Source organism: Bidens hawaiensis, unplaced genomic scaffold (genome assembly GCF_021521415.1).
Source record: "Bidens hawaiensis isolate Kalapana, Puna unplaced genomic scaffold, B.hawaiensis_p1.1 tig00002717_1, whole genome shotgun sequence".
NCBI classification, from domain to species: domain Eukaryota; kingdom Viridiplantae; phylum Streptophyta; class Magnoliopsida; order Asterales; family Asteraceae; genus Bidens; species Bidens hawaiensis.
Window position 1 is genome coordinate 646,636 of NW_027491146.1, and position 72,089 is coordinate 718,724.

The 72,089-nt window shown below is 33.4% G+C and overlaps 2 protein-coding genes and 1 pseudogene across 2 annotated transcripts; 1 reads left to right on the plus strand and 2 right to left on the minus strand.

Moving 5' to 3' along the window:
• Nucleotides 1-8,133: 8,133 nt before the first annotated feature.
• Nucleotides 8,134-16,675, plus strand: LOC143620874 (serine/threonine-protein kinase BSK1-like). The gene is made up of 9 exons (XM_077092458.1): nt 8,134-8,421; nt 9,744-9,879; nt 10,522-10,655; nt 10,751-10,856; nt 12,374-12,459; nt 12,528-12,716; nt 13,327-13,491; nt 13,571-13,684; nt 16,315-16,675. The coding sequence occupies exons 1-9, from the start codon at nt 8,134-8,136 to the stop codon at nt 16,555-16,557; spliced, it is 1,461 nt and encodes a 486-aa protein (XP_076948573.1). The 3' UTR covers nt 16,558-16,675.
• Nucleotides 16,676-18,710: 2,035 nt separating this feature from the next.
• LOC143620875 (ATP-dependent zinc metalloprotease FTSH, chloroplastic-like) lies at nt 18,711-22,682 on the minus strand. Its single transcript, XM_077092459.1, has 5 exons — nt 21,393-22,682; nt 20,138-20,384; nt 19,392-19,575; nt 19,141-19,312; nt 18,711-19,054 (listed from the first exon to the last, which is right to left on the minus strand). Exons 1-5 carry the CDS (start codon nt 22,677-22,679, stop codon nt 18,833-18,835), a joined length of 2,112 nt encoding a protein of 703 aa, XP_076948574.1. The 5' UTR covers nt 22,680-22,682; the 3' UTR covers nt 18,711-18,832.
• A 7,361-nt stretch (nt 22,683-30,043) lies between these two features.
• On the minus strand, nt 30,044-32,656 carry LOC143620847 (pentatricopeptide repeat-containing protein At3g23020 pseudogene; annotated as a pseudogene).
• Between the last annotated feature and the right edge of the window lie 39,433 nt (nt 32,657-72,089).

Here is a 72,089-nt window from a genome sequence, read left to right on the forward strand (position 1 = left end):
TTGGCATGGCACCATTTGAAGCTCTCTATGGCCAAAAATGTCGTTCCCCGATTTGTTGGAACGAGATTGGTGAATCGCAAATCACCGGTTCCGAGCTTGTTCAAGAAACTTCCGACCGGATTGCTCTTATTCGTCAAAATATTCTTGCTGCTCGTATCCGTCAAAAGAGCTACGCTGATAAGCGCCGTAAACCGCTCGAGTTCAATGTTTGTGATCGAGTTCTCCTCAAAGTAACTCCTTGTTAAGGAGTAGTTCGTTTTTGTAAAAGAAATAAGTTATCTCCTCGTTTTGTTGGGCCATTTGAAATCGTTGAAAGGGTTGGTCGAGTTACTTATCGTCTCGATCTTTTCGAGGAACTCTCCAATGTTCATCCGACTTTTCACGTTTTCAATCTCAAGAAGTGCTTGGCCGAGGGGAACCTCCACATACCCCTCGACGAAGTACAAATTGATGAATCTATGTGCTTTATGGAGAAACCCGTTGAGATCATGGATCGTGTGGACAAAGAAACTAAGCGTAGCCACATTCCGCTTGTCAAAGTTCGCTAGGAATCCAAGCATGGCCCCGAGTTTACTTGGGAACGGGAAGACCAAATGGAAGCCAAGTACCCGCACCTCTTCGTTACAGCTTAATCTCTAATTTTAGGATGAAATTTCCAAAAGTAGAGAATTTTGTAACATTTCATGTTTTCCGTTTCATGTTTTTGTAATCATTACCCGACCCGGTTCGTAGTCGGGTAAAATTATCAATAAAATATGGCATTTATTTAATTATTTCTTTTATGTATTTGTTGTTAAACTATCAAATTTATACAAAATCAACCCCTAACTATTATTATGTACCCAACCCTAAAGACCAGGGGGCCAATCTGCAAATATTATTCAAAATTATAATAACAAAATAATCTTTCTTCCTTCTTATCATTCCCGCCGGCGTACCACAACCGTTTCCCTTTTCTTAATCCTCAATTCTCGGGTTAATGAATGAAATTGATTTTGCCAAATCGCATATTAACCAAATTCGAACTCCACCGACGATATAATTAAGGTATGGATGTTATTTGACAGCCAATTCGTTATATTTAGAACCGCGGCTGCCCTAAATCTAAGGGTATGTTTGGTTGGAGGTAATGGAATAAAGAGGGAATGGAATGGAAGAATGAATGGAATGGACAAGGGAATGAAATGGATCATTACCATTCCTTTGTCTTGTTTGGTTAACCTATGAGAATGAAATGAATTATTACTTTATGTTTTTTGGTATCAAAAAAAATTATAGGAATGAAATATAAATAATAAAAACACTCATATCTAAAAATATATTTCTTTTACAAAAAAAAAAACCCCACAATGGCAATGGTGGTGGTAGCTCCAACGAAAAAAATGGTGGCGTCGGTGGCGACGGTGGTGGTGGGCGGTGGTTGTGGTGGTGGGGATGGCGGTGGTAGCATTGGTAGTGATGGAGATGGTAGCTAGGGCGGCGACGACGATGATGGCGGTGTGAGGGCGGCGGCGGTGGTAACGGCAACGACGACGGTGGCGGTCAGGTGGTGGTGGCAGCAATGATAGTGGTGGTGGTCATTGTTAGGTGATGGTGTTGATGAGAAAGTATGGTGAAGGAGGAATGGAATGAAAAAAAAGAAGGGTGTGGGAAGGAATGGTTTTGATGGAATGAGATTCCATGTGTAATGAATGATTCCATTCCATTGAGCAATCAAACACCACTTTTTCCATTCACACGTAATAAATCATTCCATTCCCACTGTCATTTCTGCATACCAAACGCTACCTAAAGCATTATAGTTACTCGTCTAGAATTCAATTAATTGTGCAGAAATATTCCCTACAGCATCACGGCCCTAAACCCTAACATAATCACAATTTAAGAAGCCGTCTGGACCTGCTCCCAACTGAAGCTCAGTCATGACCCATCTATTGTTCGTTAACCCTCAATGCGCAACTATAAACGGTAATTATATTATGCATTCAGATCGTTTTTATGCAACAAAACCCCCCAAATCAATTATAACAAACACCGATCAATTCATCTAAATTGGAATCTAGGGTTTATGGATAATTAAGAACTTTTGAATGTGTGTATGTGTATAACTTGTTTGATATGTAAACTGAGCCCTAGTGGCAGGTGCATTGTCCTTAATACCTAGGACCGGCCTGGGGTCAGGTCTGGTTTTGAGTATTTTTTGTTATTTTTCCATTTTAAACATAATTTTTGTAATATAATGACCAATAAACATTATTTTAGTGAAACAGAACCCAAGAGTTATTATTTTGGTAATGGCTTCGCGTCATAGTTTTTCCCTATCTACAAGTATGTATACATATATATACATCATACATACATATATATATAAATATATATATATATATATATATATATATATATATATATATATATATACACTTACATACATGTAAATAATATGAAACAAATATATATTTTTATCTAAATCAATCTAGCTTAATGGTCCGAATAATTAACATATAAGTATAACTTTTTATAAATAATTAACATTAATGTTTCATCAAAACATATATAATGTTTATTAATACTTAATATCGGTTTATTTATTAAAATCCATTTACTTGAAAATATAAATATGGATAAAATATATCACTTACCAAATAATAATATTAACACTAATAATAATAATAATAACGAATAAATAATAAATATAATGATTTAAAACCCTAAAAGACTCCAAATCTTTCAAACCTATTAAATCACAATAGTGTCGATGAAACTAATAATATCCCATCAAATCTCAAATCGTTATTAATTCTTTCTCTCGTTTATTAATACTATCGTTAACAACTAGGGCATTTTTGTGACGTGTCTCGAAGGGCTTGAACATGTCTATCCTCACTTTTTAATATTATCTCATCCTCACTAATCCACTCGCTTAAGTTAAGTAATTCACATCCCCTTTTATACCGTTTTACATTTTGGGGGCGTTATGCGTTCACAATTTAATCATTTTATTTCACACTACAATTCCATTATTTGCGTTATATGATATTGCTCAATTAATTATACGTGCAAATGTGACTATGTGTTTATTTTATGTTTTGGTGGTTGGTATCTCATCCCCATCCTCATCGTCATCCTTATTAGTGTGATCATACGCCATCAGAGTAGCTCGTTCGTTATCCATGGGATTCGAGTGAAAAGACAACTTTTATATTATTGTTATGTTAGTTGTAGTATTTCATATTTATCGCAAGGAATTGTCATTTTCAATATTATCTTATTCAAAAACCATGATTACTTGATCAACTTTATGTTGACAAACTATATATTTTCACGCATGGCGCAGGTAGCTTTTTGGGTTGAAGAAACAAGCTAATCGTTGGACCTTAGGTTGAATGATGAATAAAGACTTATTTATTTCAACTATTTTTAGTTGTAATGTTTATTTCTTTTGAGACCATGTTTGTGCTTTGCGTATTTGGATTATATTAAATAAATAATTTAGATATTGGCACGTGTATTTACTTTAGTGTCTTTTGAGCTATGATATAATTATGTCGCGCCTCGGCATATTCCGCCGTAGGTTGGATGTGACATGAATAAACGGAAATGAGCCTCTTAGAGAATCCAGACATCTAAACTACTATTTTTCTTTATAAATTTAATCATTTTGTCAACCGAAACGTTTACCCGAGTTTACTTGCTCATACATGTTTTCTAAACGCGTAAACGATCAACTTGGACTAGCAGGTGAAAAAGGGAAACTAAGCCAAGTTCGATTTTCAACATTGGACATTGAACAGCGTCACAATCTAAGCCTGTTGACATGTTCTAGGCGTGACAGCTATACCCAGACTAGATATACAGTCAGTTTAGTATGGAGATTATAATAATATTAAAATATTTATTATTATAATATTGATTATCGGGTCTAAGCGATAGCGAGTGAGACGAACCACGAGCTGATACAGTACTGAATATCTACTAAACCGTGAGTTTTATGACCCCTCTTTTTAAACAGTTTTACAAGTTTTTGGGGTGAAAAGCATGTTTGATTATATATACATACCTGAAACAAATACCTAAAACATATGATGATGTGAATTATCTAAGTGCTAACACATGAAAGTCCCCACTAATACAGTGATTAACTTTGAGTTGGTGGCTTGTGAATAGTACTATTGGTTTGACAAGTCCAAACGGAGCCGGCACGGTTTGCTGAGACTTTATCCCATTTGCACATGTCCATAATTATGCAAACAAGCTATGTAGTGTTAGACATGGATACTTGGGGCATGTTGTGGGTGGAAGGGGGGGCACAGTGGTTGATTGTGTGTGGGAAATGGAGGCACACAGCACGACCGAACAGTCAAGGCTTCACTGTAGCTTAGCATAATTACATCATAAACATACAAACAAACGTACCAGCAAGCGTACATACATACATACATACATATATACATACATGCGTACATACAAACTATGACTTGTGATTACGCATAACTGATTTCTTGAAACTCGTGAAACTCACCAACTCTTGTAGTTGATCCGTTTTAACATGCTTTTCAGGTGTACCAAAGTTGAAAATAAATTAATGATGTGCTACCTGTTCTGGAATGTGATCGATGCTATGTAAATAGTTACAAGCGTACTAATAAGTAGTGGGACATTCAATGAATTGGTTTTGTTTTTGTACCACCTAGATTGTAAACGAAAGTAGAACAATGTAATATATTATAAATTAGTTTGTAATGTTTCTTTATAAATAATGTGGTTGATATCAGAGGTGTCTGTTACATTCCCGTTTTACGCTTTCACAAATGATAGTCGGGGTGTGACACATTGGCTTCTACTACTAAATCATATGTTGCTATCTAATCGATGTAAAGTAATGATTTGTAAAAAACTAGTGATTACAAACAAGAAACTAAAGAACAACTAGAAACCAGCTAAAAACCTAAAGAATTCAAATGGAGAATAGTTGTGCAAAGTGATAAAATAGATTAGACAATGCTACAGTTAATCTCACAAATCAGAATGTATGATATTGGCATACATCAGTAACCTAACTTTATGAAGAGAGTCCAATGTTATGATCACTTATGATTTAGGGCAATGCTTTAAAAACCGGCATTTTACTCACACCAGATTTAGTTCAAAAATGGTACAACTGGTTGAACCGGAATATACCAGGAGGTACAACCAGGTTGAATAGTTTACCTTGTAACTCCAGATAAATACAATTTCAACTCAAAAATAACCCAAAAGTACATTAATAAACACAACACGTCAACCAAATATCACACATGAGCAATGATTGAGTCATACAGAAAGTTTGTACTTATGAAATTAGTATATAAACCAACATTGGGTTAGCATGATAAAAATTGGTTGATTAATCAATCGTCGTTTATCATGTTTACTCGTTTTAATTTTATCCACAAGTTAAAAGTCATTTTAAAAAATATGGTTCACAAAAATTATCAAAAATATTAAGGATATCAAACTGGTATTTTAAGAAAAACCGGCGATACGATGTTCTAGCAAACCGTCCAAAAATACCGGGCTCTAAATACCGGTGACCTTACGAAAATCCGGTTCAACCGGCCGGTACGTACCGGTTTTTAAAACACTGATTTAGGGTTTCTAGGTTGGGTTCGAGACATCTACGAACATTGTGATTTGTGACCTAATCAAGATCAACTATATAGGAAACTCTAACGGTTTCCAAGTCCATATAACCAAATCCTTCCTATAGGTAACTCACAATGTTTTACCAATAAATTATCAATTTGTTTATTATCGGTTAAGGGTCCCAAAAACAACCGCCATGGTCATTTAAATAGGCGAATTTAGGATTTTTATACGTCTAGGCCAATGTACGTCTCGTGCACACCAACTTCTTCACAAGCCTGCACACGTCGTTTGGTCCAAATAACCCATTATTAGGATTCAACTCGCCTAGACACCCAAAAATTCATATATTATGGCTCATGTAACTCATTTTCTAGCCCGAGATATGTCCATATGAAGTTTTGACTCATTCTATCACGTTGTTTTGGTCAGTTAATGCCTATGGCTTCGGGTTCTCATCCAAACTCTTCACGAACACCATCCAAACTTGCTAATCCACAATATAGATGAATAAATACCCAAACCTTATCTAATATCATTAAATGTATATCATAATAAGATCACATCATGGTGAGATCACCCACACAAGATGAGCTCACCTCGTGTGATGCTCAATATCTAGATGTATTCGATTGGTAAAACTATGATGATGTTCAATACATAATATAATTAATGTAATCATCTGATTGAATATACGTTTATCTTAATATTTCGTGTGTGATAGATCTTACCCTATATATCCATATCAAATCAAATTCAAGACTGAGTATTAAGGATTTGGTCCTTACAAGACATAACATAATAACAACTTTGTAGAAAGCGGGTATGGGTCCTAGCCAGGGTTTACCCATTTGGGTTGGGTTTGGTTAGGTTTCTAGGGAAGTACCTCTTCACACCCGTGTGCGTTTGTTCATTTATGAACTTACTAGTATTTAGGACTCGCGCTTCGTGGTGGGACCGTTAAACTGAACAAAAGGTTAACATAAAAATATTGAACCACGCACGCATGTTGCGGCGTGTTATCTCACAAAAAATAGACCGAAACATAAAATATAGAAAAGAATAACTAAGTCGACTTAGGACCCATGTGTTACGAAGGAGCCTAAAAACTACAAAATAAAAATGGACGTAAAAGCGTTTAACTTCGCATACACGTTGTAGTGGGTTAACTCGCAAAAAAAAATAAATAACTTTAACTAAAATAATAATAATAATAGTTAAACAAGCTTATAAAATATAGGGTTTATTAAAATTCAAACTAAATCATAAAGATTATATTGTATTCTTACTAATATTTTAATGAAATAAAATGAAAAGTTACTAAAGTTTAAGAAAAGAAAATGAAAAAGACAACTATGAGATATGGGACAAACAAGAAAGCATATGGTACAACTCAATAGGGCAAAGTAAATTAACAATGATAATGTGAGACAGAACATTTCTTGTAATTAATGTATGAGAAATTTCATCCACAAAAGCTCATAACGTAATCCAAACTTCAAACCTAATAATCCCAAAATCATACCCCAAATATAACCTGACCCTACCAACAAAACATTCAACTCCATAACACACAAAAAAGAACCACACCAACATGTAAAACTTCATTTTGCATTGCCATTTGGGGGGCCCTTCACTCTTCGTCGGTGAGGCAAGTCTTTTCTCTTCGTTCCTCTTGGTTAGGGGCCTAATCTAGGCATATAATGTGCACGTGGTAGGGGCAATGTGGGGTTGTAGTTGTGCTTTTTTTCTTCTCCTCAACCCTAAATTTGTTGGTTGAACAATTATAAACTTTTGAATAAATGTTTTAAGATGATAGGTTTCATCACTCATCTTCTATAAAAAGATCACACCAGTTACGATAAATCTATATCCACCCCCACACATCATAATTGCGTGACCCAAACGCATTGTTTCCGTTTTTCTTATCTCACATTCCACCTTTCATATTATAAATTTACAACTTACAAAAGTAAAGAAAATTGATTTCAATTTGAGTTTATATTTCTTTATTTATAATAATAATAAGCACCAATTTAATACACGAGTTTCTAATCCAGCTTATAATTTAATTAAAACTTAGAATAACAAAAGTAAAGATACTGTTTTAATCAAATTCCCTTTGTCAACTATCAAATAGTTTATACCATGTTAAAACCTTAAAAACATGTTAACATCACAAATAATTTAATAATTCTCCCCAAAATCTCAAGATTTTCTTCCTAATTCGTCTTCAATCAAAACCTCTAGTGGTTCCACCACACTTCCACTTTCATCTTCTTACCGCCTTTCAGATCTCTCTCTATCCACACGAGTGCATACATTCACATTCACATTCACATTCACACTCTAAAACTTTTTATTTCTACAAAATCTGTCATCTTTCTTACTCCTCTCTCATCATTCCCCAAACCCCCAAAAAAATCCCATCTTTTTCAATCACCCTTTTCTTGAAATGGCTGTTCTTGACTGATTTCACCAAAAGCAACTATTTGTATTCCAATTGGCAAAATGGGTTGTTGTAATTCTTGTTTTTCTAAAGAACCCAGATCAGAAAACCCGCCGTCCAACGGAAAGGCGGCGGCTTTCGCCGGAGATAACGGCGGCGTGCCGGTGTTTTCAGAGTATTCGTTGGTGGACTTAAAAGGGGCGACTAATAATTTTAGTGCGGAGTTTATTGTGTCCGAAAGCGGTGAGAAGGCGCCGAATGTTGTGTATAAGGGGAGGCTGCAGAATCGGAGGTGGATTGCGGTGAAGAAGTTCTCGAAAATGGCGTGGCCCGATCCGAAACAGTTTGCGGTATGCGTTTGGGGGTTAGGGTTTTGTTGGGGATTTTGGAATTTGGGGTTAGGGTTTACTGTTGTGTGGGTGTGATTTGAGTGGCATTTTGTGGGTAGTTAGGTTTTTGGGTAATTGGGCATTTGGGGGATAATGTTTTAGGTTTTACTGTTGTACCGAGCTGACACAAAATGGGTACTGGCACCGGTATTCATTTTTTCGTGTTTATGGTAGTATCGGTACCGTTACCGGTAACATTCTGTGTTGGTATTTTCAATGGTACCGGTAGTAGCGAACAGAAGAATTCGGAGCAATATTCGGGTACTGGTACAGGTTTTTTTATTACTTGAATGTTTTTTGGGTTTACTGTTGTACCGACCAAACACAATCGGTGCCTGTACCGGCATTCTTTTTTTATGTATTTGGTATTGGTACCGGTACCATCTTGTTTCGGTATTTTAAATGGTAGTGGTACCAAACAGAAGAATTCAGTACAATAGTCGGCATACGGTTTTACTGTTGAGTGGGTGTGTTTTGAATGGCATTTTGTGGGTAGTTAGGTGTTTGGTTAATTGGGTATTTGGGTGCTTGTGGTTTGTGATTTGTGATTACTTGAATGTTTTATGGCTTACTGTTTTACCGACTTGGTGGGGGTATTCTTTTTTTTTTATGTATTCAGTATCGGTACCATTCTGTTTCGGTGTTTTCAACGGTACCGGTACCGAACAGAAGAATTTGGAACGATAATTGGTATATGTTTTTACTTGTTTTCGGTATCGGTAGTCTTGTGTGGTTCTGTTTTGAATGGCATTATGAGGTTGATTAGGTTTGCTATTGTGTGGTTTTGTTTTGAATGGCGAGAACCACATAACACTTGTATCTGTTGTTGTAATTGTGATTGATAAGGCGGTTATGTAACCACACAACCACATCTCTTTCACTCTTCTACTATATCTAGCATGCACGGCATATAAGTGCCTATATGGTACTCACAGTTCTCTACTTTATTAGATGGACTGTCTTACAAACGGTTAATATTGATTAGTATAATCACAACTCGGTTCATATAGACTAATTTGGACTTGTTAGACTACAATACGAATTACTAATTTATAGGATATAATTACTAAGTTCTCTTTAATCAGAAATTTGCCAACAATTTCGAAGAAGCTATGTTAATCTAAATGCCAAAAACACCATCATAAATAGCATCTTTTATTTTGTTGAAATCACTCTTTCATGCTAAGTGTAATGTTGTTTTTTTGTTATGAAATTCGATAGCTTTTTTCATGTTATTTAGTAGAATTGATAATTGTTAGTATCTTATATTTTTGTTTTGTAAGGATGAAGCATGGGGTGTTGGCAAACTGAGGCATAAGAGGGTGGCAAATTTGATTGGTTATTGCTGTGACGGGGACGAAAGGCTACTTGTTGCCGAGTATATGCCTAATGATACTCTAGCCAAACATTTATTTCACTGTATGTTTTCATATTTATAATATTATTTTATTTTTCTCCAATATTTATTTTCAAAATGTGTCATGCTCAAACTTCTATTTATTCACTTATGTGTCATGTTCGTTTAACTTTAACGGAACAACCGATTGGACATGAACAATTAAATGAACAAGGTTTTCTTGTTCGTATTTGTTTGTTAAGAAAATGAATATGTTTGTGTTCATTGATGTTTGTTTGTTGGTAATTTAAACGAACGATTCATGAACATAAATGAATGAACATAAGTGAACGTAGATGACCGGACATGACTGAGCTAACAATAATTTAAAGTAGATGTGAATATTAATGTGTTAGGCGCTAAAAGTTAATAAAACTAGAATAAATTGTAATGGTCTAAAAACTTTAAATGGATATATTAACGAATGCAAATAAATATAGTGATATGTATACTAACAAACATAATTGAGCGTAAAGCGAATGTCAACAAACGTAAATGAATGTAAGTGAGTGAACATAAATGAACGAATGAGACATGCGTTCGTGTTTGTTTGTTTTTTAACTAAATAAACAAAAAGTTATATTCATGTTTGTTTTGCAAACACTATTAACACATTGATTACTGTGTATTTTTTTAAATGGATATTTCTTTGATATATTTTAAAGGGGAGAATCAAACAATCGAATGGGCGATGCGTTTACGTGTTGCTTTGTGTATTGCTGAAGCATTGGATTACTGCAGTACTGAAGGCCGTCCTTTGTATCATGATTTGAATGCATATAGAGTTCTCTTTGATGAGGTGCTGTAGTTTTTCTTATTTATATATTAGCAATGTGTTCTGTGTATTAAAAAATTATATATTTAAACTGATAACTCGATTTGAATATGTGACAGAATGGTGATCCACGGCTTTCTTGTTTTGGTTTGATGAAAAATAGCCGGGATGGAAAAAGTTACAGCACAAATCTTGCATACACTCCTCCCGAGTATCTAAGAAATGGTACATGGTTTCAAACTTACAATAATTTTGTTGTGTGTACATATATGTATATATTTCGTAAGAGTTTAAGAATTTTGTTCTGTCAATAAATTGTTTTAAACTACCATGCAAAGGATCTTTCTGAAAAGTTATATACTTTTATAAATTGTATAATTAATTTTGTTGCAGCAATTTTTTACTGTTTCTGCAAGTATGATTATTTTGACCACTAAATGATCAGAAAATTATAGTTATAGCAATTTTTGTAACAATGTTTTAGGGGTGTGAGTATATGACACGACATGAACAACACGAAATTCTTGGGTTTGAGGTTTGGCATATTAGTATATATAGGCGTGGGTAACTTTCGGGTCAAGCTTGTTTAGCTAAACGGGTCTTGTTTGTGTCAACCTGACGGGTTCATGGATTGATCTGTTTAACCCATTTACTTTTTTTAAATGTGTTTTATGTTATAAACTAAATTAGTTGGATATTTTGCCAATATTTAAAACTTAAATGAAAATTTGACATAAGATTTTATAATAAAAATGTAACTCAATTTATATTAAAGTATTACTTTGTGGGAAAAAATAAAAAGTTCTGGTTAAACGGGTCATGTTTGTGTCACCTTGTGAATATCTGTGTCATGTTCTGGTCATGTCTTGCACGATTTTCAGGTTTGGATTCCTGTCAATTTTTTCGGTTCGTTTAGGGCTGGTCTTGCCAACTCATGAACACGAGTCGTTTAGCATTTCTACATTTTTCTTGGATTTCGTAAATAATTAATATTAGGCAAATTGGAAAAAAATAATCCCAATTGGCCGATAATAATCCCAACTTTAAAAAATCACTATCGGCGGTTCCAACTTTCAACTATTTTTGTCCCAATGGACCTCTGTTAAAAAAAACTTTATGCCGTTAAGTTTTTTCCCGAGTTTCAAACCGATGTTTTAGGACTTTTGATTGAAAGAACGATATGAGTCGACCGATTTAAAACTTATCTTGATACGGTTATCCAAGCAACGAAACAATGCTTCAATTTGGGTTTTTGAATTTCCAATTAACAAAAAATCAAGTCATCTGTATCACCTTTTCGAGATATGTTTTACATCAGTCGAATCGTATAGTTCTTCTGATCAAAAGCCCTAAAACATCCGTTTGAAACTCGGGAAAAAACAGAACGGCGTTAAGTTTTTTTAACGAGGTCCATTGAGACAAAAATAGCTGAAAGTTGGGACCGCTGGTAGTGATTTTTAAAGTTGGGATTATTATCGGCCAATACACAAAAGTTGGGATTATTATTTCCAATTTGCCATAGTATTATCATATGTAATCTCCAAAACTATCATCAAAATAATAATTCATTTTTCATTCAATAAAGCTGTTTGGTTGGCTGTAAACACTTTTGATGACCTTAAAACCATACAACATGTAATCTCCAAATTAACACTTTCACATAAATGAGTTGAAATCACTACCCCTTTTGATAGTTATATGCATTGTTGCCTGATAATTATGCTTTTTTCTGTCTCTAATAGGAAGAGTTACACCCGAAAGCGTTAGTTTTAGCTTCGGGACCGTTCTTTTGGATCTTCTGAGTGGAAAACATATTCCTCCAAGTCACGTAAGCAAGTCTAATACACTAATTAACTTTTATAATCTAATTATTTGGACTTTTGATGTTTGTTGCAGGCGCTTGAAATGATTCGTGGCAAAAACATTCTTTTATTGATGGATTCGCATTTGGAGGGAAACTTTTCAACCGAAGAAGCAACCGTTGTTTTTGATCTCGCTTCGCGTTGCTTGCAATATGAACCAAGGGAACGACCTAATACTAAAGAACTTGTTGCAACGCTTGCTCCGCTACAGAACAAACCGGATGTCAGTAACTACTTTCATTCTTGTTTTTGAATAATTGATTTTTATTGAGCATAACTAGGGGTGCAAATGAGCTGAAGCGAGCTCGGGCTTGTTTAGGCTTGCGCTCGGCTCGTTTTACTTAAGTGAGCTTGGGCTCGAGCAAGGATTGTTGCCTTGTATATAGCTTTTATTTTAGAGCTCGGCTCGTGAATATTATATTCAGACTTGGGCTTGTCTTTTGCTATTTATTATTCATTTAGGTTATTAATTTGTATATTTTTATTCATCTTACATATTTGTGACTATAAATTTTGAATATAATATATTATTTATTTACTATTATCATAATTTTATAGTAGTAATTATATAATATATGTTATATTAAATACAATTGTTTAGGTAAGATGCTCGTGTAAGTTCGTGAGCCGGGCTGGGCTCGAGATTGTTAATTGAATGAGTCTTAATAAAATCTCTAGCTCATTTAAGCTTGGTATGGTCAAGCCGGCCCGGCCCATTTTGACGCATAAACTACCAATTATGGCTTGCTACCAAAACCACCTTTATATGCATACAATCTCATTTATGGCAGTTGTCAGAGTCAATAGTAAATTAAGAATATATACATTTGTAGGTCCCGTCTTATCAAATGCTCGGGATCCCAAAACACGAAGAAGCACCATCCACACCTCCACATCCGCTTTCGCCAATGGGTGATGCATGTTCAAGGATGGATCTGACAGCCATTCACCAGATATTAGTCATGACACATTATAAAGATGATGAAGGCACTAATGAGGTTAATCCAGTTTAAACATTTGATTTAGTTGAATGTTTTGTTTCATGATCCTGATGTTTATGTTTTGATGTTTTTTTAGCTTTCGTTTCAAGAGTGGACCCAACAAATGAGGGATATGTTGGAGGCGAGGAAGCGTGGGGATTTAGCATTTCGTGATAAAGATTTTAGAACCGCAATTGATTGTTATTCTCAGGTACTTATTATGGCTTTCATATGCACCCCTAAGAACTTACATTATATCATATTTACCCAACAAAATGTAACAATCTGAACACTTAAGGTTTCATTTTTACTGAAATCATTGAATAAAATGACTATTATACCCTTCTCTTTCTCCTTGCGGTTTAACTAGGGGTGGCAAATGGGTTGGGTTGGGTCGAAACGGGTTAGGGTCGAAACGGATTAGGGTCGGAATGGGTCAACTAAAAAAAGGGTTGTTTTGGTTCGGGTCGGAATGGGTCAAGGTCGGAACGGGTCAAACGGGTTGGATCAGTTTTTTTTTTTAAGAACGAGGACAACGGCGCAAACGTTTTAGTTTTTTTACATTTTTCGCTTTTGATTTAAATTTTGAGTTATGATTTTTTTATTAATTTTTTTGAATTTTTTTGGGAGGGGTTTTTAAAAACCCCTCCCAAAAAAATTCAAAAAAATTAATAAAAAAATCATAACTCAAAATTTAAATCAAAAGCGAAAAATGTAAAAAAACTAAAACGTTTGCGCCGTTGTCCTCGTTCTTAAAAAAAACGAGAAATGAACTGAAACCGAAAGCTGACGAAAACGAAACATAAACCAAAATCGAACCGAATTAATCAAAACCGAAGATCAATCTAAACGAAACTGAAACAGAACAGAAATGAAACTGAAAAAACAGACAACGAAACAAAAAGGCGAAAACGAAACCGACCAAAAACAAACAAAAGAAACCGAAACCCAACCCGTCCAGTGCTCCGAAACTGACCAAAAAGAAACAAAGGATACCGAAACCCAACCCATCCAATGCGAAAGCTCATGTCGGCTCGAAACCTAAATCGAACTCGTTCCAATCCAAAACCCGTTTCAACCCGAGCTTGCCACATTTCCTTAAGACACTAATCTATATGGACCCATTTCTTTATTGTCGATCCATTTTGACCCGAAAATAAGGTGGAATTTTAAGTGACCCATTTTGACCCATCTTATTAAAATCTATGACCCAAACCAACCCATATGATTTTTAAAACAACCCAAATTGACCCATTTGAAATGGTTTGGGTCAAGATTGCCACCTCTAGGTTTAACCTTATATAACATTAAATCCTTGTACTAGAGAAGGGTCTGTATGCCAAAATTTGAAAATGGATATATTTGATTGTAATTGTTAATTGGGTCAATATGATAAGTTTTGAAGAGTGTATGTTAAAATTCATGTAAATGGGTTGATTTGGGTTATGTTTCAACTCAAAACGGGTCAAATAAAATTTTCGTTTACAAATATTAATATCATATACCCCACAAAAAACACTTAAAATTTCATTTTTACCCATTTTTTGAGTACAATAATCATTATACCCTCTCTTTCTTCTTACACTTTAACCTTATAACATAGATCTTTACTTAAGCGAATGGTATTAATGTCGAAAATATAAAAACGGGTATAGTTGATATCATATTGTTAGTTGGGTGAATATAAGTTTTGAGGGGTATGTATGAAATTATCTTTTCTATAATATTTTGATCTTCTGAACATAAAATAGTTGTACTTTTTTTTATAATTTGTAGCTTTTCAAATACTATATCTGTTGTTAATTAGTTGAAAATTCATGTAAATGGGTCGATTTGGGCTATGTTTAAACTCAACCGGGTCAAATAAGTTACTTTGTCTAAAAGATTAATATTAAATATACCCACTCAAAACACTTAAAACTTTCATGTTTACTCATTTCATTGAATACAATCCCAACTTTTGTGTATTGGCAGATAATAATCCCAACTTTAAAAATCCCTACCATCGGTCCCAACTTTCAACTATTTTTGCCTCGATGGACCTCTGTTAAAAAACACTTGGCGCCGTTAAGTTTTTTCCTGAGTTTCAAACCGATGTTTTAGGGATTTTGATCGGAAGAACGATACAATTCGGCCGATGTAAAACTTATCTCGAAACGGTTATCCAAGCGACCAAACAATGTTTCAATTCGGGTGTTTAAATTTCCAATTAACAAAAATCAAGTCATTTGAATCACTGTTTCGAGATAAGTTTTACATCGGTCGAATCGTATCGTTCTTCCGATCAAAAGCCCTAAAACGTCGGTTTGAAACTCGGGGAAAAAACATAACAGCGTTAAGTGTTTTTAACGGAAGTCCATTGAGACAAAAATAGTTGAAAGTTGGGACCGTTGGTAGTGATTTTCAAAGTTGGGATTACTATCGGCCAATACACAAAAGTTGGGATTATTTATTTCCAATTTGCGTAAATTTAATCCTTATAAAGTATAACCTTGCATAAGAGAAGGGTATTATGTCAAATAAGAAAATGGGTATATTTGATAATTGAAAGTATAATTGTTATTTTGGTAAATATGATAAGCTTTAAGGGGTTTATATGAGATTATCTTTTTTTTTAAATAATGTGGTTTTCTAAAGAAAAAAGTGGTCCTTTTTTACTAATTTGTGGTTTTCTTCATTAGAACGAGAACCACATAAAGAACTTGTATGTTGTGCATTAATGATTTTATGAGATAATAACCGTCTTTTGTATAACTCTGAGCCAGAGGTATAAGTGCATTATGGGATATGTAAACCATTTTTTTAAGGGTTGACCAATATCTTTTTGACTTTAATGTGCAGTTCATCGATGTTGGTACTATGATATCACCAACCGTGTACGCAAGGCGCAGCCTCTGCCACCTCATGTGTGACCAACCCGACGCAGCTCTTCGTGACGCGATGCAAGCACAGTGCGTGTACCCTGATTGGTCGACTGCATTTTACATGCAGGCTGTTGCACTTGCCAAGCTGGACATGCAGAAAGACGCAGTTGATATGTTGAATGAAGCTGCGACTCTTGAAGACAAAAAACGCCCCAAATGATTATAGTATGTTTTCCTATGTTGTAAGCATGTCATGATTATTATTATTGTGGTTAAGTAGTAGCTGTGGGGATGAATAACCTGCCTTCTTTTATTTATTTATTTTTAATTTTTGTTTTTTTGATCTGGATTGTGTGAGAAGGAAGTAAACTTGTACATTGATTTATTAAACTTATGGTTATATAAGTAGTGTGGAATTTAGGGGGTGTACTAGTGTAGAGTGATGTTCTCGGTATGCAACCGAACATCACCATCGAGGCTACTTGGTATAAGAGGGTCCCTTTATGCTAAAGATCAACTATTCGATCCTCACAATGGGGCATTAGGTGAATTTAACGGATGTAGTTCGTGTGATTAAAAAGTTAATATTAAGATTTACTAATACGAACAACGAAAACATCATTATCATCATCATCATCGTACTCGGTATATCCTACCAATAGCAAAGCTATGGTAGAGTCTGAGAAGGGTAAGATGTAGACAGTCTTATCTCTACTTTATATGAATAGAGAGGCTGTTTCTAGTGAGACCCCTGGCTCGATAGTGGTTTTGCATCAAGCCTTGGACATAAAGCACATAACACTCAACCGTCAGGACCTCAGCCGATTGGTGCATATACCCTTGTCTTTCGGCTATCAACACCACCACATGATGTCTGATTAACCTTTCGCCGTTTTTAACGCTATTTTCACGAAATTAGTAAAATAACATCAAGATTAGAGCAATTTCACTTTTGCCCACCCAAGGGCCCACGCATATATGCATTATATGCGCGCACCGCAAACAGGGCATCAAACAACGAAAACATGGCACTTCTAAATCTATACCTTGAAAGTAACTTTGTGAATCACTTGTATAGCTATGTAGTAAAGTTTGCTTAAGCAATACAAAACGCTGTCGTATCTAAGGAATATGGTGTTCGATGCAAGTCGTTTTGAATAACTGCAAGTATCCTGTAAAAGCCTGGACTTAATAGACGTTAAATGTCGTCGCCAATTTTTAAAATCATAACCTTTTTGAGATTGAGGTTAAAAAGAAAACTTGATTTATATGACAAAACTGATTACAGTAAAGTAGCAGACAAACAGACAACTAGCTACGTCGCAATCCCCTTTTGGATAGCGAACTCGATGACAAAATCCCACCTATCTTTGTCTTCTCAGTTTAACATATTTTGGAGCAACACAAATTCATTTCAGGCAGCCGAGTCAAAAAGGAAATAATGCAAGCAATCTGTCGTAACATGTGTTGGTGTATCTAGAGGGCGCGTAATGGGAGAGTCAAAAAGAAAATAATTCAAGCAATTTGCCATAACATGTGTTCGTATATCGTAGACTATAAATATTTTGCATTCAAGCTACCATTACATTATATATATATATAGATAAAGCCAAGGTGTCACAAAGAAGCTTTCTGTTTTTCTTTTAGGTTTTTTGTTTAGAGGGATTGCAAATATATTCTAATAGTCAGGTGGTGGTCGTTAAGTTTGTTAACTTGGTGTTATTGTGGTAGGTGCGCAAGTTCAAGTCCTTGCTGTTGCATCAGCCAATTTTTTTTTTTATTTAAATTATACTTGGTAATAATTATTCTTATAGGCATTGATAAAAAAGATTTTTAATACATTTCTTATAGACATTGTATTTATCATCGTTATAATTTTAAATTTGCTTATTAAGTTATTCTTAATACATTTCTTAGGCTTACTAATTTATATTAATGATTTAGTTTCAATACTGTCAACTCAGACCGAAATTGCGTTGTTTTAAAGCGCCAATGAGCAGATTTTCTTAATGTAATTATTTTTTGGTTTGGTTTCAGTGCTGTAACCCAGTATCAACCGAATTTGTGTCGTTTTGTCACCACAACGCACGTTTCTTGTTTTTTTTTTAGTATATTTAAGCGTTGACGAATTTGGTTTTTTTTTTTTTGTTGACTACACCATCAGCCTGGCACGACACAACACGCCAGGAGTATTAGCTAGTTAAGTTATAGGTGTGAAATACATCAAAAATTTAATTTATAAGACAGTGTCAGTGGTGTACTTTAAAATTTGATTGATTGATTGTATGCAAGTTGCTAGTGCTCTTTTCTTTCATTATCACCCTCACTAAAAAATAATTATTATAACTTGAAAAAAAAAGTAGAAATACTACAACTATCATGAAAAAAAGAGTTAATTTTACAATTTTCAAAATATTTAGAGTGAGTATATACTTTCATAACTATAATCAAGTTTGTGCAAACACTAGATTACACACATAAAAGAGTGTTTGAATCTAGGCAATGTAGAGTTCGGCTTTTCCATCAATGAAAAGGCTCATGAACTCTTCACCGTCAACCGTTTCTTTCTCGATTAGGAGTTGAGACAACTTGTGCAAGATGTCAATATGTGTTGTGATGATAGTCGTCGCCCTCTCGTATGCCCGTTCAACGAGTTCCCTCACTTCTGCATCTACGATATCCGCGGTTGCCATCGAATAATCTTTCTGGGACGACATCTGAAAAATCATTTCGATATTAGAAACCAAAATATTTGCAACTAAAATCCAAAATAAAAATAAAAATAAAAATAAAAAACCAGTACCTGTTGTCCCAAGAACGGGTTACCACCACCACCACCTATTGCCACCTGGCCGATCTTTTTGCTGAACCCAAACCTCTCAACCATTTGCCTTGCCACACGCGATACTTGCATGAAATCGTTTGATGCTCCGGTTGTAACATTTTCTTTTCCAAAAATAACCTCCTCAGCAACCCTGGATGCAAATGCATAATTTTTTTTTCCTAAAAAGTGAATGAAAAAGGACGATTTTGCCCCTGGAGTGAGTGGTATACCTGCCACCAAGAGCGACTGCCATTTGGTTTTCAAGGTAACTTCTGCTGTATAAACCAGACTCGAGTCTTTCTTCACTAGGGGCAAAAAAGGTAAGACCACCGGCTTGACCACGAGGAATGATGGATATCTTTGCTACCGGATCATACTCTGGCATCAAGGCACCAACTAGTGCATGACCAGCCTCTGCAAAATTAGTACACAATTTTCATGCTTAGCAAAATGACTAAAATACCCTTGTGCACCAGAAAACTAAGATCGTTAGTTATAATTATGACATCAGGCAACAAAAAACTTCAAAAGTTTCTATATAACGATAAACTGGCTGCATGGCATATACCATTTTTTCCTTAGCAAAATGTCTAAAATACCCTTTTTGTGCATCAAAAACATAAGAACAACCGTCGAAGCGTAAATAGACAACTGACGAATAGATAATTTTATCATGACAATATGACATGTTTTCAACGCAAACAATGCAATTTCTTATGACGATTGACAAACACAGAGCGTGGAAGATGATTCATGTTAGGTTACCATAATATGCAAAATGTCTAAAATACCCTTTTGCAGCAAAGTGAAGAGTATATGTTTGGTTACCATGATACGAAAAAATGTCTAAAATACCCTTTTTGCAGAAAAGTGGAAAGACAAATATACGTTTGGTTACTATGATATACAAAATGTCTAAACTACCCTTTTGTGAAAAAGTGGAAAGAAGATTAGAAGAGTATATATGTGTGGTTACCATGATATGCAACAAGCTTCTTTTTCTCTTCAGAGACGACTGCGTTTTTCTTCTCGGGCCCCGCAATGATCCTCTCGAGAGCATCCGCTATCTCATCTTTGCTTATTTCCTTGAGTTCACGTCTAGCGGCAAGAATGGCGGCTTCATTCATCAGGTTCTGCAAATCAGCTCCGGTGAATCCTGGGGTCCGCCTAGCAATCTTATCAAAATCCACATCTTTTGCAAGCGCCTTTCCCCTTGAGTGCACCTGTCACATATAACAAAGTTACATTGCATCTTAACATGTGTAAATTGACGATAATACCCTTGGAAGATAACAAGAACCGGAATCTTTTAACCAGAATCAATGTCATTGCCATCTAATAACTAATGAGGATGACAACAGGCACATAAGTGATTATAGCTTCACATTAGTATCGCTATCGCGGTCCCAGTGAATCATTAATGCTAATCAGATTCATGCAACTTTTGGTTAACACATGCAGCATTTAAACAAGCCGAGCCGGTTTCTTAACGAGCTGAAATGTGAGCTCGATCCAGCTCGTTTTATTTTTTACGTTTTTAGAATTATATATTTTTCACATATATTGTGATACGAAACCAGTTATTCAGCAAAAATAGGAGTAGTGGGGCAGTTTAATAACTGTTAATTAGGATTAGTATTTATAATATGTTCTGCATTTATTTTGAGATGTCGATGTTTATGTTATAAAATTAGGGTTTTAATCCTTGTAATTGGAGATCAAGCCTATCTCGAATGTGGCTATTTATCTTCGTTCCAGTAATTTAAAGTTTCAGTTTCTATCATATTCATATAAACAAAAACTAAAAATAACATTTGTAACATACACATAATGCAGAATTTATAAACTACAGAATTCACAAAATTGTAATATTAAAATTTGGATTATAATTTATATATATTAAGATTTGGGATTTACTTTTAAACGAGAACTTCCAATATTAAGAGAAATGCTTTTTTTCATTAAAAAATGGCATACGGCTTTAAGTCATGCACATACACGCACACATAAATTTGTGGCTTTAACTTAAACGATCCAGCTAACGAGTAAGCCACAAGCCAAGTTGACCTTGACTCGGACTCAGCTCGTTTACAGACCGGCCAGCTCGGCTCGTTTACAAACCGAGCCAGAGTAAATGAGCCTATTTCGAGCTAGCCATGAGAATTTGAACAGCCCTAAACACATCTACGATTCGTTCGTCACGTTAAATTAATAACAAAAGATGGTCAAACCTGAAGAATCTTGACTCTACCAGCAACATCGGGCCGGTCAACCGTCACCTGCCGATCAAACCTTCCCGGTCTCAACAAAGCCGAATCAAGCACATCAGGCCGGTTAGTAGCAGCCAAAACAATAACACCCGAGTTCCCCGAAAACCCATCCATTTCCGTCAACAACTGGTTAATCGTCTGCTCCCGTTCATCATTCCCACCTCCTAAACCCGCCCCTCTTTGCCTCCCAACCGCATCAATCTCATCAATAAACACAATACAAGGCGCCTTCGACTTCGCCTTCTCAAACAAATCCCGAACCCTAGACGCACCCACACCCACAAACAATTCCACAAACTCAGACGCTGCACACGAGAAAAACGGCACCCCAGCCTCACCCGCCACAGCCCGCGCCAAAAGCGTCTTCCCCGTCCCAGGCGGACCCACTAACAAGCACCCTTTCGGAATCTTAGCACCTAAAGCCGTATACTTATCCGGATTCTTCAAAAAATCCACAACTTCCTGCAACTCCAGCTTCGCCTGATCCGCCCCCGCCACGTCAGCAAACGACACCCCGGTTTCAGGAACTTCCTGAAACTTGGACTTCGACCGACCGAAATCCATGGGCCCGCCAAGCCCACCGGGCCCACCCGCCCCGCCCTGCGACCGTCTAAACAAGAAAAACAAACCCCCAAATGCCAACAAAGGAAACAACAAATTCCCAATAAACCCGAGCAACCCGTTCGTCGCCTCGCCTTCCGACACCGAAATATCCACCCCATTCATCGCCAAAATATCGATAAGGTCCGGATCATTCGGGACCACCACAGACGCTCTCCGACCGTCCGTGGCTGTTAACTGCAACACACCCCCATCTTTACTAAACCTAACCCTCTCAACTTTACCCTTTTTGACAGCATTCAAGAACTCGCTGTACCGCCATTGACTACCCTCAGGAAGGTCATTACTTGAGGGTTTTGGTGCAGTAAGAAGGTTTGATTGTGCAAAAGGAGACGAATTGGTTGATGGGTTTTGTTTAACTAGTTCAGTCTGAAGTGGGTTTTGAATGGGAGGCGGTAATTGTGAGTCTGTGTCAGCTAAGGCTTGAATTGGTGTCCCAATTGAGGATGAAAATAATAAAGCGGCGGCGGCGGCTAAAGTGGCTTTTGATTGGATGGATGAATTGGGTTTTTGGTTGAGGATTGATTTGGGGATAATGAGCTTAAATTGGGGTTTTCTTGAGGGTTTGTGGGTTGAAAGCAAGATTTTAGAGCCTAAGAAATTGGTGGAGAGAATGGTGGAAGCCATTGATGAGGATTTGAAGGTTTTTGGTGAATTGGGTGTTTAAATAATGGTGTAAAGATTGAATATTTGAATGGAATTGAGGGATCAATATGTGAAGGATGATGGGGTTTCATGCAGCAATGGAAGCCATAGGTTTTGATTAGTTGAGTGATGGATTGGGTTGCATCTACGTGTTCTAATCATCACCCTGTTTATCTGTACAATTTATACTTGAATTTTACATTTGGAAATTTGGATCTTCAAAAATCAAAGCATTAATAATCCGTGCTATCAAATTTAATGAGGGGTGTTTTTATAATATACGAAGTGGTGGGTTAGGTTAGGTTAGGTTAGGTTAGGTTAGGTTAGGTTAGGAAGTTATACTTTTTGTAGGAAGGATAAGAAGTAATCTTGTCTATTGATTTTGAATATGAAGGGTTGAGATTAGTTTAGGGGGAAATCAAGTGTGAACACAAGGTAAAGCGCATAAAAGGAGTAACACATTTGTTGACTTTCTCTCTCCACATGCAAGACACATGCCAAATTCCCCCATCATTTTAAAACGTCCATAACTTTTTTTTACGACGTTTTTATTGAAAAACAAATTCACCATAATAACGAGTGTCTTTTTATCTTTATATGAGTACCATATTGTAATATAAAAATAAAAAAAATTAGTGGGTTTTTTACAAATTGTGTTTTACCGAATTGTGTTTTACAAAATTGTGTTATACAATAGTATTTTTTATTGTGTTTTTTTTTTCATTATGTTTTTTCCATTGTGTTATTTACATTGTGTCATACAATTGTATTTTTTATTGTGTTTTTATCATTGTGTTTTTCATTGTGTTTTTTCGGACTTTTCCGGCGCGGTGGTGGCGGTGGGTGACGGTTGTGGTGGCGGTGGGCGATGGAGTGGTGGTGGTTGTAAGAGATGAGTGAAGATGTAATTGGGTTTTATGTAAATGGGTTTTTGAAATTAATTTAAGTGGGTTTTGATATTAAAATATTAGACTAAAATACCCTCCTTTCTAGCCTTCTTAGGAAAATCAAACTTCTTATTTGGACCTAATTCATGAAGTGGTTTATGGCGTTACGAGTGGAGAAAATACAGTGATTTTTCTGTATCTTTGAAAAGTTTCTCTAACACCATATAATATTTTAATATATTTTAAAAGTGATTGTGAATGAATGACAGAAAAATATAATGATAAAACTAAAAGAATATTATTCAATTGAGAATGAGAAAGAAAATGTATACTTTAGTATAATTTTGGATTTGAAGATAGGAAAATTGATGAAAATGCTCATAGTAGTTGTGGAGCTTAAAAGCAATGTTTTCACAACCGGATTAGCAGTGAATTATGGACTGTTGATTAACCGGTTTAACCGGTTGTATAACTTTTTGTCTAAAAAAACAGTTAAGGTTGAAAAAAGTTAAACTATGGTTAACCGGGTTGGTTCTCCGATCGGACCGGTGAACCGCTAACCAACCAGCATTTAAGAAACGAGCAAACTATATAGAAACGAAGTGACTGATTTCTGGTAGGACCAGCCGAACCAGTCCGGTCTCAAAATACACAGCTTAAAAGTTGTAAGTTAATATTCAAATTATAAGACTTAACATATAACTTGTTAACGAAACCCATCACATTACAGCAATACAATAGCGCGAATTTGATCGGTATCAGTTAGATTTATAACGGTATTTGCATTGTCAGCATTAAATAAATTAATAAGTAGTGACATTACAAAAAAGAAATGATGATGGAGCAATATCGCATTCTGCCACGTGATCCATTCACGTAGTTATGACACCAAACAATGTTTATTTATCTTTAGGTAGTATAACAAATAAGTTTTCCTTGTTTTTTAACGGCTTTCGGACTAAAGCTTACGACCTCTTAAAAGATTGACACTATGCATCACACTTGGATACTATTAAGCCAAAGATTTTTGATAATTAATAATCATTATAGTTTTATTAATTAACTAGATTTTATCATCCGTATTACGGGGGTTATTTTACATTATTCGTTTTTAATATATATATATGGATTTTAATTTTATTTATTGTAAGAAAGTTAATAATTAATATACTTGATGTTTGATGATAAAATGGTTTCACAAATAAATGATATGTTATAATTCGATTTAAAAGTTATCTGGGTTTGGTGATACCCATTACCCGTTTATTTTCTTTATTATAAAATTGTTTATTAATTATAAATAATATCTTTTTTTTTAAATAAAATAAGATATTAATTTTTAGTGTATCCCTATTTTATAGGATTTTCATATCAAATATTTGATGAGATTAATTTTTAATATAATGAGATGTTATAACCCGATTAAGAGCTCTCTGGGTTTGGTGAGAACTTTACCCGTGAATTCAGGTCAAATGCGTGAGAAGCATTCATTTACAAATAAAGCAATCTGATGGCTTGAGATAATGGTTGTTTTACATTTTTCGTTTTTTAATATTTATTTTTTGGATTTTAATTTTCTTTATTGTAAGAAATTAATAATATATTTAGGGTTTGATGATGAAAGGGTTTCATAAATAAATGATATGTTATAACCCGTTTAAAAGCTATCTGGATTTTGTGACCCATGACCCGCTTATGTTTTTTACTATAAAATTGTTTATTAATTATAAATAATATCTTTTTCTCTTTAAATTGGATATTAAATTTTAGTATATCTCTATTATATAGGATTTTCATATCAAGTAATTGGTAAGATTAATTTTTAATTTAATGAGATTGTCGAAGCATGAAATGAATCTGACCTGATCCATGACGATGTTTCCACGGATTTTTGAGATGAACGAACCACGTCTTGATCTTCTTCTCCGGTTGCTTGAGACCTGCAATGGTTTTTCGGGGGTGTGGAGGTGACTGCTAAGAAATCTCAAAGATCTCTTGTTTACAGACACAAAAAAGTGGTGGTGGCTCTTATTGAGCATGACACCTAATAAGGAGGTGGAGATCTCCTTATATAGAGAGCCTCATGGCCACCATCATGGTACCCTAATGGGCCTAGCCCAGTTAGGGTTACCTCCACAAAACCCCCTCAGCCCAATAACATTGTATTAGTCCATATAATAAAATAAGCCAAACATAATAAAATTAGGGTCATAAAACCGGGTTTAGTACCATACCCCTACAAGCCCCCCAAGTCCAGCGTTGCTCCTGGGCGCGCAAGCGTCTAGGTGGAGCGCTGGACTTTATGAGGTGTGTTAGGCCATGGGGTGGTTTTTTCCCTTTCCTTCGGCCTTGTCTTTATTGCCTTTGAGTTTTGGGAGGTTTTCTTCATGATGGTGACATGTTGCGGTCCTTATGATAATGATGGTGCCCTGGCATAAATAAGATATAGCACGCATCATAGTGGCGCGAGGCCTGATAAAAGATGGAGCGCGCATCTCGATAATAATGTAACATAACTTGCGCGCGAGGCAGCTTACGAGTTATGAGAATAATAAAGTCTGCGCGCGAGGCGACTTACGGGTCTATAAGAATAATAAAAACTGCGCGCGAGGCGACTTACGAGCTATAAGAATAATAAAGCCTGCGCGCATGGCGACTTACGAGCTATAAGAATAATAAAGCTTGCGCATGAGGCGACTTACGAGCTATAATAATAATAAAGCCTGCGCGCATGGCGACTTACGAGCTATAAGAATAATAAAGCTTGCGCATGAGGCGACTTATGAGCTATAATAATAATGGAGCTTGCGCGAGTTGCGACTTACGAGCTATAATAATAATGAAGCTTGCGCGTGAGGCGGCTTACGAGCTATAATAATAATGAAGCTTGCGCGTGAGGCGGCTTACGAGCTATAATAATAATGAAGCTTGCGCGAGTTGTGGCTTACGAGCTATAATAATAATAAAGCTTGCGCGTGAGGCGGCTTACGAGCTATAATAATAATGAATCTTGCGCGTGATGCGGCTTACGAGCTATAATAATAATGAAGCTTGCGCGAGTTGCGGCTTACGAGCTATAATAATAATGAAGCTTGCGCGAGAGGCGGCTTACGAGCTATAATAATAATGAAGCTTGCGCGAGTTGCGGCTTACGAGCTATAATAATAATGAAGCTTGCGCGAGTTGCGGCTTACGAGCTATAATAATAATAAAGCTTGCGCGTGAGGCGACTTACGAGCTATAAGAATAATAAAGCTTGCGCGTGAGGCGACTTACGAGCTATAATAATAATGGAGCTTGCGCGAGCGCGTAGACTGTGCATCATGCGACGCGCGCAGATGTTGCATGCGCGTGCGCATAGGCTCTGGCTTGTGTTATGCGCCTCGCGCAGATGTTGCATGCGTGTGCGCGTAGACTTTATGTCCCGCGCCACGCGCAGATGTTGCATGCGCGTGCGCGTAGACTTTGTGTCATGCGCCAGGCGCAGATGTTGCGTGCGCGTGCGCGTAGACTTTGTGTCATGCGCCATGCGCAGATGTTGCGTGCGCGTAGACTTTGTGATATGTGTGAGCATGTAATGCGTAAGCATATGTAATATGCGTGAGCATATGTGGTGCATGAGCATGTGATATGCGACTGCGCTCAAGCATCATGGTGGTGTGCATGTTGAACGGAGCGGAGCCGCGTTCGGTCTTGTATTCGGCGCGAAGCCGTATGGGTTTATGAGGATTCCCAACCTTTAAGTATGGCGCGTAGCCATATGGGATATTATGAGGATTCCCAGCCTTAAAGTATGGCGTGTAGCCATATGGGATATTATGAGGATTCCCAACCTTTAAGTATGGCGCGTAGCCATATGGGATATTATGAGGATTCCCAACCTTTAAGTATGGCGCGTAGCCATATGGGATATTATGAGGATTCCCAACCTTTAAGTATGGCGAGTAGCCGTATGGGATATTATGAGGATTCCCAACCTTTAAGTATGGCGAGTAGCCGTATGGGATATTATGAGGATTCCCAACCTTTAAGTATGGCGAGTAGCCGTATGGGATATTATGAGGATTCCCAACCTTTAAGTATGGCGCGTAGCCATATGGGATATTATGAGGATTCCCAACCTTTAAGTTTGGCGTGTAGCCATATGGGATATTATGAGGATTCCCAACCTTTAAGTATGGCGCGCAGCCATATGGGATATTATGAGGATTCCCAACCTTTAAGTTTGGCGCGTAGCCATATGGGATATTATGAGGATTCCCAACCTTTAAGTATGGCGCGTAGCCATATGGGATATTATGAGGATTCCCAACCTTTAAGTATGGCGCGTAGCCATATGGGATATTATGAGGATTCCCAACCTTTAAGTTTGGCGCGTAGCCATATGGGATATTATGAGGATTCCCAACCTTTAAGTATGGCGCGTGGCCTGATGCGCGCATGCACGTCGATGGAGTGGTGACTCGCGAGCGCGCGTGCGCGGCGGAGGTCTCTTGCGCAAAACCCACATGGTGGTTTCCGCGGTGGTTTCCACGGGCGCTCACGCATGTCGGCGGAATGGTGACCCGCTGGCGAGCATGCGTGGTGGCAGTCTTCTGCGCAAAACCCACATGGTGAAGGTCTTTTGCGCGAAACCCACATGGTGGTTCCCGTGGCGGCACATGCATGGCTGCGGAGTGAGAATCCGCGGGCGCGCGTACATGGCGGCGGAAGTCTGGTAATTTTTGGATCTGCAATTTAAGAGTTAGATCTGCAATTTTAAACCTAAAATCTAGGTCTGTAATCTAGATCTAGATCTGTAAATCAGATCTAGATAGATCTGAAGCTCGGAGCAGATTTAAAACCATCACAGATCCGGAGACTTGATCATTCGAGTCAGGCAGTTTCTTTTTGCACAGATCTGGAAGCTTCTTTTAGATCTATGGATCTTTTTGAGCTTTAATAGAACAAGCCTTGAAGCCTTTTTCTGTAAACTTCCAGATCTGGGTTTTTCCTGGGAGAGATCTGACAGCCGAGACGAAGATCGAAGGGTAGTTCGTTGCCGTCCCACGGATGGCGCCAATGTCGAAGCATGAAATGAATCTGACCTGATCCATGACGATGTTTCCACGGATTTTTGAGATGAACGAACCACGTCTTGATCTTCTTCTCCGGTTGCTTGAGACCTGCAATGGTTTTTCGGGGGTGTGGAGGTGACTGCTAAGAAATCTCAAAGATCTCTTGTTTACAGACACAAAAAAGTGGTGGTGGCTCTTATTGAGCATGACCCCTAATAAGGAGGTGGAGATCTCCTTATATAGAGAGCCTCATGGCCACCATCATGGTACCCTAATGGGCCTAGCCACAAAACCCCCTCAGCCCAATAACATTGTATTAGTCCATATAATAAAATAAGCCAAACATAATAAAATTAGGGTCGTAAAACCGGGTTTAGTACCATACCCCTACAGAGATGTTATAACCCGTTTAAGAGCTATCTGGTTTTGGTAAGACCCATACCCATGGATTTGGGTTAAATCAATTAGATGCCTCCATTTAAAAATCAAGAAATCTGGTGGCTTCCATAAAAGAGGGGAGCGACCACATCGCGACACGTAGGATTTTAGGGTTTTCATTTATATATATTACAGATTAACTCACTATTTAACAAGTTTAATGCGTACACATATAAAATAAACTATCATTATGATTAACGACGGAAACAGCAAATTTCAATTGAGTTACAAGAAGTTTGTTTTTTTACTATGAGTTCAACTATATTGTTGCCAATCTGTAGGCCAAGTTATAAGACAACGACAACGTTATAGAATATTTGATTAATGGAGTTTTCACTGAACACAAAACATGTTCTAGTTTCTTCCACGAATGGTGTTTGACTAAATCAAACATACACTTGTGAACAAGATGGCCAAATCAATTACCTAACCATGGACATTCCATATGATACATATGTTGCCTTGTCTTGTTATAGGATTGTACTAGGAAGCTAAACTACAAACACAACGACCTCCATTAGTGTTGATATTATCACTTTCTTGTCACTTCCATCTTGTGTTTTGACCCGAGTTAATACCCGACCCACCCATTTTACCATACTTATAGTTCTAACGAATAACAAGTTTCATCATTATTTGGAAAGTTAGGAGAAGCTTTTTTCCTTTTGCTTTTGAACTGTGTAGTTCATAAACAACCAACACCAAACAAACACCAACACACAATGCACCTCCATAACCCCGAGAACAATGCAACAGACCGAAACTGAAAATTACATGAAATCAAAGTTACACCAATTTAACAAATCTACCAATCTATACAAACTACAAACCACCTCTTACAAAATTTATGGAACTATATATGCAATAATTTAATGTTACAAAGTTAAAAATAACATAATCCTATAATGATACAAATATTTTCCAAGATTCAAAAACATAGATGAACATACAACACAATCCTAGATCCTAAATTATGAACTTCTAATACAACTAAATCATCACAATTCACTAATCATTAATATCAAAATAAACCACACCAACAACTGAATCAAGAATATCTAACCATGCTTTCAAACCATTCTCATTATCAACTCTCCACATAACTTCAAGATTCTTAACCGCATTCTTCGCCACACCGCGCTTCATAAGAACAACTCCAAGCGATTTAAAACTCGACTCGTTTGGCTTAACACCCAACTCAACCATCTCCTTGAATATCATCACCGCCTCGTTAAATCTACCATCCGACGCATACAATCCAAGAACATTATTATAACTTAACAAATCAGTCAAAAAGCCTAATTCCCTCATCTCTTTCACCACCTCAAAAGCTTCATCAAAACTCCCAATTTTCTTGTACATACACAACATCATCGCGTATGAAAACTCATTTGCAGTCCGATTTCTTCTCAACTTTTCAAATATTTCCTCTGCGTTTGACCATTGGCCGTTCGGTGTATAGGTCAATCATACAGTTAGAAGAATAAACATTCGTACTCTCGTCTACGTCTAGCTTTTGAAGCATATAATATGCTTCTTCTGCTTCTTTTAAAAACCCTGCTTTCGTATACAGTTTAATCAAAGAATTGCATATAATGCCATTTAAACACAAACCCGCGTCTTTCATTTGATTCACATAACGTAACGCTTCGTTAACGTCTCCGATATCCGCATACGCATTAATCAACATGCCATAAACAACCACATCCGGACTTATGTCAGATTCAATCATTTCTTCATACAAACCAACAGCCATTTCTAACTGACCCGATCTTATAAAACTTGAAATAACCGTACTGTACGGTATGCAGCCGGTTACCAACAGGGATTCTTGCATTTTCCTTAAATAAAAACTAGCTTTTTCTGGAAGATCGGCGCTTGCTAACATTTGGATTATTGAATTATAACTGCATTTATCCGGGACCACACCGTGTTCATTCATACTATCGATTACCCGACACGCGTCATTGTATTTCTTGTTAATCCCATACGCTTTGATCATCACGTTAAATTCGCGCACGGTTAAACTTCTTCGTTCTTGACAGCATTTGAAAACATTTTCGGCTTCCAAAACGTGACCGCGTTCTCCAAACGCATCAATACTCGCAGAGTAACACTCGGGGCTCATTTTCCCATTAATATGAAACCGATTAAACCATAACCATGCTGTTTCAAGCATACTCGATTCGATATACATTCGTGTAACCGAAGATTGTGTGAATTCATCTATTCCAAGAACTTTTTGACCCATCTCGGTTACAAGCTCTTCTGCTTCAGGAACCATACGTCTTATCGAAAAAGCATACAAAAGTGTACGGTAAGTCACATGATCCGGTTCAAGAGACGCTTCTTGCATCTTTTTAAAATACCCTATTGCCATATTTATTTTGTCATGCTTAACATGAAGTGAAATGAGTATATTATACGTTCGTGTATCCGGTAAACATTGAAACCGTTCCATTTTGTTCATTAACGACAAGACTTCATCCAACCGACCGTGAGTACCAAACATATGAATCATCGTGTTGAGTGTAACCGTATTTGGAACAATACCATCTTTAAGCATCTGGTTAAACGTGTCATACGCGTCATTTAGCCTTCCGGCTTTACCATAATAATCGATCAACGTATTATACGTATACACGCTTAAAGGTTGAATCTTCGTCGGTGCGGTTTTATGAACCGACCACTTCTTAAAGTAAGACTCAGCTTTTTCAAACTCGCCTGCGGTTTTGTACATTTGAACAACAATCCCCATCGTGACCTCATCGGGTGTTATTCCTTTATTGTTCATTACATCCAACCAATACATTGCTTTCTCTATAATCCCGCCTTTACTATAAACATCAATCAAAGTTCCATACGTGGAAGTAATCGGTTCGACTCCATTTTTCTCCATTTCATCCTTTAACGTCTCGAGCTCGTCCCATTTTTGACATTTACCGAGGGTTCGAATCATTATGTTGTAATGAATTACATTCAATTCATAACATCCTTTCGTTTTAAACCAGTTGAAAATCTTCATAGCCCTTTGCCAATCCTTTTGCTCCTTCAAGATTATCGTTCTTTCCTTCTTGGTTAGAGTAAATTCCCATGGTTTAAACGCAACGTCCAAGTTATCAACTCGTTCCAAAGCGCGCAATATAGCCGGAATGCACCCTCCGTACCTCGCCCATTTCGTCAAACACTTGGTGTGCGCTTTTCTCACCGGTTTATTCTCACTCAGAACATTCTCCAAACACCTGGTGTGCACCTTTTTAACCCCTTTATTTTCATTCAGAACATTCGTCGAACACTTGGTGTGCAACGTTTTAACCTCGTTCTCACTAAGGACATTGGTCGAACACTTGGTGTGCACCTTTGTAACCTCATCTGGCTTATGTTTTGGTTAAACAAAAGCTTGTTTTTTGTGGAATTGAGGTGGTTTTGGAGGTGGGTTTTGGTGTTTCTTGATGAATTGGTGACGTGGAAGAGGAATTGAAAGTTGGCCGCCATTGTTGTTGTTGGGTTTTGAGGGTTTAACTGGATGCAGAATTGGGATGCATGTTGAGTCTAAACGCTGAAGCTTTACAAACATTGGTTGGTTAAAGGAATGATTGAATATTTGAATTCAGTTTGGAAAAGGAAAGGGAGTAGTTAGTTTTGTAGGAAACTACTTGCTTAAAAAACGCGCATCGCGGTGGGAAGCCACTCGGTATTAGTCAAACCCGCATTGTGGCAGGGACGTGGCATGAACCCGTTGAAAGCGTAGCCGCATTCCGCTGTCAAAGTTCGTTGGGAATCCAGGCGTGGTCCCGAGTTCACTTGGGAACGAGAAGACCAAATGGAAGCCAAGTACCCGCACCTCTTCGTTACGGATTAATCTTTAATTTCTGGACGAAATTTCCAAAAGTAGGGAATGCTGTAACATTTCGGGTTTTCCGTTCATGTTTTGTAATCATTACTTGACCCGGTTCTTAGGCGGGTAAATTATCAATAAAATATTCTATTTGTTTAATTATTTTTTATATAATTATTTAACTATAATAAATATGAAAATATAACCCTTAACTAAATATTGGATCTCCTTTGTACCCTTAGCCAAAATAGAAAATAGAAGGACCAAACTGCAATTACCATTCAAAATTATAATATTCTTTCTTCCTCCTCTAACCCACGACTGGCACCCCAAAACCCACTTTGCTTGGACCTTAATTCTCGGTTATAATCAAGAAATTGATCTCATGGAATCGTTAACTACCAAAAATCGCTTCACACCGACGATTTAATTATAGAAAACGAAGCAAATTTACAACGAATACAATCAATGTGAACCGCGGCTTAACCGACCCCTAAAACGCTATATAAACACAATCATAATACAATTAAATTACACCACACAATCCCTACAACATCACGAACCAAAACCCTAACTCAATTGCCCTATACGAAGCTATTCAGACGTGACTTGGGTCCGAGTCCAGGCCGTGACGTCTAGTCCGTCGTTTATCATCAATTCGTTAGTGTTTCTGGTAATTAATTCATTCACTCATGTCGTCTCTCATCAATTAAAGAAAACCCTAAATCAATTATAACTATTATTGATTAATTAAACCAATTCATAATGCTAGGGTTGAATTGGGGAAGAACAAGAACTGGGTTGCGTCTGATTAATTAAACCAATCAATTGTAACTTTGTTTAATTTTTATTATAATCATAATATAATATTAAGTAAACTTTTTTTAACAAAACCGAACCTTGTAAGTATTATTTTGGCCATTGTTTCATGTCATATTTTCCTCTCTATAAATGTGTGTATATATATATATATTATTTTTTATCTATATATATATATATGCATAAATAATATGAAACAAATATATTATTTTTTTTTATCTAAATCAATCTAGTTTAAAGGTCCGAATAACTTCTCTCATGTTTTTTTATACATATATATGAATATTCGTATATATATATGAAATTTTCTAATGATTAATGTTTCATTTATATATAAAATGTTTAGTAATACTTAATATCGTTTATTATTTATTTAAAACCTATTTACTTGAAAATATGAGCATGGATAAAATTTATCACTTATATTAATTACCAAATAATAGTATTAACATAAATAATAATAATAATAATAATCTTAATTATAATAACAATAAATGAGGCATCTAAACCTTAAACGACTCTCATATATTGCAAACCGATAAAAATACAATAATGACGTTGAAACTGATAATATCTCATGAAATCTCAAATTGTTATTAATTGTTTTCCTCATTTAATGCTATCGTTAAACAATTAGGGCATCCTTGTTGACGTATCTCAAAGGCTTGACGTGTTCATCCTCACTTTTTATTATTATCTCATCCTCATTAATCCACTCACATAAGGTAAGTAATTCACATCCCTCTTTTTGCCGTTTTATATTTTGGGGGTGTAATGCGTTAATCATTTTTCACCACAATTCCATTATTTGTGTTATATGATATTGCTCAATTAGTTATACATGCAAATGTGACTATGTGTTTATTTTATGTTTTGGTGGTTGGTATCTCATCCTCATCCTCATTAGTATGATCATACGCCGTCGGAGTAGCTCGTTATCCATGTGATTCGAGTGAAAAGACAATTTTTATATTATTGTTATGTTATCGTTATGCTAGTTGATAGAATTGTCATTTTTAATATTATATGTATTCAAAAACCGTGATTACTTGCTCAACTTTATGTTGACAAACTATATATTTTCACGCATGGCGCAGGTAGCTTTTTGGGATGAAGAAACAAGCTAAGGAATAGTTGACCTTAGGTTGCATGATGAATTAAAGACTTATTTATTTCTTTTTTTTAATTGTAATGTTTATTTCTATGAGACAATGTTTGTGCTTTTGCGTACTTGAATAATATGAAATGAATAATTTAGATATTAACATGTGTATTTACTTTAGTGTCTTTTGAGCTATGATACAATTATGTCGCGCCCCGGCATATTAGCAATTTCTACAAGTTTGATATTGATGTTTGAATACGATTTGCTTATGAAATGTAGTTTTAGGGTGAATGAACCGAGTGAGGTTCAAGTTCTATTGTTTAAGATTGACTCGTGTAACTTAAACGGGCTAGAGATCGATTTTGTATCTCTTCAACTTTTCAAGCCTTATTTCAAAAGTTCAAGCTCGGTTTGTTGATATTATTATGAGCTTAGTCTTAGCTTAACATAACTTCGTTACACGTTGGAAGAATCAACTAAAAACTCCATCTAAATGTAAAAACTAACTCTGCAAACTAATCACAAAATATTAAATTAATTTTATAATAATTTATTTGTAAAGATAAAAATGAGAGAGCCATTTGTTATGTTTTTCAAGTTTATCATTTTTTTAAAACGATCATAAATTTACATATATTAACTTTTTATATATATATAAAAAGTCAAACAAGAACATTGAAAATATTTGTATTTTTAATTTGAGTATAATGATTTTATACTAAAATAAAGGTAATCATGTACGTTAATATATATATATATTGACGGTCAACAAAAATAATTGTCTTGTACTTTTAAATTTTTATTCGTTAGTCTTCACATTAAAGTAACTTGATTGGAAGACGATGAAAAACATCATGTGGACGAAACTACTCACATTTACATTTTTAGTATTAGCATTTATAATTATAATGTCGATGTCCATGTATTATTTTAAATTAGAGAAATATGAATGTTATAATTAATATAATGTTGAGTTTCAATCTTTAAGGTCGAAACATTTTTGGCTGCTACAATATGCATTAAGGTTCTGAATAGTTATTTATGCAGGAAAAATGAAAATTATTTAAAGTAGTAGAAAAGAATATTGAATTTATATTAACATGAGAAAAATAAAATATAAATGAAACACTAAAAAACATCGGGTAATATGGCGAGATGATTCCCTCCTCGGAGTAAGAAAACTACGGAAGGAAATAGGGTTCAAACCATGGTCACCTAGGTTACACGAGTGGTTCTTTATAAGCAGGCTACAGTTAATTTGTTAACATAATCAAACTAACCGTTTTATATACATTTTACATGACTTTATTTTTTAAAAATTGGGGCCTCAAAATTTATGGGGGCTAAACCCGTAGCCTTACTTTGCAATACATTCGGTTCATACATCTATAATAATATAATATATATATATAAAAACGAAACCCCTAAAATCTTACGTTTCATGATGTGGTCGCTCCCCCTTTTTATGGAAGCCACCAGATTGCTTGATTTTTAAATGGAGGCCTCTCGATTTAACCCAAATTCATGGGTATGGGTCTTACCAAAACCAGATAGCTCTTAAACGGGTTATAACATCTCATTAAATTAAAAATTAATCTTACCAATTATTTGATATGAAAATCCTATAAAATAGGGATATACTAAAATTTAATATCCAATTTAAAAAGAAAAAGATATTATTTATAATTAATAAACAATTTATAGTAAAAAAACATAAGTTGGTCATGGGTCATCAAATCCATGTAGCTTTTAAACGGATTATAAGATATCATTTATTTATGAAACCCTTTTATCATCAAATCCTAAGTATATTATTAAATTTCTTGCAATAAAAAAATTAAAATCCAAAAAATAAATATTAAAAATCAAAAAATGTAAAACAACCATTCTTTCAAGCCATCAGATTACTTAATTCGTAAATGAAGGCTTCTCACGCATTTGACCCAAATTCAGGGGTAAAGGTCTCATCAAACTCAGATAGCTTTTAAACGGGTTATAACATCTCATTATATTAAAAATTAATCTTATCAAATATTTGAGAAGAAAATCCTATAAAATAGGGATGCACTAAAAACTAATATCCTATTTTATTTAAAAAAAATATTATTTATAATTAAGAAACAATTTTATAATAAAGAATATAAACGTGTAATGGGTATCACCAAACCCAGATAGCTATTAAACCGGATTATAATATATCATTTATTTGTGAAACCCTTTTATCATCAAAGCTCAAGTATATTAATTATTAATTGTCTTACAATAAATAAAATTAAAATCCAAATATATATATATATATATATATATATATATATAGGCAAAGTATAGAATGAAAACCTATTTGAGTTGTGAAAACCCATGAAAACCCTATGTAACATCGTTTTTTTTTTGTTACATGTAATATGCGTTGTTACATTTAATACAAAACATCAAAAACATAAAAAAAATGTTTTGCTATTTTTTTTACATTTTTAGTAATTTTTATATATGTTTTCAGGAAAGAGAAAATGTAAATAAACTTTTACATTTTTATTAACTTTAATTGTGGACCACAAGATTTAATCTTTAATTAAAAACATGTGATTGAGAATGAGTTTTTAGAGTTTTCACAACTCAAGTGAGTTTTTATTCTAACATAACCCTATATATATATATATATTGAGAACTAAAAAAATACGAACACTCAACCAAAACATGATTTAAAAAGAAAAAGAAATTATAATTTCTTTTGTTCTAAAGTTACCTTTCTAAATCTAATCGTGATATTTTCTAAATCTAATTTTGATATTTGACATATTATATATTTTTAATACATCAATATTGTTGTATTACATAATGTAATACAACAATATTACATATATGTGATATCACGATCATCATTTTTTTCTTAATTTTGGCAAAGAACAACATATATGAACGACTAAAGGAAAATACATTATTTAAATATATATATATATATATATATATATATTAGGTTAGTTTCAGAAATGTTTATTAATGAGAGAAGTGCAAAACATTAGTATGGACCAGTAATTTATTTGTAAGTTTTAATTTCTTAAAAATAAATAAAAATATATTAATTGTAACAATAAATGTAACCTCTTATCAATTAATATAGCATTAGTAGTCGAAATATAATAATTAAAAAGATAAAAAAAATAATTTACTTTTATATTTTTTATCCTCACTCTTTATTTTATCCTACACAATGTAGCAAATACTATTTTATCATACACTACAATTTTTTCAACCTAAAAACATTATCTTCTAACTCAATTTATCAACATTCATAAACGCGTGCCTATACAAGAATTAAGCATGCCTACACAACAAAAATTTCTTCTTACACATAACACATATTCCCTATACAACCAATTTAATCATACACATAGTACAAATTCCTTACAGAATTTTGTTGATGTTGAGTTACACGTGTAGGTTATTTGTTGTTATGTAGGTTATATGATTTCATATGCTTAAAAGAAGTGTAGGCTATACGTTTTTGTATAGATTCTATATTTCTTCATATTATAATACAACCATGTGTAGGATCTTTTTTTTGTAGTATTCGTCACAGTGTATCCATATGTTACCTTATGCAGCTATGTTAATTAAGAAAAAAAATATGTATTAACGTCCATGAAGAAAATTATATGGTGATAGATATTGATATATTGAGTTAAAAAAGCTATTTATGAATATAAAAAAATTGTAGTGCATGAATAAATTGTAGGTATATAAAATAAAAAACTCAAGAGAGAGGAGAAATAAGTTCAAAAAATAAATGAATTCTTTAATTTTTTTTAATTATTTAAGTTTGATTTAGTATGTTAATTTGAGATAAAAATTAATGGTTTATTAGCTGTCCTAATTAAAGAGAGAAGGTATTAATTGTTGCAATTAGACAATTTTCTTTTATTTTTAAGCATTTAATACTTCAAATTGAATTAGTGGTCCATATTGATTTTCGCTTTAATTTCACTTCTCGCGTGAACCATACACACACACATACTAGCTCATATCCCATGTGACACACGACTTGAAAAAAATATTTTTTTAAACATATTAACAGATACGATCTATGAAGTTTTAAAAATCAAATTAACATGTAACTTAGTAACTTAAATATGCAAACACAATTAAAGATAAATAATAAGTACATAAAGATGTTTTTAAAATGTTTCAAAATGTTCAAATGAGAATCCACTCCTTAGTATGAGCAATTGTAGGGCCCCGTTCCCGGTTGCCCTACTTTTGCTCAGGTTATATTTACTCATTCACATAATTCGGAAATCAGAGTTAATTTAAACAAATTCGTAGAGCATAAACGTCAACCATTCATACAAACATCAAGTACTGGTTTAAAACTAAATAACATAAGTCTTAAACATTAAACATAAATAACACGTGGATCTTCTTCATAACGATGTCAGTCTTGATCTTATTGCCACGTGTCGCCATCAAGTGACATGCCTCATCCTATTCACCTGCATGCATACTAAAAGTCAGCTAAGCTGAATGAGTTCTAGTAAATCAATTAACATACATTACATTCACGTTCATACTTATACGAATCCGAAGATACGTATTTTGTACTTTACTTACTATTTCTCATTCATACATACTTTACATACATACATACATACATACATACTTTCTTTCATACTTTCCTATGGTATACTGTAACCTATCCTACTTCTACTATCTCATATATTATTAGAGTCTGGTCCCTCTATCTCAGATATTATCAGGGTCTGGTCCCTTCTATCGATATTACTAGGGTCTGGTCCCTCCTGATATTATTAGGGTCTGGTCCCTCCTACCCCGATCTTAAATATTATTAAGGTCCGGTCCCTTCTATCTCAGATATTATTAGGGTATGGTCCCCTCTATCTCAGATATTATTAGGATCTGATCCCTTTGTCTCGCTTAACCATACAGCCATACATGTCCCGTCAATCGTCCATACGTTTATTTCATACGTTTGTTATCATACGTGCATACTTTACATATCCTTAATTGCATATATAATTATATATATGCGCACATTCATACAACATTCTATAATAACAACATTCAATACATAATCATACACTTATCACTTGGTATAAGTGTATTAACTATCACATAGGAGTATGCACACAGCCCTGAAAAACATCACAGAGAAAGGGGCTAGAACTCACCTGTAGACGATTCCTTTCCGAGTTAATCTTGATTCCTTTCTTCAGCTGTGCTCGACTAACTGTTTAATAATTATACGTATTAATTCTCTATCTTTAAATATCTTACTTTCTTAAGTTAATGAATACGAACCTTATCGGTTAATGATCTGAACTCACGGCTTAACGAATCCTAACTTTATTACCTTAACTGTAACACCCCAGCCCGGTTAGGGCTGACGTGTCACTCGATACGGTAATAATAGTCATTAAAAACATTTTCTTTAAAGTCTTAACCCTAATTTTAAAATCGTAAAACAGTCCAAAAAACATTCAAATTAAAGTGCTCGACAAAATGACAATAAAAGAAAGTTGTTTAACTCAAAAGAAATTTTATTAAGTTCCTCGATTTCCAACTTCTAGTCTTTTACTTTTACTCTCTTATCACACATTCCCTTGATTCCCTTGAGTACCAGTAACAAATACCAGAAAACATAAAACAAAGAAACACGGCTGAGCCAAAAATTGCCCAGTAATGGAGGAAACAATAGCAATAGCAATAGACGATGAAGAACAATACGATACAATGAACGGTCAAATGAGAAACCAATAAAGTACGCGAGCCAGTAACAATACGCTGAACGATCAATTATTAGGGTCTGCAACCCTTTCATTCTTCGCATATATTATTAGGGTATGCAACCCTTTCATTCTTCGTATATATTATTAGGGTATGCAACCCTTTCATTCTTCGCATGTATTATTAGGGTATGCAACCCTTTATATATTAACCTATACATATCATACACGGCATTCATACATTATACACCTCATGCATACCATTCTTTCATTATTTGTATCCCAACATGCATTGGCGAGCACTCTTTTTAGTAAAATTGTTCACGACATGGAGTCACACTTTAACATGACAAGCAGACAAAAAGCCATTTTTGAGTGTCTACAAGCACCACATGCTCAAGATTTTCTTCTTGCTATCCCTATAGATGGGTTAGGCCAGCATATGTCTCCAGTGGAGTATCGTAGTATCCTTAAGTATCGCCTTATGATTCCTCTATTTCAGGTTGATGAGATATGTCCTGTTTGTCGTAAAGCGTGTTTAGACTCATATGGGGAGCACGCGGTGCACTGTAAAGAGCTCCCGGGGTTCAAGTACCGACACGATCTGGTTAGGGATGTGCTCTTTGATATATTCAGGCGAGCTGGAATTTCTGTTAAGAAAGAAGCACCTGTGAATTTCCTGACTGACCCGTCGGAGGGAAGATCATCTCTTCGACCGGCTGACATTTTGGTGTTTGGATTGATAGGAGGGAAACACGTGTGTGTGGATTTAACAGGGGTTTCTCCTTTGGTGGGCTTAGGGAGTAGTGGTTTCGCGGTCGGTCAAGCCGCATTAAAAGCTGCTTCAGGTAAGGTGGCAAAACATGAAAAGACGTGTCTTGACAACCAACATGGATTTATTCCTTTTGCTTTTGACACTTTTGGTTTCCTCGCGCCTGAAGCTGTGGAGCTACTTACCCGTGTTCAGCGGGTCATGCATAGTAATGTTATGACTCCAAGATCAGCAAATATAGTTTTTAGAAGATTGGGTTTTGCGATTCAAAAAGGGGGTAGCGGCGCAGCTTGTTGCCCGCTTGCCTTCTGTTTCAATGTAATCAAATGAACATGATTGTTTTAACATATATTCTTCAATATTTCTCTTTAATAATCATTTTGGAGAGTATTTGTAATAGGAGCGATATTGGATTTAATGAAGTTGAAAGAATTGGCTTTGGGCAGATTGAAAGGAATCCACAATGTGGTACTTAGGTTCTTAAATGGATTTAATTATGTGAAATAAAGGTACACAAATATAACAGCAGACTTAGGTATACAATATTAATGTTATGAATATTCAAACCCATTGTTGATTCAAAGTGCTAAATATCTTGATTAACCCTTTGTTAACATGAACTTAATAATTTGATCTTGAGTGTGCATAGTCTTGATTAAGCCTTGTGACTTCTTAATTGTAACTGATGATCAATCAAGTGCTAAGGGACATGTTTGTTTATCAATCATGAACTAAAACTATTTTATGTCACATTGTCTTAATTAAGTCTTTTATCAAAATATTGTGGGCGCTTAAAGTTTAAAATTTTTTTTTCCGGAACAGGTTGTTCGTCTTCTTTCTTTCATGTGAGAAAGAGAGGCTAAGAACAAAGATGAACACACCGATTGTTCTGTTCACTACCTGGGAGTTTTTTAAGATAGTTTTCACGTAGTTCTTATTGGAAAGTCCTATCACAAAGGGGTTCTTCAAATTGAGTTTAAAGAATGGCAAAAATAAGCCTCCAACTTTGCCTAAATATTGGATTTTTAATGATTTTGCAACTTAAGCCGTTCATGTCATAAAAAAACTAGTAAGGTTAACTTTCAGTTAGTATGAGATTCTTGTAGGAATATACGTTAAAATTTAGAAGTGTCTGCAAACATTTCGTAAGTTAGATTCATTCTAACCAATACGTAAAAGTTAAAATTATTAAAATCTAATTACAATATAATAAAATATTAACTGTATAATATATTGCAAGTATTGTAAAAACTGTGTTACAAAAACTTATAGGCCCTTATATTAAAACGTGGCGGTTCTTTTCTTAAAGACATAATAACCAATCCTAAGAATTGATCAAGCGTTACTCTATATAACACAATAGTTTTACTCTTTGTTTTGATAGGGTAAACGGTTGCTCTCTTTTGCTTTAGTACAAGTCGAATACGACTTAGTGGACAGGCAGTGACGGAGTCAGGAAAATTTTTCTATGGGTTTAGAATTTTTCGGTGCTCAGTTTTTTCTGGTTGCTCATTCAGTTAAATAAATAAAATGCAACTATCATAACAAAACTACATCGTTAACATTCAATAAAAATACAGAGTTATATTAAATAAAAAAAAGAAAGAGTCGGCCGGCCGTTGTTGTTGTTACTAGGTTGAAGTTCAACAGGTGGGGGCTAAGGCCATGAGGCATCCGTTGAAGCCTTGAGATGAACTGGCAAAGGCAATTAGATGAGGCAAGCAGTGGCGGCCCAAGAGTTTTAGAGGCCTCAAGCTAACAATCAAGTTGGGGGCTTTTTTTCAATCTTTTCTAATATAAACCCTCCTCCTTTATCCGGGCTTGGGACCGGCAATAATAAACCAAAACGTTTATAGTTGGCGGAGTTAAAATTTTTTGTTTTTTAAGTTAAATCTTGTCGATGAAAAACAATGCTTACATGAAATTTATTTTTCTAGCTTTATTAGATGCAAATTGTTTAATGAAATAATCATAGTCAATATCTGCCAAAAAGTTCTTCTCAATCGACAAAAGAGCTAGACCGTTTAACCTTTCTTGCGACATCGTAGATCTTAAATAATTTTTTATCAACTTTAATTTGGAAAAACTACGCTCTGCGGAAGCAACAGTTACATGAATAGTTAACACAATTCTATAGGCAATATAAGCATTCGAAAAATAATCAAAGTTTTTAATATAATTTAATATGTTAATAAGTGTGTCGGATTCTAAATCTATAATATCTCTTAGCATTTTAAGCTCTTGAAATTGATCTAAACCATTAATATCTACCTTAACGTCATGTTTCAAAAAAATTTCAAGATTAATACACTTCTTTTTTAAAGTTTCTTCAGTGAATGATTTTAACTTTTCTATACTAAACAAAAAACCGTAAATAGTTTCAAACTCTTTAAATTGATTAAATCTACTTGTGAGTGAAGATATAGCTTGATCTACTATGTATAAGAAATAATCGGTTCTAAAACATTCAATAGGAGTTCTTAAAGTTCCATTATCAATGTTTTCATCAAACTTTTTATTTCTACGAATAGTACGTTTCTCACGAAAAACAGGATCAATACCAATATCTAAAGCTATTTGTTTGGTTGCGTCCATAGCTTTTTCAAATCCCTCATCTCTATACTTTTTTAAAAAAACAAATAAGTTCATTCAGTTGTTTTATAGCATCATCAATACACATATCTTTTGTTTGTAAGTTTTTACTAACTATATTAATAGCAAACAAAATGTCATACTAAATAACCATCGCTAATAAAAATTCAAAATTTTCAAAATGTTCTGTAACTAAATTTTTAGCATCACCTTTAGTAACTAAATTTTTAGCCTCAACACTATCCTCATATAACTCTAATAATGCTTCTCTTAGCTGTGAAGCTTGAAACCTAATTACTTTAACACTTTCTAATCGACTTTCCCAACACGTTTGTGATAATGGTTTAAGAGTTAAATTTTTTACATTTTCTTGTAAAATTTTCCATCTTTTAGGGGATGATGAGAACAAAGAATAAACATGTTGTATTACACCAAAAAAATCCTCAGCATCGTTACAAGAGATAGCTATATCAGAAATCACTAAATTTAAACTCTGGCAACCACATGGTGTGTAAAATGCTCTAGGGTTAATATCTAACAATCGTTTTTGCACGCCTTGATGTTTTCCCTTCATATTTGATCCATTATCATATCCTTGTCCTCTAATGTCATTTACATCAAGTCCTAAATTATTAATTTCTTCAATAATAGCATCGAAAAGGCCTTTACCGGTTGCATCATCTACTATTAAAAATTCTAAAAAATATTCATTAACTTGAATTGGAGTTGACGAAACATCTACACATCGTAAGACAATGGACATTTGTTCTTTATGACTTATATCGGGGGTGCAATCAAGTATAATTGAAAAATATTTAGCTTCTTTAACTTTTTTAATAATTTTAGTTTTTATTTCATTTGCTAACAAACAAATCAGTTCGTTTTGCATTTTGTGCCCAAGGTAATGATTGTGAATTTCATTATCTTTTATGCGTCGAATATGTTCTTGCATTACTGGATCAAATTCTGCAATCATCTCAACAAAAGCTAAAAAATTACCGTTATTTTCTTGATAATTTTTTTCATTTTTCCAACGAAATGCTATATTTTTTTTTACCAAAACTCTTTACAACAACAAGTATTCTTATTAGCACATTTCTCCAATGTTCTTTATCTTTATCTATTCGATCTTGAGTTTGTTTATCAATTGTTTTATTTTTTGCCAATCTTATCTCTAAATCCATCCATGTTCTCATATTGATAGTATGCACATTACTTATTTCATGTTCTTTTAATTTAGAACTAAGATTTCTCCAATCGTTACTACCTTCAGATGCTAATTTACTTGTACATTGATTAACATCAAATATTTGCAACAAAAACAAAATGCTCTATCTAGTTCTATAGAATAAACCAACCATTTTCTTTCTATTTTTTCTCCATTCGGTAACTTTCGCATATAAAGAGGCGTATTGAAACTTCTTGAATATTCATCTTTTGGAAATTTGTAACCATAAATTTTAACCAGGCCTTTTTCTACAAGTAGATCTCTTAAATTATTATTCATATTATTCCATTGAATTGGGTCAACATTATTTAGAGGTTCATTAGCTTGATTCTCGTTTGGAAGTTGATCGTTATTTATAGGTTCATCATCACTTGTTAACTCATCAATTGTAGGTTCATTATTTGTCGGTTGTTCGTCATTTGTAAGTTCATCATTTTTAGGTTCGTTATTTGTAGGTTGTTCGTCATCTGTAAATTCATTATTTATAGGATGATCGTCATTTGTAGGCTCATTGTTTGTAGTTTTAGTGGATGTGAAAAACTTAAAAATGTCTCCCTTTTGTGATTCAATTAAAGCCTCTCTTTTAAGTCTTTTTTGCTTTTTTGCATAACCAGATTCGTAAGTTCGGTGTCGATGTGACATTGAAACAAGTAGCAAATAACAATGGGTAAGGATACAATTAGGCAGATTCTAAATTTCTAAACTCTAACACAACTGGGCAAAAATTTAGTTAGGGCAGATTCCAAATTTCTAATTCAATTGGGCAAGAATTCAATTGGGCAAATTATAAAACGCCAAATCACTATATAGAGAAAGGCATATGATAACAATAAACTAACCTCAAATTGGCAGATTCTAATAGCAATTTAGTAAATCCACTTGAACCGGGGCAGCAATCGAAATAAAAACTGCAATACTGCATACTGAAGTTTTGAACAAGATGCTTAAAGCACTCAGCCTTGGAAGCCAGAACCAGAAATTGGCCAAAATTTGCAATTGTCATTCAATAACTGATTAAAAATAGCAGAATATACGATCAGGGCCGGCTGGAGGGTGGCGCCGGTTGGACCGCCGGCTGGGGCACGTAATTTTTAGGGGCCAAAATTTTTTTTATCTATATTTTTATATATACATTTAAAAATATAAAACTTATAAAATATGAATTGCTCTTTATCATCTTATAATTATTAGGCTCGAAATTATTTTTTATCCACAATCCATTTAATTAAGTTTAAATTATTGGGCCCAAACTAAAACTAAAAACTAAAAAAAAATATATAAAAACCCGATTCAAAATAAAAGAAATAGCGATTGATGAAATTTCTCTTTGGTTCTTTCCTTCTTTGCGAATGCTGAACAACGACCAATCTAGCCGACCACCACTGTTGGTTCGTTGTTAACCACCAGGCTCCTCCACGGTTGACCAAGCTAGCCACCAATGACCAAGCTATTTGTTTTTCCAATGTTAGGATTTAGGAGAGTTTCATGAATCATTGGTTAATCGTTAATTATTACGGTATTTGGTTTTAATAATATATTTTTCTATGTTTATTGTTATAACTTTAAGCCTCATTTAAAAAAATTAGATTATATATTTCGTTACTCGTTAAGGCTATGGGCCTTTTTTTCCGGGTCGGCCGAGGTATTTAAATCCTTGGAGACGGCCCTGTTTACGATAATAAGAACCCGAGAATATGCTATGTTGTATAAACAGAGGGTATGAACTATGAAACTTACTTGGTATATAAAGATGAACATGAAGGAAATAGATCCGTTAGCTATTAATGATGATTTCCACTTTCCAATCAATGAATTTCGTGATACCGTGATAGTCGCTTGGTATCCTCCAATCTTGTTTCTAACATCCGGTCTTCTTGTGGATGAAGCGAAGTAGCGAACAACAAAAATGATAAACCTAATATAATTTTTTTTTTTTGGGGGGGGGGGGGGCTCTATGATTTGGGGGCCTAAAGCCCTAGTTTGGGCCAACATGTCTATTAGGCCGGCACTGGAGGCAAGAATCGTACTCATCCGGTCGATAGAAACATAAATTGATCGGTCGTTTTTATATTTATTTTGTTTAACTTTTAGTTAGGTATCTTAATTGGGTTGGGCTTAATGACCCGATATATGAATAATCTTGGGGTTTTTTTATAATATATATATGTGTGTGTGTGTGTGTGTGTGTGCGCGCGCACGCTGTTATTGGCCCATTTATAATGCTTGTTAGTAATTTTTATAGTTTTTTTTTAAACATTTTATATTTATAAAAGAAATATTCATTACTATTTTTTTTTAACTAAATTTATAACAATCAATGGGTTCGAATATATATTTTTTAAATGATAGTGGATTCGATCGTCAAAAAATAATGAGTTCGCTCGTTAATTCGATGTTATAGATTAGATATAAAACTGAAAAAAAAACGGGTTCAGCCGAACCCGACAGACTATATGTGGCTCCTCCAATGTGGACAGGTTACAAGACATGTAAATTTAAAACATTGTATATCAATCGAAAACCTACTTATTTTTCATTTTCATTTTCATTTTCTATCGGCAAATATTATTTCTACTTAAAATATATAAACAAATGGGATATTTTAAGTTTGAACCTAAAATAACTCTAAAACCTGCTTAAAATTATGACAATTTCATATCTTTTTCCGGTTATATTAGAAGTTAGGGTGTGTTAAACATACTTCCTTCCTTCTCTTTTTACTAAATGTACCTCCTTGAACTTTTCAAAAAATTGCAAATTACATGTTAATCCCTCCAAATATTTTACGCTTGATAGCCCTCTTTAATAGCTTTAAAAAAAATCATTAATTTTTATTTTATATTAGGAAAATTGGAAATAAATAATCCCATATTTTGTGTATTGGCTAACAATAATCCCACCTTTAAAAATCACTAGCAATGGTCTCACCTTTTAACTATTTTTGTCTCTCTGGTCCTCTGTTAAAAAATAGTTAACGTCGTTATGTCTTTTCCCTAGTTTCAAACCGATGCTTTAGGGCTTTTGATCGAAAGAACGATACGAGTAGACCGATATAAAACTTAACTTGAAATGGTGATCCAAACAACGATACGATGTTTCAATTCGGTGTTTGAATTTCTAATTAACAAAAGTCAAGCCATTTGAATTACCGTTTCGAAATAAGTTTTACATCAGTCGACTCATATTGTTCTTACGATCAAAAGCCCTAAAACATCGGTTTGAAACTAGGGAAAAAACATAACGACGTTAAGTATTTTTTAACGGAGGACCAGTGAGACAAAAATATTTAAAAAGTGGGACCATTGCTAGTGATTTTTAAAGATGGGATTATTATCAGCCAATACACAAAAGGTGGGATTATATATTTCCAACTTTCCTTTATATTATTGTTTTTATTTTACATTTTTAATGTTAGAAGTATATGATATTTTGAGGAAATTATGAGAATTTTTTTTAGAGGAACTAATAAAAGTCTAAATGTTAAAAAAAAAAGATGAAGTTTATGAGGAACATGGAGCCCGATTAGCAAGGAATGAAGTACGATTAGTCTAACTCTAGAAGTTAATACTTTGTGTATTAGCCCCTAGGGGTGTTAAAGTCGGATATCCGGACTTTTGGATATCCGAACTTCGTATATCCGGACCTTTCGAATACTGGATTTCACTATCCGAATCCGAAATTTTGCATATCCAAAGTTTGGAAATTTCGGAAATCCTATCGGATAGTGAATCGGATATCCGAAAATCCGGAAAATAATAATAATAAATTAAAGAACTAATTTTAAAAATATTTCGGATGTTTGAAATATCCAAAATACCTAAAAAGTTATCCGAAGTATCTGAAATATCCGAAAAATAATCCGAAATATCCAAAAATTATCCAAAATTTATAAATAATATTTATTATTTAATAATCCAAAAAAAAGTATTTCAGATATTTCAGATGTCCGAACTATCCAAGAATTTTCAAAATCACTATCCGAATCCGAAAATTCGAATATCCGAATTTTCGAATACTTCAATTCAAATCTTCAGATATTTCAGATACGGATTCGAATTCAGATTGTTTTGAAGACCTTTATAATCCCCATACAAGGTACTTGTAAACAAAACAATAAAAGCATTTAACTATATTCATGTTGGTTGTCTATAAATATACCTTCACATGCCTCATTTACCCAAATTATTTTTCTTTTGCTAAAAATCATTCAAGAGGTAATCATGAAAACCATCTTCATTTTGGTCCTCTTTCTTCTTGCAAACATATTTTTGCCTTCTTCCGGTATAGCTTTATTTTCTTGCACGATTAAACATATGTTATATTATTTCTATAATTACAAAAAAAAAAGAAAAAAACCTTAAATTACTAAAGTGATTCTTGTACGGATACAGGACAGAAGATACCAAATGATGTCAACAAAACTTGCAAGGCATATTTTAGACTGCAGTGTTTCCAAAGAGCATGCTATAGTATATGTAAACAATGGGATCCAACTGCTAGGGGGGAGTGCTATGGTCCTTATCTTTGTGAATGTTATAAAGAATGTAATAAGGCATATTAAATAAAGCAATTTCTACAAGTTTGATATTGATGTTTGAATACGATTTGCTTATGAAATGTAGTTTTAGGGTGAATGAACCGAGTGAGGTTCAAGTTCTATTGTTTAAGATTGACTCGTGTAACTTAAACGGGCTAGAGATCGATTTTGTATCTCTTCAACTTTTCAAGCCTTATTTCAAAAGTTCAAGCTCGGTTTGTTGATATTATTATGAGCTTAGTCTTGGCTTAACATAACTTCGTTACATGTTGGAAGAATCAACTAAAAACTCCATCTAAATGTAAAAACTAACTCTGCAAACTAATCACAAAATATTAAATTAATTTTATAATAATTTATTTGTAAAGATAAAAATGAGAGAGCCATTTGTTATGTTTTTTCAAGTTTATCATTTTTTTAAAACGATCATAAATTTACATATATTAACTTTTTATATATATATAAAAAGTCAAACAAGAACATTGAAAATATTTGTATTTTTAATTTGAGTATAATGATTTTATACTAAAATAAAGGTAATCATGTACGTTAATATATATATATATTGACGGTCAACAAAAATAATTGTCTTGTACTTTTAAATTTTTATTCGTTAGTCTTCACATTAAAGTAACTTGATTGGAAGACGATGAAAAACATCATGTGGACGAAACTACTCACATTTACATTTTTAGTATTAGCATTTATAATTATAATGTCGATGTCCATGTATTATTTTAAATTAGAGAAATATGAATGTTATAATTAATATAATGTTGAGTTTCAATCTTTAAGGTCGAAACATTTTTGGCTGCTACAATATGCATTAAGGTTCTGAATAGTTATTTATGCAGGAAAAATGAAAATTATTTAAAGTAGTAGAAAAGAATATTGAATTTATATTAACATGAGAAAAATAAAATATAAATGAAACACTAAAAAACATCGGGTAATATGGCGAGATGATTCCCTCCTCGGAGTAAGAAAACTACGGAAGGAAATAGGGTTCAAACCATGGTCACCTAGGTTACACGAGTGGTTCTTTATAAGCAGGCTACAGTTAATTTGTTAACATAATCAAACTAACCGTTTTATATACATTTTACATGACTTTATTTTTTAAAAATTGGGGCCTCAAAATTTATGGGGGCTAAACCCGTAGCCTTACTTTGCAATACATTCGGTTCATATATCTATAATAATATAATATATATATATAAAAACGAAACCCTAAAATCTTACGTTTCATGATGTGGTCGCTCCCCCTTTTTATGAAAGCCACCAGATTGCTTGATTTTTAAATGGAGGCCTCTCGATTTAACCCAAATTCATGGGTATGGGTCTTACCAAAACCAGATAGCTCTTAAACGGGTTATAACATCTCATTAAATTAAAAATTAATCTTACCAATTATTTGATATGAAAATCCTATAAAATAGGGATATACTAAAATTTAATATCCAATTTAAAAAGAAAAAGATATTATTTATAATTAATAAACAATTTATAGTAAAAAAACATAAGTTGGTCATGGGTCATCAAATCCATGTAGCTTTTAAACGGATTATAAGATATCATTTATTTATGAAACCCTTTTATCATCAAATCCTAAGTATATTATTAAATTTCTTGCAATAAAAAAATTAAAATCCAAAAAATAAATATTAAAAATCAAAAAATGTAAAACAACCATTCTTTCAAGCCATCAGATTACTTAATTCGTAAATGAAGGCTTCTCACGCATTTGACCCAAATTCAGGGGTAAAGGTCTCATCAAACTCAGATAACTTTTAAACGAGTTATAACATCTCATTATATTAAAAATTAATCTTATCAAATATTTGAGAAGAAAATCCTATAAAATAGGGATGCACTAAAAACTAATATCCTATTTTATTTAAAAAAAAGATATTATTTATAATTAAGAAACAATTTTATAATAAAGAATATAAACGTGTAATCGGTATCACCAAACCCAGATAGCTTTTAAACCGGATTATAATATATCATTTATTTGTGAAACCCTTTTATCATCAAAGCTCAAGTATATTAATTATTAACTGTCTTACAATAAATAAAATTAAAATCCATATATATATATATATATATATATATAGGCAAAGTATAGAATGAAAACCTATTTGAGTTGTGAAAACCCATGAAAACCCTATGTAACATCGTTTTTTTTTTGTTACATGTAATATGCGTTGTTACATTTAATACAAAACATCTAAAACATAAAAAAAAATGTTTTGCTATTTTTTTTACATTTTTAGTAATTTTTATATATGTTTTCAGGAAAGAGAAAATGTAAATAAACTTTTACATTTTTATTAACTTTAATTGTGGACCACAAGATTTAATCTTTAATTAAAAACATGTGATTGATAATGAGTTTTTAGAGTTTTCACAACTTAAGTGAGTTTTTATTCTAACATAACCCTATATATATATATATATATATATATATATATATATATATATTGAGAACTAAAAAAATACGAACACTCAACCAAAACATGATTTAAAAAGAAAAAGAAATTATAATTTCTTTTGTTCTAAAGTTACCTTTCTAAATCTAATCGTGATATTTTCTAAATCTAATTGTGATATTTGACATATTATATATTTTTAATACATCAATATTGTTGTATTACATAATGTAATACAACAGTATTACATATATGTGATATCACGATCATCATTTTTTTCTTAATTTTGGCAAAGAACAACATATATGAACGACTAAAGGAAAATACATTATTTAAATATATATATATATATATATATATATATATATATATATATATATATATATATATTAGGTTAGTTTCAGAAATGTTTATTAATGAGAGAAGTGCAAAACATTAGTATGGACCAGTAATTTATTTGTATGTTTTAATTTCTTAAAAATAAATAAAAATATATTAATTGTAACAATAAATGTAACCTCTTATCAATTAATATAGCATTAGTAGTCGAAATATAATAATTAAAAAGATAAAAAAAATAATTTACTTTTATATTTTTTATCCTCACTCTTTATTTTATCCTACACAATGTAGCAAATACTATTTTATCATACACTACAATTTTTTCAACCTAAAAACATTATCTTCTAACTCAATTTATCAACATTCATAAACGCGTGCCTATACAAGAATTAAGCATGCCTATACAACAAAAATTTCTTCTTACACATAACACATATTCCCTATACAACCAATTTAATCATACACATAGTACAAATTCCTTACATAATTTTGTTGATGTTGAGTTACACGTGTAGGTTATTTGTTGTTATGTAGGTTATATGATTTCATATGCTTAAAAGAAGTGTAGGCTATACGTTTTTGTATAGATTCTATATTTCTTCATATTATAATACAACCATGTGTAGGATCTTTTTTTTGTAGTATTCGTCACAGTGTATCCATATGTTACCTTATGCAGCTATGTTAATTGAGAAAAAAAATATGTATTAACGTCCATGAAGAAAATTATATGGTGATAGATATTGATATATTGAGTTAAAAAAGCTATTTATGAATATAAAAAAATTGTAGTGCATGAATAAATTGTAGGTATATAAAATAAAAAACTCAAGAGAGAGGAGAAATAAGTTCAAAAAATAAATGAATTCTTTAATTTTTTTTAATTATTTAAGTTTGATTTAGTATGTTAATTTGAGATAAAAATTAATGGTTTATTAGCTGTCCTAATTAAAGAGAGAAGGTATTAATTGTAGCAATTAGACAATTTTCTTTTATTTTTAAGCATTTAATACTTCAAATTGAATTAGTGGTCCATATTGATTTTCGCTTTAATTTCACTTCTCGCGTGAACCATACACACACATACTAGCTCATATCCCATGTGACACACGACTTGAAAAAAATATTTTTTTAAACATATTAACAGATACGATCTATGAAGTTTTAAAAATCAAATTAACATGTAACTTAGTAACTTAAATATGCAAACACAATTAAAGATAAATAATAAGTACATAAAGATGTTTTTAAAATGTTTCAAAATGTTCAAATGAGAATCCACTCCTTAGTATGAGCAATTGTAGGGCCCCGTTCCCGGTTGCCCTACTTTTGCTCAGGTTATATTTACTCATTCACATAATTCGGAAATTAGAGTTAATTTAAACAAATTCGTAGAGCATAAACGTCAACCATTCATACAAACATCAAGTACTGGTTTAAAACTAAATAACATAAGTCTTAAACATTAAACATAAATAACACGTGGATCTTCTTCATAACGATGTCAGTCTTGATCTTATTGCCACGTGTCGCCATCAAGTGACATGCCTCATCCTATTCACCTGCATGCATACTAAAAGTCAGCTAAGCTGAATGAGTTCTAGTAAATCAATTAACATACATTACATTCACGTTCATACTTATACGAATCCGAAGATACGTATTTTGTACTTTACTTACTATTTCTCATTCATACATACTTTACATACATACATACATACATACATACTTTCTTTCATACTTTCCTATGGTATACTGTAACCTATCCTACTTCTACTATCTCATATATTATTAGAGTCTGGTCCCTCTATCTCAGATATTATCAGGGTCTGGTCCCTTCTATCGATATTACTAGGGTCTGGTCCCTCCTGATATTATTAGGGTCTGGTCCCTCCTACCCCGATCTTAAATATTATTAAGGTCCGGTCCCTTCTATCTCAGATATTATTAGGGTATGGTCCCCTCTATCTCAGATATTATTAGGATCTGATCCCTTTGTCTCGCTTAACCATACAGCCATACATGTCCCGTCAATCGTCCATACGTTTATTTCATACGTTTGTTATCATACGTGCATACTTTACATATCCTTAATTGCATATATAATTATATATATGCGCACATTCATACAACATTCTATAATAACAACATTCAATACATAATCATACACTTATCACTTGGTATAAGTGTATTAACTATCACATAGGAGTATGCACACAGCCCTGAAAAACATCACAGAGAAAGGGGCTAGAACTCACCTGTAGACGATTCCTTTCCGAGTTAATCTTGATTCCTTTCTTCAGCTGTGCTCGACTAACTGTTTAATAATTATACGTATTAATTCTCTATCTTTAAATATCTTACTTTCTTAAGTTAATGAATACGAACCTTATCGGTTAATGATCTGAACTCACGGCTTAACGAATCCTAACTTTATTACCTTAACTGTAACACCCCAGCCCGGTTAGGGCTGACGTGTCACTCGATACGGTAATAATAGTCATTAAAAACATTTTCTTTAAAGTCTTAACCCTAATTTTAAAATCGTAAAACAGTCCAAAAAACATTCAAATTAAAGTGCTCGACAAAATGACAATAAAAGAAAGTTGTTTAACTCAAAAGAAATTTTATTAAGTTCCTCGATTTCCAACTTCTAGTCTTTTACTTTTACTCTCTTATCACACATTCCCTTGATTCCCTTGAGTACCAGTAACAAATACCAGAAAACATAAAACAAAGAAACACGGCTGAGCCAAAAATTGCCCAGTAATGGAGGAAACAATAGCAATAGCAATAGACGATGAAGAACAATACGATACAATGAACGGTCAAATGAGAAACCAATAAAGTACGCGAGCCAGTAACAATACGCTGAACGATCAATTATTAGGGTCTGCAACCCTTTCATTCTTCGCATATATTATTAGGGTATGCAACCCTTTCATTCTTCGTATATATTATTAGGGTATGCAACCCTTTCATTCTTCGCATGTATTATTAGGGTATGCAACCCTTTATATATTAACCTATACATATCATACACGGCATTCATACATTATACACCTCATGCATACCATTCTTTCATTATTTGTATCCCAACATGCATTGGCGAGCACTCTTTTTAGTAAAATTGTTCACGACATGGAGTCACACTTTAACATGACAAGCAGACAAAAAGCCATTTTTGAGTGTCTACAAGCACCACATGCTCAAGATTTTCTTCTTGCTATCCCTATAGATGGGTTAGGCCAGCATATGTCTCCAGTGGAGTATCGTAGTATCCTTAAGTATCGCCTTATGATTCCTCTATTTCAGGTTGATGAGATATGTCCTGTTTGTCGTAAAGCGTGTTTAGACTCATATGGGGAGCACGCGGTGCACTGTAAAGAGCTCCCGGGGTTCAAGTACCGACACGATCTGGTTAGGGATGTGCTCTTTGATATATTCAGGCGAGCTGGAATTTCTGTTAAGAAAGAAGCACCTGTGAATTTCCTGACTGACCCGTCGGAGGGAAGATCATCTCTTCGACCGGCTGACATTTTGGTGTTTGGATTGATAGGAGGGAAACACGTGTGTGTGGATTTAACAGGGGTTTCTCCTTTGGTGGGCTTAGGGAGTAGTGGTTTCGCGGTCGGTCAAGCCGCATTAAAAGCTGCTTCAGGTAAGGTGGCAAAACATGAAAAGACGTGTCTTGACAACCAACATGGATTTATTCCTTTTGCTTTTGACACTTTTGGTTTCCTCGCGCCTGAAGCTGTGGAGCTACTTACCCGTGTTCAGCGGGTCATGCATAGTAATGTTATGACTCCAAGATCAGCAAATATAGTTTTTAGAAGATTGGGTTTTGCGATTCAAAAAGGGGTAGCGGCGCAGCTTGTTGCCCGCTTGCCTTCTGTTTCAATGTAATCAAATGAACATGATTGTTTTAACATATATTCTTCAATATTTCTCTTTAATAATCATTTTGGAGAGTATTTGTAATAGGAGCGATATTGGATTTAATGAAGTTGAAAGAATTGCCTTTGGGCAGATTGAAAGGAATCCACAATGTGGTACTTAGGTTCTTAAATGGATTTAATTATGTGAAATAAAGGTACACAAATATAACAGCAGACTTAGGTATACAATATTAATGTTATGAATATTCAAACCCATTGTTGATTCAAAGTGCTAAATATCTTGATTAACCCTTTGTTAACATGAACTTAATAATTTGATCTTGAGTGTGCATAGTCTTGATTAAGCCTTGTGACTTCTTAATTGTAACTGATGATCAATCAAGTGCTAAGGGACATGTTTGTTTATCAATCATGAACTAAAACTATTTTATGTCACATTGTCTTAATTAAGTCTTTTATCAAAATATTGTGGGCGCTTAAAGTTTAAATTTTTTTTTTTCCGGAACAGGTTGTTCGTCTTCTTTCTTTCATGTGAGAAAGAGAGGCTAAGAACAAAGATGAACACACCGATTGTTCTGTTCACTACCTGGGAGTTTTTTAAGATAGTTTTCACGTAGTTCTTATTGGAAAGTCCTATCACAAAGGGGTTCTTCAAATTGAGTTTAAAGAATGGCAAAAATAAGCCTCCAACTTTGCCTAAATATTGGATTTTTAATGATTTTGCAACTTAAGCCGTTCATGTCATAAAAAAACTAGTAAGGTTAACTTTCAGTTAGTATGAGATTCTTGTAGGAATATACGTTAAAATTTAGAAGTGTCTGCAAACATTTCGTAAGTTAGATTCATTCTAACCAATACGTAAAAGTTAAAATTATTAAAATCTAATTACAATATAATAAAATATTAACTGTATAATATATTGCAAGTATTGTAAAAACTGTGTTACAAAAACTTATAGGCCCTTATATTAAAACGTGGCGGTTCTTTTCTTAAAGACATAATAACCAATCCTAAGAATTGATCAAGCGTTACTCTATATAACACAATAGTTTTACTCTTTGTTTTGATAGGGTAAACGGTTGCTCTCTTTTGCTTTAGTACAAGTCGAATACGACTTAGTGGACAGGCAGTGACGGAGTCAGGAAAATTTTTCTATGGGTTTAGAATTTTTCGGTGCTCAGTTTTTTCTGGTTGCTCATTCAGTTAAATAAATAAAATGCAACTATCATAACAAAACTACATCGTTAACATTCAATAAAAATACAGAGTTATATTAAATAAAAAAAAGAAAGAGTCGGCCGGCCGTTGTTGTTGTTACTAGGTTGAAGTTCAACAGGTGGGGGCTAAGGCCATGAGGCATCCGTTGAAGCCTTGAGATGAACTGGCAAAGGCAATTAGATGAGGCAAGCAGTGGCGGCCCAAGAGTTTTAGAGGCCTCAAGCTAACAATCAAGTTGGGGGCTTTTTTTCAATCTTTTCTAATATAAACCCTCCTCCTTTATCCGGGCTTGGGACCGGCAATAATAAACCAAAACGTTTATAGTTGGCGGAGTTAAAATTTTTTGTTTTTTAAGTTAAATCTTGTCGATGAAAAACAATGCTTACATGAAATTTATTTTTCTAGCTTTATTAGATGCAAATTGTTTAATGAAATAATCATAGTCAATATCTGCCAAAAAGTTCTTCTCAATCGACAAAAGAGCTAGACCGTTTAACCTTTCTTGCGACATCGTAGATCTTAAATAATTTTTTATCAACTTTAATTTGGAAAAACTACGCTCTGCGGAAGCAACAGTTACATGAATAGTTAACACAATTCTATAGGCAATATAAGCATTCGAAAAATAATCAAAGTTTTTAATATAATTTAATATGTTAATAAGTGTGTCGGATTCTAAATCTATAATATCTCTTAGCATTTTAAGCTCTTGAAATTGATCTAAACCATTAATATCTACCTTAACGTCATGTTTCAAAAAAATTTCAAGATTAATACACTTCTTTTTTAAAGTTTCTTCAGTGAATGATTTTAACTTTTCTATACTAAACAAAAAACCGTAAATAGTTTCAAACTCTTTAAATTGATTAAATCTACTTGTGAGTGAAGATATAGCTTGATCTACTATGTATAAGAAATAATCGGTTCTAAAACATTCAATAGGAGTTCTTAAAGTTCCATTATCAATGTTTTCATCAAACTTTTTATTTCTACGAATAGTACGTTTCTCACGAAAAACAGGATCAATACCAATATCTAAAGCTATTTGTTTGGTTGCGTCCATAGCTTTTTCAAATCCCTCATCTCTATACTTTTTTAAAAAAACAAATAAGTTCATTCAGTTGTTTTATAGCATCATCAATACACATATCTTTTGTTTGTAAGTTTTTACTAACTATATTAATAGCAAACAAAATGTCATACTAAATAACCATCGCTAATAAAAATTCAAAATTTTCAAAATGTTCTGTAACTAAATTTTTAGCATCACCTTTAGTAACTAAATTTTTAGCCTCAACACTATCCTCATATAACTCTAATAATGCTTCTCTTAGCTGTGAAGCTTGAAACCTAATTACTTTAACACTTTCTAATCGACTTTCCCAACACGTTTGTGATAATGGTTTAAGAGTTAAATTTTTTACATTTTCTTGTAAAATTTTCCATCTTTTAGGGGATGATGAGAACAAAGAATAAACATGTTGTATTACACCAAAAAAATCCTCAGCTTCGTTACAAGAGATAGCTATATCAGAAATCACTAAATTTAAACTCTGGCAACCACATGGTGTGTAAAATGCTCTAGGGTTAATATCTAACAATCGTTTTTGCACGCCTTGATGTTTTCCCTTCATATTTGATCCATTATCATATCCTTGTCCTCTAATGTCATTTACATCAAGTCCTAAATTATTAATTTCTTCAATAATAGCATCGAAAAGGCCTTTACCGGTTGCATCATCTACTATTAAAAATTCTAAAAAATATTCATTAACTTGAATTGGAGTTGACGAAACATCTACACATCGTAAGACAATGGACATTTGTTCTTTATGACTTATATCGGGGGTGCAATCAAGTATAATTGAAAAATATTTAGCTTCTTTAACTTTTTTAATAATTTTAGTTTTTATTTCATTTGCTAACAAACAAATCAGTTCGTTTTGCATTTTGTGCCCAAGGTAATGATTGTGAATTTCATTATCTTTTATGCGTCGAATATGTTCTTGCATTACTGGATCAAATTCTGCAATCATCTCAACAAAAGCTAAAAAATTACCGTTATTTTCTTGATAATTTTTTTCATTTTTCCAACGAAATGCTATATTTTTTTTTACCAAAACTCTTTACAACAGCAAGTATTCTTATTAGCACATTTCTCCAATGTTCTTTATCTTTATCTATTCGATCTTGAGTTTGTTTATCAATTGTTTTATTTTTTGCCAATCTTATCTCTAAATCCATCCATGTTCTCATATTGATAGTATGCACATTACTTATTTCATGTTCTTTTAATTTAGAACTAAGATTTCTCCAATCGTTACTACCTTCAGATGCTAATTTACTTGTACATTGATTAACATCAAATATTTGCAACAAAAACAAAATGCTCTATCTAGTTCTATAGAATAAACCAACCATTTTCTTTCTATTTTTTCTCCATTCGGTAACTTTCGCATATAAAAAGGCGTATTGAAACTTCTTGAATATTCATCTTTTGGAAATTTGTAACCATAAATTTTAACCAGGCCTTTTTCTACAAGTAGATCTCTTAAATTATTATTCATATTATTCCATTGAATTGGGTCAACATTATTTAGAGGTTCATTAGCTTGATTCTCGTTTGGAAGTTGATCGTTATTTATAGGTTCATCATCACTTGTTAACTCATCAATTGTAGGTTCATTATTTGTCGGTTGTTCGTCATTTGTAAGTTCATCATTTTTAGGTTCGTTATTTGTAGGTTGTTCGTCATCTGTAAATTCATTATTTATAGGATGATCGTCATTTGTAGGCTCATTGTTTGTAGTTTTAGTGGATGTGAAAAACTTAAAAGTGTCTCCCTTTTGTGATTCAATTAAAGTCTCTCTTTTAAGTCTTTTTTGCTTTTTTGCATAACCAGATTCGTAAGTTCGGTGTCGATGTGACATTGAAACAAGTAGCAAATAACAATGGGTAAGGATACAATTAGGCAGATTCTAAATTTCTAAACTCTAACACAACTGGGCAAAAATTTAGTTAGGGCAGATTCCAAATTTCTAATTCAATTGGGCAAGAATTCAATTGGGCAAATTATAAAACGCCAAATCAGTATATAGAGAAAGGCATATGATAACAATAAACTAACCTCAAATTGGCAGATTCTAATAGCAATTTAGTAAATCCACTTGAACCGGGGCAGCAATCGAAATAAAAACTGCAATACTGCATACTGAAGTTTTGAACAAGATGCTTAAAGCACTCAGCCTCGGAAGCCAGAACCAGAAATTGACCAAAATTTGCAATTGTCATTCAATAACTGATTAAAAATAGCAGAATATACGATCAGGGCCGGCTGGAGGGTGGCGCCGGTTGGACCGCCGGCTGGGGCACGTAATTTTTAGGGGCCAAAATTTTTTTTATCTATATTTTTATATATACATTTAAAAATATAAAACTTATAAAATATAAATTGCTCTTTATCATCTTATAATTATTAGGCTCGAAATTATTTTTTATCCACAATCCATTTAATTAAGTTTAAATTATTAGGCCCAAACTAAAACTAAAAACTAAAAAAAATATATAAAAACCCGATTCAAAATAAAAGAAATAGCGATTGATGAAATTTCTCTTTGGTTCTTTCCTTCTTTGCGAATGCTGAACAACGACCAATCTAGCCGACCACCACTGTTGGTTCGTTGTTAACCACCAGGCTCCTCCACAGTTGACCAAGCTAGCCACCAATGACCAAGCTATTTGTTTTTCCAATGTTAGGATTTAGGAGAGTTTCATGAATCATTGGTTAATCGTTAATTATTACGGTATTTGGTTTTAATAATATATTTTTCTTTGTTTATTGTTATAACTTTAAGCCTCATTTAAAAAAATTAGATTATATATTTCGTTACTCGTTAAGGCTATGGGCCTTTTTTTCCGGGTCGGCCGAGGTATTTAAATCCTTGGAGACGGCCCTGTTTACGATAATAAGAACCCGAGAATATGCTATGTTGTATAAACAGAGAGTATGAACTATGAAACTTACTTGGTATATAAAGATGAACATGAAGGAAATAGATCCGTTAGCTATTAATGATGATTTCCACTTTCCAATCAATGAATTTCGTGATACCGTGATAGTCGCTTGGTATCCTCCAATCTTGTTTCTAACATCCGGTCTTCTTGTGGATGAAGCGAAGTAGCGAACAGCAAAAATGATAACCCTAATATAATTTTTTTTTTTTTTGGGGGGGGGGGGGGGGCTCTATGATTTGGGGGCCTAAAGCCCTAGTTTGGGCCAACATGTCTATTAGGCCGGCACTGGAGGCAAGAGTCGTACTCATCCGGTCGATAGAAACATAAATTGATCGGTCGTTTTTATATTTATTTAGTTTAACTTTTAGTTAGGTATCTTAATTGGGTTGGGCTTAATGACCCGATATATGAATAATCTTGGGGTTTTTTTATAATATATATATATGTGTGTGTGTGTGCGCGGGCGGGCGCGCTGTTATTGGCCCATTTATAATGCTTGTTAGTAATTTTTATAGTTTTTTTTAAAACATTTTATATTTATAAAAGAAATATTCATTACTATTTTTTTTTAACTAAATTTATAACAATCAATGGGTTCGAATATATATTTTTTAAATGATACTGGATTCGATCGTCGAAAAATAATGAGTTCGCTCGTTAATTCGATGTTATAGATTAGATATAAAACTGAAAAAAAAACGGGTTCAGCCGAACCCGACAGACTATATGTGGCTCCTCCAATGTGGACAGGTTACAAGACATGTAAATTTAAAACATTGTATATCAATCGAAAACCTACTTATTTTTCATTTTCATTTTCATTTTCTATCGGCAAATATTATTCCTACTTAAAATATATAAACAAATGGGATATTTTAAGTTTGAACCTAAAATAACTCTAAAACCTGCTTAAAATTATGACAATTTCATATCTTTTTCCGGTTATATTAGAAGTTAGGGTGTGTTAAACATACTTCCATCCTTCTCTTTTTACTAAATGTACCTCCTTGAACTTTTCAAAAAATTGCAAATTACATGTTAATCCCTCCAAATATTTTACGCTTGATAGCCCTCTTTAATAGCTTTAAAAAAAACCATTAATTTTTATTTTATATTAGGAAAATTGGAAATAAATAATCCCATCTTTTGTGTATTGGCTAACAATAATCCCACCTTTAAAAATCACTAGCAATGGTCTCACCTTTTAACTATTTTTGTCTCTCTGGTCCTCTGTTAAAAAATACTTAACGTCGTTATGTCTTTTCCCTAGTTTCAAACCGATGCTTTAGGGCTTTTGATCGAAAGAACGATACGAGTCGACCGATATAAAACTTATCTTGAAATGGTGATCCAAACGACGATACGATGTTTCAATTCGGTGTTTGAATTTCTAATTAACAAAAATCAAGCCATTTGAATTACCGTTTCGAAATAAGTTTTACATCAGTCGACTCATATTGTTCTTACGATCAAAAGCCCTAAAACATCGGTTTGAAACTAGGGAAAAAACATAACGACGTTAAGTATTTTTTAACGGAGGACCAGTGAGACAAAAATATTTAAAAAGTGGGACCATTGCTAGTGATTTTTAAAGATGGGATTATTATCAGCCAATACACAAAAGGTGGGATTATATATTTCCAACTTTCCTTTATATTATTGTTTTTATTTTACATTTTTAATGTTAGAAGTATATGATATTTTGAGGAAATTATGAGAATTTTTTTTAGAGGAACTAATAAAAGTCTAAATGTTAAAAAAAAAAGATGAAGTTTATGAGGAACATGGAGCCCGATTAGCAAGGAATGAAGTACGATTAGTCTAACTCTAGAAGTTAATACATTGTGTATTAGCCCCTAGGGGTGTTAAAGTCGGATATCCGGACTTTTGGATATCCGAACTGTAACACCCCGACCAAAGGCGGATTATACATCGGGGCGCCACATATTGTTTCATTACTCGTGACACTATTGGGTGTCAATATTTAATAAATACATTTATTCGCGCACGCGCAAAGTAAACAAGATAACATAAATCATCATAAATCAATATATTATAACTCATAATATTCGAACAGCAAAAACTTGTCTTGATACATTTTAATCTAGGTCCAAAATAAAGAAAACTTCCTACGTGTCCTCAAGCTCCAAAACAACTACTGCAAACCTGAACATGTGTTAAAATAAACGTCAAACACTTGCGTGTTGGTGAGAAATCAAGTTTAATACAATACATAAATAACAATAAATCTGCGCGCAACATGTGTATGTCTGGTTTTCAACAAGGGTGTAATCTGATCGGGATCAACTCTAAGATTCATAGACTGCCAGTGCTCACAATTGAGCTCACAAACAAGACAAACTGTGCATGTGCAAACAAAAGAGAAAATCATAAACGATAGTTCTCCCGTGTTCATCTAATGGTACCATGAGAACTGCGGAATAGACCGACAAGACGGTTAATGATCCACACATACAAATAAACAGCCAAGTCTACGTCCTCATCACATGGGATACTGCGCGACTAAAGTTCATAAACAAGTTTAAGACTCTAAGTTTGTATGAACACATGAACATCCCAAAACATTAAAAGCAAAAAGGGATTAGGTACGAGATTACTCACTTGATAAACGATGCTGTGTAAGATAAAGCAAGAACCAACTTTAAACAAGCACAAGTTAACCTATAAATAAGATTATTGTTTTAATGATTGGTTTTAAGTCTTGATTATAAGTTAGCATAATTAATAAGTAAATTATATATATAATATATTACCGGAAAAAGCAGGGTAGAGGAGAGGAGAAAACGGAGGCAAGAGAGGAGGCGGCAGAAGGACAATCGGCAGAGAGCAAAGGAAGAGAGATAATAAGTGTTTGTGTGTGTAGTGTTAAGAAAAATAAGATTATTATTTATAGGGAAACCCTAGGGAACACAATCCCTAGAAAAGGGGAAAAGATCTCAAAAAGCAAAAGATTCCAAAAGCAAAAGATATCAAAAAGCATAAGAAAACAAAAGCAAAAAAGATATGGAAAGATATGGCAGCTGCAGGGGGCAAGATAAAGCTGTCAGGGAACAGTAAAAAGGCATGGGCGGTTCAGAAAAAGGTACTGGTCAAGCATGGAAAAAGCAGATCTCAAAAGATATTGTCAGTCACTTTTTCTGCCAACCAATGGGGTTGGTGCGCATGCTGCGCCGAAAGTAACTTTTCAGACATAAAGCAGATTAGGTCAACAGCACAAAAGATAAGACAACACAAAAGCAAACGGCTAGATTAAACGGAAGAAAACTCAAAGGGTTTAGCGCGAGGAGGCTCGAGCGCGAAGGCAGACACAGAAGGTCAAGAGAGCGCGAGCGCGAAGGCAGGCGGAACCAACCTTAACGCGTCGCGGAAAGAAATACATTTCTAAGCGCGCCGCGGGAAGAATCACATTTCTTAGCGCGCCGCGGGAGGAACTAAAATTCCTAGCGCGCCGCGGGAAGAACTATAATTCTTCGCGCGTCGAGGGATGAACTACGATTCTTAGCGCGTCGCGGGAAGAACTACCGTTCTTAGCGCGCTGCGAGAAGAATTACAATTCTTAGCGCGCTGCGAGAAGAGTTCGTCTCGCGTATCGCTGTAACAGGTGGTCTTCACGCAGGATTCCTGGTAAGGGGTCTGGCGCGTGGAGCTGCGCAGACAACCTTAGGCGGGAAGGAACAAAGGACAATCAAAGAGTTAGAAGAAAAAGAGGGAAACAAGGCGTAAGGGCGGGACGGCGACAAGAAGGAAAAGAAGGCGGAAAGAGAGAAGGAGAGGGACGGGACGGCGGAAAGAAAGAGAGAGAAAGAGACGGGAAGGAAAATATATATATTATTATTAAAAGTAAAATATAAGTATAAATAAATATTAAATCATAAAAGAAAGAGATCGGGTCAGAGAAACGGGTACCTGGGTCGGGTCGGATCGGGGCAGATGTCACACGAACTTCGTATATCCGGACCTTTCGAATACTGGATTTCACTATCCGAATCCGAAATTTTTCATATCCAAAGTTTGGAAATTTCGGAAATCCTATCGGATAGTGAATCGGATATCCGAAAATCCGGAAAATAATAATAATAAATTAAAGAACTAATTTTAAAAATATTTCGGATGTTTGAAATATCCAAAATACCTAAAAAGTTATCCGAAGTATCTGAAATATCCGAAAAATAATCCGAAATATCCAAAAATTATCCAAAATTTATAAATAATATTTATTATTTAATAATCCAAAAAAAAGTATTTCAGATATTTCAGATGTCCGAACTATCCAAAAATTTTCAAAATCACTATCCGAATCCGAAAATTCGAATATCCGAATTTTCGAATACTTCAATTCAAATCTTCAGATATTTCAGATACGGATTCGAATTCAGATTGTTTTGAAGACCTTTATAATCCCCATACAAGGTACTTGTAAACAAAACAATAAAAGCATTTAACTATATTCATGTTGGTTGTCTATAAATATACCTTCACATGCCTCATTTACCCAAATTATTTTTCTTTTGCTAAAAATCATTCAAGAGGTAATCATGAAAACCATCTTCATTTTGGTCCTCTTTCTTCTTGCAAACATATTTTTGCCTTCTTCCGGTATAGCTTTATTTTCTTGCACGATTAAACATATGTTATATTATTTCTATAATTACAAAAAAAAAAGAAAAAAACCTTAAATTACTAAAGTGATTCTTGTACGGATACAGGACAGAAGATACCAAATGATGTCAACAAAACTTGCAAGGCATATTTTAGACTGCAGTGTTTCCAAAGAGCATGCTATAGTATATGTAAACAATGGGATCCAACTGCTAGGGGGGAGTGCTATGGTCCTTATCTTTGTGAATGTTATAAAGAATGTAATAAGGCATATTAAATAAAGCAATTTCTACAAGTTTGATATTGATGTTTGAATACGATTTGCTTATGAAATGTAGTTTTAGGGTGAATGAACCGAGTGAGGTTCAAGTTCTATTGTTTAAGATTGACTCGTGTAACTTAAACGGGCTAGAGATCGATTTTGTATCTCTTCAACTTTTCAAGCCTTATTTCAAAAGTTCAAGCTCGGTTTGTTGATATTATTATGAGCTTAGTCTTGGCTTAACATAACTTCGTTACATGTTGGAAGAATCAACTAAAAACTCCATCTAAATGTAAAAACTAACTCTGCAAACTAATCACAAAATATTAAATTAATTTTATAATAATTTATTTGTAAAGATAAAAATGAGAGAGCCATTTGTTATGTTTTTTCAAGTTTATCATTTTTTTAAAACGATCATAAATTTACATATATTAACTTTTTATATATATATAAAAAGTCAAACAAGAACATTGAAAATATTTGTATTTTTAATTTGAGTATAATGATTTTATACTAAAATAAAGGTAATCATGTACGTTAATATATATATATATTGACGGTCAACAAAAATAATTGTCTTGTACTTTTAAATTTTTATTCGTTAGTCTTCACATTAAAGTAACTTGATTGGAAGACGATGAAAAACATCATGTGGACGAAACTACTCACATTTACATTTTTAGTATTAGCATTTATAATTATAATGTCGATGTCCATGTATTATTTTAAATTAGAGAAATATGAATGTTATAATTAATATAATGTTGAGTTTCAATCTTTAAGGTCGAAACATTTTTGGCTGCTACAATATGCATTAAGGTTCTGAATAGTTATTTATGCAGGAAAAATGAAAATTATTTAAAGTAGTAGAAAAGAATATTGAATTTATATTAACATGAGAAAAATAAAATATAAATGAAACACTAAAAAACATCGGGTAATATGGCGAGATGATTCCCTCCTCGGAGTAAGAAAACTACGGAAGGAAATAGGGTTCAAACCATGGTCACCTAGGTTACACGAGTGGTTCTTTATAAGCAGGCTACAGTTAATTTGTTAACATAATCAAACTAACCGTTTTATATACATTTTACATGACTTTATTTTTTAAAAATTGGGGCCTCAAAATTTATGGGGGCTAAACCCGTAGCCTTACTTTGCAATACATTCGGTTCATACATCTATAATAATATAATATATATATATAAAAACGAAACCCCTAAAATCTTACGTTTCATGATGTGGTCGCTCCCCCTTTTTATGGAAGCCACCAGATTGCTTGATTTTTAAATGGAGGCCTCTCGATTTAACCCAAATTCATGGGTATGGGTCTTACCAAAACCAGATAGCTCTTAAACGGGTTATAACATCTCATTAAATTAAAAATTAATCTTACCAATTATTTGATATGAAAATCCTATAAAATAGGGATATACTAAAATTTAATATCCAATTTAAAAAGAAAAAGATATTATTTATAATTAATAAACAATTTATAGTAAAAAAACATAAGGTGGTCATGGGTCATCAAATCCATGTAGCTTTTAAACGGATTATAAGATATCATTTATTTATGAAACCCTTTTATCATCAAATCCTAAGTATATTATTAAATTTCTTGTAATAAAAAAATTAAAATCCAAAAAATAAATATTAAAAATCAAAAAATGTAAAACAACCATTCTTTCAAGCCATCAGATTACTTAATTCGTAAATGAAGGCTTCTCACGCATTTGACCCAAACTCAGGGGTAAAGGTCTCATCAAACTCAGATAGCTTTTAAACGAGTTATAACATCTCATTATATTAAAAATTAATCTTATCAAATATTTGAGAAGAAAATCCTATAAAATAGGGATGCACTAAAAACTAATATCCTATTTTATTTAAAAAAAGATATTATTTATAATTAAGAAACAATTTTATAATAAAGAATATAAACGTGTAATCGGTATCACCAAACCCAGATAGCTTTTAAACCGGATTATAATATATCATTTATTTGTGAAACCCTTTTATCATCAAAGCTCAAGTATATTAATTATTAACTGTCTTACAATAAATAAAATTAAAATCCATATATATATATATATAGGCAAAGTGTAGAATGAAAACCTATTTGAGTTGTGAAAACCCATGAAAACACTATGTAACATCGTTTTTTTTTTCTTACATGTAATATACGTTGTTACATTTAATACAAAACATCAAAAACATAAAAAAAAATGTTTTGCTATTTTTTTTTTTACATTTTTAGTAATTTTTATATATGTTTTCAGGAAAGAGAAAATGTAAATAAACTTTTACATTTTTATTAACTTTAATTGTGAACCACAAGATTTAATCTTTAATTAAAAACATGTGATTGAGAATGAGTTTTTAGAGTTTTCACAACTCAAGTGAGTTTTTATTCTAACATAACCCTATATATATATATATATATACATATTGAGAACTGAAAAAATACGAGCACTCAACCAAAACATGATTTAAAAAGAAAGAGAAATTATAATTTCTTTTGTTCTAAAGTTACCTTTCTAAATCTAATCGTGATATTTTCTAAATCTAATTGTGATATTTGACATATTATATATTTTTAATACATCAATATTGTTGTATTACATAATGTAATACAACAATATTACATATATGTGATATCACGATCATCATTTTTTTATTAATTTTGACAAAGAACAACATATATGAACGACTAAAGGAAAATACATTATTTAAATATATATATATATATATTAGGTTAGTTTCAGAAATGTTTATTAATGAGAGAAGTGCAAAACATTAGTATGGACCAGTAATTTATTTGTAAGTTTTAATTTCTTAAAAATAAATAAAAATATATTAATTGCAACAATAAATGTAACCTCTTATCAATTAATATAGCATTAGTAGTCGAAATATAATAATTAAAAAGATAAAAAAAATAATTTACTTTTATATTTTTTATCCTCACTCTTCATTTTATCCTACACAATGTAGCAAATACTATTTTATCATACACTACAATTTTTTCAACCTAAAAACATTATCTTCTAACTCAATTTATCAACATTCATAAACGCATGCCTATACAAGAATTAAGCATGCCTATACAACAACAATTTCTTCTTACACATAACACATATTCCCTATACAACCAATTTAATCATACACATAGTACAAATTCCTTACAGAATTTTGTTGATGTTGAGTTACATGTGTAGGTTATTTGTTGTTATGTAGGTTATATGATTTCATATGCTTAAAAGAAGTGTAGGCTATACGTTTTTGTATAGATTCTATATTTCTTCATATTATAATACAACCATGTGTAAGATCTTTTTTTTGTAGTATTCGTCACAGTGTATCCATATGTTACCTTATGCAGCTATGTTAATTGAGAAAAAAAATATGTATTAACGTCCATGAAGAAAATTATATGGTGATAGATATTGATATATTGAGTTAAAAAAGCTATTTATTGATATAAAAAAATTGTAGTGCATGAATAAATTGTAGGTATATAAAATAAAAAACTAAAGAGAGAGGAGAAATAAGTTAAAAAAATAAATGAATTCTTTAATTTTTTTTAATTATTTAAGTTTGATTTAGTATGTTAATTTGAGAGAAAAATTAATGGTTTATTAGCTGTCCTAATTAAAGAGATAAGGTATTAATTGTTGCAATTAGACAATTTTCTTTTATTTTTAAGCATTTAATACTTCAAATTGAATTAGTGGTCCATATTGATTTTCGCTTTAATTTCACTTCTCGCGTGAACCATACACACACACACATACTAGCTCATATCCCATGTGACACACGACTTGAAAAAAATATTTTTTTAAACATATTAACAGATACGATCTATGAAATTTTAAAAATCAAATTAACATGTAACTTAGTAACTTAAATATGCAAACACAATTAAAGATAAATAATAAGTACATAAAGATGTTTTTAAAATGTTTCAAAATGTTCAAATGAGAATCCACTCCTTAGTATGAGCAATTGTAGGGCCCCGTTCCCGGTTGCCCTACTTTTGCTCAGGTTATATTTACTCATTCACATAATTCGGAAATCAGAGTTAATTTAAACAAATTCGTAGAGCATAAACGTCAACCATTCATACAAACATCAAGTACTGGTTTAAAACTAAATAACATAAGTCTTAAACATTAAACATAATAACACGTGGATCTTCTTCATAACGATGTCAGTCTTGATCTTATTGCCACGTGTCGCCATCAAGTGACATGCCTCATCCTATTCACCTGCATGCATACTAAAAGTCAGCTAAGCTGAATGAGTTCTAGTTAATCAATTAACATACATTACATTCACGTTCATACTTATACGAATCCGAAGATACGTATTTTGTACTTTACTTACTATTTCTCATTCATACATACTTTACATACATACATACATACATACATACATACTTTCTTTCATGCTTTCCTATGGTATACCGTAACCTATCCTACTTCTACTATCTCATATATTATTAGAGTCTGGTCCCTCTATCTCAGATATTATCAGGGTCTGGTCCCTTCTATCGATATTACTAGGGTCTGGTCCCTCCTGATATTATTAGGGTCTGGTCCCTCCTACCCCGATCTTAAATATTATTAAGGTCCGGTCCCTTCTATCTCAGATATTATTAGGGTATGGTCCCCTCTATCTCAGATATTATTAGGATCTGATCCCTTTGTCTCGCTTAACCATACAGCCATACATGTCCCGTCAATCGTCCATACGTTTATTTCATACGTTTGTTATCATACGTGCATACTTTACATATCCTTAATTGCATATATAATTATATATATGCGCACATTCATACAACATTCTATAATAACAACATTCAATACATAATCATACACTTATCATACACTTATCACTTTGTATAAGTGTATTAACTATCACATAGGAGTATACACACAGCCCTGAAAAACATCACAGAGAAAGGGGCTAGAACTCACCTGTAGACGATTCCTTTCCGAGTTAATCTTGATTCCTTTCTTCAGCTGTGCTCGACTAACTGTTTAATAATTATATATTAATTCTCTATCTTTAAATATCTTACTTTCTTAAGTTAATGAATACGAACCTTATCGGTTAATGATCTGAACTCACGGCTTAACGAATCCTAACTTTATTACCTTAACTGTAACACCCCAGCCCGGTTAGGGCTGACGTGTCACTCGATACGGTAATAATAGTCATTAAAAACATTTTCTTTAAAGTCTTAACCCTAATTTTAAAATCGTAAAACAGTCCAAAAAACATTCAAATTAAAGTGCTCGACAAAATGACAATAAAAGAAAGTTGTTTAACTCAAAAGAAATTTTATTAAGTTCCTCGATTTCCAACTTCTCTGTCTTTTACTTTTACTCTCTTATCACACATTCCCTTGATTCCCTTGAGTACCTGTAACATACCAGAAAACATAAAACAAAGAAACACGGCTGAGCCAAAAATTGCCCACTAACGGAGGAAACAATAGCAATAGCAATAGACGATGAAGAACAATACGATACAATGAACGGTCAAATGAGAAACCAATAAAGTACGCGAGCCAGTAACAATACGCT

Excerpts from the sequence above, each read along its gene's own strand:
- LOC143620874 (XM_077092458.1), top strand. The coding sequence starts at position 8,134 with ATGGGTTGTTGTAATTCTTGTTTTTCTAAAGAACCCAGATCAGAAAAC. Across the intron at positions 12,460-12,527 it reads AACATATTCCTCCAAGTCAC|GCGCTTGAAATGATTCGTGG; the intron begins GTAAGCAAGTCT and ends TGTTTGTTGCAG. Across the intron at positions 13,492-13,570 it reads ATGATGAAGGCACTAATGAG|CTTTCGTTTCAAGAGTGGAC; the intron begins GTTAATCCAGTT and ends ATGTTTTTTTAG.
- LOC143620875 (XM_077092459.1), bottom strand. The coding sequence starts at position 22,679 with ATGGCTTCCACCATTCTCTCCACCAATTTCTTAGGCTCTAAAATCTTG. Across the intron at positions 19,576-20,137 it reads GAAGCTTGTTGCATATCATG|AGGCTGGTCATGCACTAGTT; the intron begins GTAACCACACAT and ends CTAATTTTGCAG. Across the intron at positions 19,313-19,391 it reads GCAGTCGCTCTTGGTGGCAG|GGTTGCTGAGGAGGTTATTT; the intron begins GTATACCACTCA and ends ATTTGCATCCAG.